Here is a 51,186-nt window from a genome sequence, read left to right on the forward strand (position 1 = left end):
CACCAGACAGAGCGAGCGGGTGACTTAGAGATTACTCCGACATTGCGTTAGTCCATTACTAACCCTAACCCTAACCGCACGCGTAGCAACGTAGCCCAGTGTCCGAGAGGAGAGCCCAGTCAGGTCAGAGTGGGACTGATATACTGAACTGCAGGTGTTGGTGAGGAGTAGGCTATCTGAGATGTACAGTATATCTGAGCTGTTTCTTTGCCTATTTTGATTGAGTGATTGATTGATTGATTGATTGATTGATTGATTGATTTCAAACATTAAAGACAATGACAAAATAAAATTCAAAGAAAACACACAACAACACATCATTAAAAACAATAGGACCTAATGCTCAATTGATTGGTTGAAAGAATACTTTATTAACAGTTTGCAAAATATACAGAGGTACAATTATACAATATGCTTAAAGCATAAACACAAAAAGTCTAGAAGGGCTTATTTCCAAGCAGTTGTGCTAATAGTCAATAAATAAACCTATGGTAAATTCAAACAATTCAAACGCTTATCACATTGTCCTCGTGTTCAATGGAAGTCCACTTTGTTGTTCAGTGTCCAGTCAACTGCTCCATGTCCACTCCAGACACGCAGACAGACATGAAGGGAGCTCGCCGAAGCTCACAATGCTTAGGGAAACTTTTTGTGGCAGTTGTTTAGACTTAGTCAATAAATAACATAACCCTAAGATTTCAAACAAAGAATTGCAGACGCTATAATCAAACACTTGCTGTTAGCATCATCGTGTTGTAATTAAAACAGTGCAGAAAGTGCATAAATGTTTTAAACCGTGGTGACAACAGGCAGCCATATCCCTGACACTGGACGGTCAAGGGTTCTACCGTTCAGAACAGTGGAACTAAAGACTAGAGACACCGACGATCCCCACGTTATCAGCCGATTGAATATGCTCTAAACTGCCATACATTACATACATTACATAACATATCCCATACAGTATGGCCCGATATAGGGGTCCGTTAATACGTCTAGGCTCAGGAGGAGCTTATTATATCAGCCATGTATTTCAGTGCAGTCCGGTGGTCTTGGACGCGCTTCGCGCACGGCCAATGTGGGCTGGTCAAAATATGTCCCCCCCAACTGTGGAGTGCTGGATACGCCACTGGGTGAGGGGACTCAGCTACCACCTTCCTCTTCGTGCTCTTCTGCTTGACATTTTACAAGTACAATTAAAGTTAAAATGAAAAGTGCTACAGAGCTTGGGATAAAAAAAGGTCCATGCCCATATGTTGCCACGATTGGTTAAAAGTACACTCAGTGTAGCACCAAAAATAGTAATTACAATTGTAATTAATATGCCAAGGGCAACCCATGGTTGACGGACGCACCAGGCCCTGCAGCGTCCTGATGAGAGAGAGAGAGAGATGTGGAGAGAATGTGAGAACGCTTCTTTGAAATGAACGATGGGATCTGATCCAAAATCTACAAAGTAACTAACTAACAAACTAAACTGAGGGCTACCGGCGAATCCAGGAGCTCCAGCAGGTCCAACCTCTCCACGCTCGCCCTGAGGAAGAAAATCAATGTGTCAGAGAGTGCCTGCGTACAGACAGACAGACAGACAGACAGACAGACAGACAGACAGAGGGACATGGATTAAAATGAATAGTTTGATGAAGCAGGTTCAAACAGAAAGCTCATTGGGCTCCAAACTACCCAGAGAATGGGTCTGTAAATCAGTGGTCACAAGGTTGCAGAATAGCGCTAGCTACGCTTAGCACTGTGTGTGGGATGAACTTCTGCTTGGATATACAGAATACATGCACTCGCCGACCTGATACCTATAAACCTATCAGACCACTTATCATCAGGCACTCATTACATGCTGTATTTAATGTGTGTGGATGAGAGGGTGGAGGGTTTTATATTGTACTTTATATCTGTTTGTATGTTCTTTCTGTTATCCTTTAATGCAGTGTTTCTCAAACTTCCAAATTTCAAGGTCTCCCCTTAACCCTTGACAGTGACAGAGACAGACTTGTATGGGTCAATTTAGACCCCCCTAAAGGAACCCACAGAGTCCCTGGAATCCACTTTGAGAACCACTGCTTTAATGGGAAGCACAATGAGTTTGCTGCGTATGAAATGTGCTAAATAAATACATTTGACTCGACGAACCTTCTCTCCCTTTCCGCCAGGAGTACCAGCGGCTCCACGCTCACCGGGCATTCCACCTGCACCCTGGTGTCCAGCAGCGCCAGCGGGTCCAACGTTACCGGGCTCTCCCTGGAAACACACACAGCAAAGTATGGTTCATTTTCCCCCCACCATACAAAACGCACACAAACTCAATAGGTTAACATTTTAGAATTGACTTATTGAGTTAGTCCGTAGTATAACAACGTCTGGTTCATCTTTCCCATTAAAGCCCAAGGATTATTTTGCTTAAAGAAAAAAACATTCGAGCCAATGCCTTATAACATGGTCTTCAACGGTTTTCAGGCCTAGGACCCCCTTAGCTGAGAGAGAGAGAGACAGAGGAAGCACGGAACCCCACTACATATATTGTGTAAAATATATACATTTCTTACTTTTAGAAGGTTTACTTTTAGAAGGTTTTCTTTGCAACTTGAGGCTTTCAAAGCTAACTCATAATATTTAGTAGATTTCTGTTGGTTTGTTTGTTTAATGAAGGTACCTTGTTGAAGACCCATGCCTTGCAATTAGTTGTAGCATCTATATAAATCTTTCCTCCTCTTTCCAATTGCCCCCCAGCAGCCACTGGTTTAGAACACTAATTGAGCTTCACTGGTAGTGCTCTGCAGGTACCAAAACTTACAGAATGCATTTTCCCCCTGTTCAAACTATTCTCCAATTTCCTGCATTCAATATTCGTTTTCAGGTTTTTAACGTTAAAACACTCTTTAATGGCCAGGCAGAGTCACAACACCAGGATGGATTGTCTTACCTTGCCACCATCAGGTCCAGGGGCTCCAGCAGGTCCGCGAGCTCCCATGGATCCCTGAGCTCCAGTAGAGCCAGCAGCGCCGGGGTTACCACGCTCTCCCTGGAGGGACACACACATACCGAAGGGTCACTTATAGAAATGTAAAGCTTTTACATGGCCAACGTGTAGATCAGTGGTTCTCAACCTTTTCAGGCCGCGACCCCCAGAATAATCATATTTGAACTGGGCACCCCTTTCCACCCTGACGAGCACTAAGAGTTGAGGCATTACATTTTGTTCGACACGGTTCTATTGTGAAAATAGCAGATCTACATGCTCACAACGCCTCGCGTTGCGAGGCGTTGTGAGCATGTAGATCGGCTATTTTCACAATTTCTGCCTCTAATATAATTTGACAATTTGGCCAATTTAATTTGTCATTTTAGATGTATTAAAAAGTCCTTAAATTGTGACTTTAGAAATGTGCAGATACCCTTCACCCACTTAAACTTTATGCTGGTTTGTTTACTGTTGAGTGAGAAAACAATGTTGCACATTAAGGTAATCACCTGGGGACCCCCCAAAATAGTTTGGGGACCCCTACAGGTTGAGAACCACTGGTGTAGATGATGGTATAACCCTGAGTGTTCATTTAACTCTGAGTGCATGCAAATGCATCTGAAGAGACATTTAGAAAATGACAGCACAGTAACATCATTTATTTCTGTCTGAACAACGTAAGGACGGATACACTATTGTTTGATGTTTGAAAGAAAGTGTGTATTTATGAATAATGTGTGCAAACTGGAGAAAGCTCAAGGATCAAGGGAATTATGAGATGAGACGGGTTGGATCTACCTTGCCACCAGCAGGTCCAGCAAGACCCTGGTCTCCTGAGACACCCTATAGAGACAGAGAACAGTTAGTTAAGAGATGTAAAACTATTTGGTATCAATAGCTACGGTTCCTACAGTACACAGCAATGGCATATCTGTGAGGATTGTTCCTACAGTGTATCAGCAATACAATTTGTACAATTTAGGCATTTAGCAGATTTAGAGTGTGTGTGTGGTATACTCACTCTGTCTCCGGGCTTGCCAGCCTCACCAGATGGTCCAGAGGGGCCGGGCAGTCCCTGTAGATATCAAAGATAAAAAAGAAAATCAATAACACTGCTTGTATAACCAGACTAACATCAAGACGAGCATATTATTGTAATCCATAATAATACAATATCACTGTTTACTTTTCTTTACTTGATTAATGCCTGGCAAAGGAAGATGGATGGGTGCCTGAGAGGCCTGTCTGAGTTCCCTGACTGAATAATCAGCTATTTTAGCCATTTTTGACTTAAGATAATGCATTCAAACCTGGAAGCCAGGAGCTCCAGCAGCTCCCTGCTCTCCTCTCTCACCAGCAGCACCCTAATAGCAGAGAGAGAGAGAGAGAGAGAGAGAGAGAGAGAGAGAGAGAGAGAGAGAGAGAGAGAGAGAGAGAGAGAGATAAAAGAGATAAAATACCAAAGATTATCACAGGGAAAAATGACAGATGGTTACAGTGTGGTCATCAGCCAAAAGAGGAACTTCTTATTGAATGCAAGATTAGAAATCCTATTACTTACCACAGGTCCACCAGTACCAGTTGCTCCGTTGTTGCCATCAGGGCCAGGGGCTCCCTATACAAAGGCAGACAGGCAAACAATGACTTATCGGTGACAGATATACAACTTTGTGGATGACATAATGACTTGTCATATACTAAGCGTAGGTGATAAATGATGCTCGACTGGGACTTACTCTCAGTCCAGTGGGGCCAGAGGATCCCTTCTCACCAGGCTTGCCAGCCTCACCCTGAAGAGAGAGAGAAGGAGATTATGTCATTATTATACACAGTGATAGAGAATAAGAGCAAGACTGCAGTTGGTACATCCAAGTTTAATGTAAAGTTATGGGAATCTTCCTCGAGAGTAAAGATATAAGTAGCCTGTGTGCTTCAGCCTTGGTAGGATACCAGGACAATCCTTCTGCTCATTAGCCAAGAACAAGCCTAAGAACATGCTGTTGGTCTGCTAATCTCCAAGTCATGGTACTGTCTAATATATGTTCTGAATCCACTTACACCAGGTCCCTTGGGTCCGGGGAATCCAATGTTTCCAGGCTGGCCTCTGGGTCCAGTTGGGCCAGGAGGTCCAGCACGGCCATCTTGTCCAGCAGGACCCTGATTGGGGATGAGAGATAAGTTCCATTACATGCCATTCAGGAGTGCAGGTATACTGTAGCTGTAATCCATACTGATGATGTAGATCATACATGGGCAACTGGAGGCCCAGGGGCCACATGCGGCCCCCACCTTCACTTAATGTGACCTGCAGGTTAATATTGAAATATTGATATATTACTGATTTCGGCTGTTACAATTCCAAACATGCAAACATGACCCACTTTAATTACTTCAGTCTATATTAGAAGGCTTAATGACTAGTACTAGTCTTTTTTTTATGTCCAATGTATTTGTATTTAAGTTCATAAAGTTAACCTAAGAACATATAAATGAATTTGAAATGAAGAAATGATAATACTTTTCAGGATTCCAATTCAAAAATAGATAGAAAATTATTCAGGATTCCATTTAAAAAATAGCAAAAATAGACAATCTACAAGCTCAAAACATGTCGCACTGCGCCACTGCCACGCTTTGAGCTTGTAGATCAGCTATTTTTTAGCTGTATATGCATTGTGGCCCTCTGGAGTGAGTGTGAAAATAAAGTGTACTTCTCCATCATCAAAGTTGCCCACCCCTGATGTAGTAGATGAATGAACTAGGGTGTTGGGATTTACTCACCAAAGCTCCCTCCTTGCCTTGGGGTCCACCACTTCCAGCGCTTCCTGGTTGACCCTGAAGAGATAAATATTGATCAGTGATTCATCTTCTTAAAATACCTGGCTGATTTTATTTTATTTGAGGTGATCTATAACCTATCCTAACTTGGCCCACTGAGATTGACTGAGAACATCCAAGTGGATATGCTTATATTCTGATCCAGGGCTAGGTGTCTTGCTCAAGGGCAAGACCAACCATCATCAGCGTTGATGGCTGTGCCAGCACTGCTTTCTAAAGATCTTTCTATGATTTCACTTAAGGTGGTCGGTCGACCCCATTAAGGCCTACTAGGCCCACGCCTGATTTCACTCTAGACTGAATATCTTTGCAGAAAATAGCTGATCTACAAGCTCACAACGTGTTGAGTTGCAACGCGTTGTGAGCATGTAGATCTGCTATTTGTGGCAAATGCAAGCCCCAGAATAGGGTTAATGATTAGGTTAATGACTCACTACATTGACAAGAACTACAGACCCCTGATTAAAAAAGAAAAGAAAACTAAAACTCACTCTTGGGCCAGTCAGACCAGGCTCACCAGCACGACCGGCATCTCCGGGGGGTCCACGAGCGCTAGAGGCACCAGTGGCACCACGGGCTCCGGGCATACCCTAAAGGAGAGAGAGAGAGAGAGAGAGGGAGAAGAAAAGGAGGGAGAGCAGGTGTCAACAGTTGAATGTAAAACAGGGAAAACCAGATGTGTTCTCCCTCGTTGCATCTACAAATATTATATATGATGATTACAGTGTCTAATGTGCTGTTTCTCAAACAGTGGGGCAATAATAATTTTATACAACTTTTATAAACCAAAAACAAACAAATCTATGAAATTCCATAAATATAAAATAATTATAATTAAGTATTGAAAATAGCCGATCTACAAGCTCACAACACGGCGCGAAGCGACACATTGTGAGCTTGTTGATCTGCTATTTTCACTAGTTTGGGTCCCGGGCAAACGTCTCATCCCTCTTTCGGGTCTCGAGTGAAAAGTTTGGGAATCACTGGTCTAAAGTGACTACTGGTACACAGTCTTCTACGCTTACGGTATATGGCCATTTAGGGTATTTTAGATTAGGACGTTTAATCTATTGGAGGCACACTTGTTCAATTGACGTATTCTTTATGGTTACTCACAATAGGGCCAGATCTTCCCTCGGGCCCGGGCATACCATAGCTTCCGCCAGCACCCTGTGGGAGACACACACCCACAGACATTAGCAGATGATCACAGTCACACAACAGTATTGGTGTAAACTAGACAGTTGTTTACTGTCCGTTTGGATCTGGGTGAACGTGACACTACTCACTCTGGCTCCACGGAGTCCAGCGGGGCCGGTGGCACCGGCCTCGCCAGTGGGACCTCTCTTGCCCTCCTCACCCTGAGGTCCGGGGGTTCCCTGAGGTCCGGAGTGTCCCTGGGCAAGGCAATAGAGAGGTGTTTTTTAAGATCTTCATATGAAAACAAAGCCCTGCCGTTTGGGTTACATTGTAATGTAGCAAAATGAATACATAAAGCTGTTTGGAACAAGGTTAAAACTTACGGGCTCTCCCTTGACACCAGCATCTCCCTTCATACCAGCAACACCAGGATCTCCCTGAAATCGATAAGGGATGAATAGATTAAGAGTGAGTAAATGAAGACACCGAACGATGGCTGTTTAGTGCATGCAGTTCTGTGTTAGTTTTGTGCTGAAGCTTTTCCATGTACACAGTCAGACAATACCAAAAGGATAAAAAACATTTCCATTGTAAGCGTATTTCCACTGTAGTCCTTTGACAGGTCTTTTGCTATATTCCATCTTGAATCCTGAATCTTGAATCTTCAGCATGTACATTGCACACTGCTATGGTAGGGCCATAATGATATTTTGGAAATGTTTGCGTTGTGCGCTGCCATCTGCATAGTGAGTGGTCTTAATGATCAGATCCTACTGTATCATTTAGGACATTTATGTATCCGTATGTGTTGCTGTAACAACTGAAATCCCCCCTGCAGGATAAAGTGCAATTTATAATCAGGGTTTGAAAAAAAAAAAAAAAAAAAAAAAACGTAACTGATTAAGCCCTATATATTTTGCTGTACAACAAATAGCAAAAATAGCCAATCTTCGATACCTCATCGGGATGCGATAAGTTGTGAGCTTGTAGATCGGCGATTCTTACTATTTAAGTATTTTGAACATATTGGAAATTCTTTGAAAACATGCCCACAATCTAGATGCAAGGTTTAATGTAAAATAAACCTTTTCATTAAATTGTTACATTTAGTTGTTAAATTGTTAAAAATAAATACCAAACAGTCAAAATATCAAACTGTAGACAAACTATGAAAAGGAAATGCATAAAGTATTTAATTCAAAAGACAACAAATCTAAGAAATTCTCTCTCTCTATATATATAGAATTGATTCTGGATGACTTGGCGGTAACCCCAACAGCAGAGAGAGAGAGAGAGAGAGAGAGAGAGAGAGAGAGAGAGAGATAAAAGAGATAAAATACCAAAGATTATCACAGGGAAAAATGACAGATGGTTACAGTGTGGTCATCAGCCAAAAGAGGAACTTCTTATTGAATGCAAGATTAGAAATCCTAATACTTACCACAGGTCCACCAGTACCAGTTGCTCCGTTGTTGCCATCAGGGCCAGGGGCTCCCTATACAAAGGCAGACAGGCAAACAATGACTTATCGGTGACAGATATACAACTTTGTGGATGACATAATGACTTGTCATATACTAAGCGTAGGTGATAAATGATGCTCGACTGGGACTTACTCTCAGTCCAGTGGGGCCAGAGGATCCCTTCTCACCAGGCTTGCCAGCCTCACCCTGAAGAGAGAGAGAAGGAGATTATGTCATTATTATACACAGTGATAGAGAATAAGAGCAAGACTGCAGTTGGTACATCCAAGTTTAATGTAAAGTTATGGGAATCTTCCTCGAGAGTAAAGATATAAGTAGCCTGTGTGCTTCAGCCTTGGTAGGATACCAGGACAATCCTTCTGCTCATTAGCCAAGAACAAGCCTAAGAACATGCTGTTGGTCTGCTAATCTCCAAGTCATGGTACTGTCTAATATATGTTCTGAATCCACTTACACCAGGTCCCTTGGGTCCGGGGAATCCAATGTTTCCAGGCTGGCCTCTGGGTCCAGTTGGGCCAGGAGGTCCAGCACGGCCATCTTGTCCAGCAGGACCCTGATTGGGGATGAGAGATAAGTTCCATTACATGCCATTCAGGAGTGCAGGTATACTGTAGCTGTAATCCATACTGATGATGTAGATCATACATGGGCAACTGGAGGCCCAGGGGCCACATGCGGCCCCCACCTTCACTTAATGTGACCTGCAGGTTAATATTGAAATATTGATATATTACTGATTTCGGCTGTTACAATTCCAAACATGCAAACATGACCCACTTTAATTACTTCAGTCTATATTAGAAGGCTTAATGACTAGTACTAGTCTTTTTTTTATGTCCAATGTATTTGTATTTAAGTTCATAAAGTTAACCTAAGAACATATAAATGAATTTGAAATGAAGAAATGATAATACTTTTCAGGATTCCAATTCAAAAATAGATAGAAAATTATTCAGGATTCCATTTAAAAAATAGCAAAAATAGACAATCTACAAGCTCAAAACATGTCGCACTGCGCCACTGCCACGCTTTGAGCTTGTAGATCAGCTATTTTTTAGCTGTATATGCATTGTGGCCCTCTGGAGTGAGTGTGAAAATAAAGTGTACTTCTCCATCATCAAAGTTGCCCACCCCTGATGTAGTAGATGAATGAACTAGGGTGTTGGGATTTACTCACCAAAGCTCCCTCCTTGCCTTGGGGTCCACCACTTCCAGCGCTTCCTGGTTGACCCTGAAGAGATAAATATTGATCAGTGATTCATCTTCTTAAAATACCTGGCTGATTTTATTTTATTTGAGGTGATCTATAACCTATCCTAACTTGGCCCACTGAGATTGACTGAGAACATCCAAGTGGATATGCTTATATTCTGATCCAGGGCTAGGTGTCTTGCTCAAGGGCAAGACCAACCATCATCAGCGTTGATGGCTGTGCCAGCACTGCTTTCTAAAGATCTTTCTATGATTTCACTTAAGGTGGTCGGTCGACCCCATTAAGGCCTACTAGGCCCACGCCTGATTTCACTCTAGACTGAATATCTTTGCAGAAAATAGCTGATCTACAAGCTCACAACGTGTTGAGTTGCAACGCGTTGTGAGCATGTAGATCTGCTATTTGTGGCAAATGCAAGCCCCAGAATAGGGTTAATGATTAGGTTAATGACTCACTACATTGACAAGAACTACAGACCCCTGATTAAAAAAGAAAAGAAAACTAAAACTCACTCTTGGGCCAGTCAGACCAGGCTCACCAGCACGACCGGCATCTCCGGGGGGTCCACGAGCGCTAGAGGCACCAGTGGCACCACGGGCTCCGGGCATACCCTAAAGGAGAGAGAGAGAGAGAGAGAGGGAGAAGAAAAGGAGGGAGAGCAGGTGTCAACAGTTGAATGTAAAACAGGGAAAACCAGATGTGTTCTCCCTCGTTGCATCTACAAATATTATATATGATGATTACAGTGTCTAATGTGCTGTTTCTCAAACAGTGGGGCAATAATAATTTTATACAACTTTTATAAACCAAAAACAAACAAATCTATGAAATTCCATAAATATAAAATAATTATAATTAAGTATTGAAAATAGCCGATCTACAAGCTCACAACACGGCGCGAAGCGACACATTGTGAGCTTGTTGATCTGCTATTTTCACTAGTTTGGGTCCCGGGCAAACGTCTCATCCCTCTTTCGGGTCTCGAGTGAAAAGTTTGGGAATCACTGGTCTAAAGTGACTACTGGTACACAGTCTTCTACGCTTACGGTATATGGCCATTTAGGGTATTTTAGATTAGGACGTTTAATCTATTGGAGGCACACTTGTTCAATTGACGTATTCTTTATGGTTACTCACAATAGGGCCAGATCTTCCCTCGGGCCCGGGCATACCATAGCTTCCGCCAGCACCCTGTGGGAGACACACACCCACAGACATTAGCAGATGATCACAGTCACACAACAGTATTGGTGTAAACTAGACAGTTGTTTACTGTCCGTTTGGATCTGGGTGAACGTGACACTACTCACTCTGGCTCCACGGAGTCCAGCGGGGCCGGTGGCACCGGCCTCGCCAGTGGGACCTCTCTTGCCCTCCTCACCCTGAGGTCCGGGGGTTCCCTGAGGTCCGGAGTGTCCCTGGGCAAGGCAATAGAGAGGTGTTTTTTAAGATCTTCATATGAAAACAAAGCCCTGCCGTTTGGGTTACATTGTAATGTAGCAAAATGAATACATAAAGCTGTTTGGAACAAGGTTAAAACTTACGGGCTCTCCCTTGACACCAGCATCTCCCTTCATACCAGCAACACCAGGATCTCCCTGAAATCGATAAGGGATGAATAGATTAAGAGTGAGTAAATGAAGACACCGAACGATGGCTGTTTAGTGCATGCAGTTCTGTGTTAGTTTTGTGCTGAAGCTTTTCCATGTACACAGTCAGACAATACCAAAAGGATAAAAAACATTTCCATTGTAAGCGTATTTCCACTGTAGTCCTTTGACAGGTCTTTTGCTATATTCCATCTTGAATCCTGAATCTTGAATCTTCAGCATGTACATTGCACACTGCTATGGTAGGGCCATAATGATATTTTGGAAATGTTTGCGTTGTGCGCTGCCATCTGCATAGTGAGTGGTCTTAATGATCAGATCCTACTGTATCATTTAGGACATTTATGTATCCGTATGTGTTGCTGTAACAACTGAAATCCCCCCTGCAGGATAAAGTGCAATTTATAATCAGGGTTTGAAAAAAAAAAAAAAAAAAAAAAAAAACGTAACTGATTAAGCCCTATATATTTTGCTGTACAACAAATAGCAAAAATAGCCAATCTTCGATACCTCATCGGGATGCGATAAGTTGTGAGCTTGTAGATCGGCGATTCTTACTATTTAAGTATTTTGAACATATTGGAAATTCTTTGAAAACATGCCCACAATCTAGATGCAAGGTTTAATGTAAAATAAACCTTTTCATTAAATTGTTACATTTAGTTGTTAAATTGTTAAAAATAAATACCAAACAGTCAAAATATCAAACTGTAGACAAACTATGAAAAGGAAATGCATAAAGTATTTAATTCAGAAGCAGTGATAAAATGGCCATAAAAATGAAAGACCAGAGTGGAGGATATAAAAAGAAGAGGCATGGACCATTTGTGGGTCACAGACCAATTTTTATGGGTCACGACTCGAGTGAAAATCAACATTTATTTTCCTAAATTACAAAATAATATATACAGTATTTCAAAAGACAACAAATCTAAGAAATTCTCTCTCTCTATATATATAGAATTGATTCTGGATGACTTGGCGGTAACCCCAACTGATCCAGTTGGGGTTACCGCACGGCACTTCACGTGCGTCGATACCGCGATGCGACGCTGCGCAGCTGCCCGCGTTCAGTGTGTGCTCCACTTTATGTCCCTAGTGCCCAGTTGTCTAGGTGGCCACCTCTCCAAGTGCCCACATATGGGCACTTGGAGAGGCATTTTTGTATTATGTTTTTTACACAATTGAACAACGGACAGTCGGACGCAGAGTTAGCAGAAATGCGGACAGACTGGCTGGTACGTATTCTGATTAAGGTAGTGAGATAATATCCAAGATTTATCATGAACAAAAAGGCACACATGGACACTAATGGTAAAATATATATATATAGTTACTGTAATTTTCTACGCCACCTAAATAATAACACAACCTCCTCCAGTCCCTTAAGCGGCCGTGGCCCCATTAGGCTTATTTCCTGTGGAAATAAGCCTCGGCTTTCTAGGATCTCCTTTTAGTTGACCTTGTACCAGTGATTTTTACTGTCATGAAACTGTACTTTTTTCTATTGCAAACTTCTAATAGATTTTTCAACCACCTCCCCACCCGGTCTGGGCTGTCTGAAAGTGAGTTAGTCTTTTTTAGCACCAATATAATAGGAGTCAGGAGAAATCAAATGGCGAAAGTAGGCACGTTCTGAGACATGTCGACCCGTTGATTGTTGTTAATATTTGGGGTTTTTGATGTTGGAAATTACATAAATGCCTCGCTGGTATGTTTTTTGTGTATTCCACTATTCCTCATCCTACCCCTGCTCTCCATTGCAGAAAGCAATATAACGATTGAAGCTTGCACGTTAGAGTAGCGTCCCTCCGTCAACACAATGTTACATGCGTAGGCTATTTAGTTACACCATAGCATTTGCACGTTCGCGAATGTGTCACTGTGTGTGTTCGGCGTGCGTGCTCTATTAAGTAAAGTAAAAAAAATATCAATACTGCAATCCATGTGGAAATACTCTGCCACAAGTAGAAACTTGGAATGTTAAGTAAAAGTACAAAAGTATTGGTATCAAAATGTACTTTAAGAATGTCCTGTTTCACAGGTTTTACAATGAATAAAATGTAAAAAAAGAAAATAAATAAAAAAATCATTTGTGAGCTTGTAGATCGGCTATTTTCAAATAGCAGGTATGTAGGCTACATATGTATGTCAGAAATACATTTATATAGGGTTGAAGTTATTTGTAATCATAATCAAAATTCAAATAGCAGGTATGTAGGCTACATATGTATGTCAGAAATACATTTATATAGGGTTGAAGTTATTTGTAATCATAATCAAAATCTACATAGTAACTCAAATGAGCCATTCTTTTGAACGGCTCTTTGAAAGGAACGGATCCCAGAGATCCGGCTCACTTCAGAGAGCCATAAATCCCATCTCTACTTGTGTGCACTGCAGTCGCACATGCGCAGTAGGGTGGGAGGGGGGTCCTAGCGAGAGGTGGCTAAAATATATGCCTGTATAAAAAATTACGTTTTATATTAATTGTATGACATTTAAGTACAATCATGGCAGCAAACATAGCTTAGTTGCTTGCCAGAGTATTGAGCAATGTACATGCCAAGCGGGGAACCGTTACGTTTACTGGTTTGCTGGGAATAGGCCGTCATGGGCTCCATGGGCTGGCTCACAAATTATAATATTAAGAGATATATATATATATATATATATATACATACAGGGGTTGACAGTAAGGTCTCAGAGGCACTTGCCCGTCGGGCAAGTACAGGCCATATTCTACTTGCCCTCAGGTCTTGGCCACTTACCCCCCCGCAGCGATGGAGTATATTTACTTAAGTACTGTACAATATGTTTACTTCTACTCCACATCTTGGATCCTAATATTGTACTTTTACTCCACTACAATTATTTGAAAACTTTAGTTACTAGTTACTTACTGCAGATATAAATTATAATATTATAAGACATATGTAAACCACTTTAGCACTTTTGCTTTTACTTTAGTACTTTTACTTGTAAAAGAGTATTTCTATATTGCAGTATTGATACTTTTACTTAAGTAAAACCTTTGAGTACTTTTTTCTACAACTACCCCCCGTCCCCGTCCCCCCAACACACGCACGCGCACACACACACACACACACACACACACACACACACACACACACACACACACACACACACACACACACCAAAAAAGGAAGAAGAAAATAAAATAGTCTTGCTTGTTTCTCTCTCACAAACAAAACCTGGCAACGCTGGACAGCAGACCGTCAGAGTCGGAGATGTGTTTATGTTAGTTGTTAGCACAGAACGCTAACAAGCAGGCTGCCCTGCAGTGCACATGCATGCTGCTCATGATTAAATACATTATGTAGCGCAATACAGGGAGGGAAACATCGGGAAAGCACTGTTGATAGCATGGAAAATAGACGCTTCACTCGTAAAATAGACGCTTCGCGCCGTTCGCGGACATGTCAATGTTTTAGCGACTTTTGCAGTAATAGTTCTGTCTTCTTTCACTTTCTCCCCAACGTTTGGTGACCTGTGCTTCAGCACGTAAAGTGCGTGCATTAATCTGGCCATGCTGTAGCATAATGTGAGTGTGTATGCCTTGTAGATTCGCTGTTTTTGACGGAGCTCACATAGCCACTGGCTGGCGGCTGCCTGCACGCGCGTTCGTTCAGTGTGTGTGTGTGTGTGAGAGAGTGTGTGAGTGTGTGTGGGGCGTGTGGAGGGACTTCGGAGGGAGAGAGAGACGGACAACTAGCCCTGTAGCCCCTGTTCAAGTATAGGCACACATCTCATTATTATGTTGCTCAAAATGTGCACTTGCCCGTTCGGGCAACCCAGTAGCACAATTCACCTGCCCGACCTTTTTATTTACTTGCCCCGGGCAGTCGGGCAACCGTTAGTGTCAATCCCTGATAGATATATATATATATATATATATATATATATATATATATATATACCCCCACACAAATTTTTTAGACATGTTATGATTTCATTGTTGAAAGGTGGAATTTACTGGCATGGAGGTGTTCATTTTTCAGCTCGTCAAGGTTTGATGATGCAGTAATACCACAAGCGTAGTGGTATTATTGTATTATACAGCAATAACGTGATACTTCTAGGCAGGGCCGGCGGCAGCCCACAATGGCTGAGGGTGCTATGCTTTAAAGGACCTACACCATGAATTTTCACTTTTTCTATTTTAAAACCTTTTTTTGGGGTCCCACTGGCACCTTCTATCCTCACAAAGTCCTATTTCTGACCGTTGTGTCTTTCTCTGGTTTTGGGCAGACAGAGATGAAAAGCTTTCCACGGGTTCTCAGAACAGTGATGTTCTGAGAGTTGACGAGAGTGACGTCACTCTCGGATTCCCGTTTTTTTTTCAGTCAAAAAAAAAAAAAAAAAATCAAAAAAATTTTTTTTTTCAAAAAAATGCAATGCAGTCAAAAAAAAATTTTTTTCAAAAAAAACTTTTTTTTCAAATATTTTTTTTTTTCAAAACTTAAAAAAAAAAAAAAAAAATTCAAAAAAAATTTTTTTTCCAAAAACTTACTTTTTTTTTTCAAAAAACTTTTTTTTCAAAAAACTTTTTTTTTCAAAAACTTTTTTTTCAAAAACTTTTTTTTCAAAAAACTTTTTCTTTTTCAAAAAACTTTTTTTTTTCTGGAAAAACCCCACTAGATGCGCCCCTGAGCAAACAGAGGCCGTTTTGGTATTGCAGCTGGAGAGCCTCATTATAGTAGAGCTAGAACAAACAAAAAGAATGGTCAGAGTGTTTTTTGAGGGTTAAAACCTGTCTAAGACTCAATTTTGAGCATATATTTATACAAAAAATATAGTTTTAAAAGCATGGTGTAGGCCCTTTAAGTGAAGGATACCCAACTCAAATCGGCCAGGTGAAAACAAAAGGCTAAATTTGCATACCAATGGGAGTGTGTGACAAACCGGTTGTGGCCAGCCAATGCTGATCTACTGTATTATAATATAGCCTGGCATTGCCAGACTTCGGCCCATAGGCAGAGAGTATGAGAAATCAAGAAAAATGACCGGACCAATACTGCAGTGTTTCTCAACCACTGTGCCTGGGGACCTTTGGTGTGCCCCTGAGAAGGGGCACACCGGTGCGAGGCGTTGAGATCTGCTGTTTTCACTACTGTTGTGCAGTATGAAGCAGGGCTTTACTTTGCGAAGAAACATACAAATTTGAAACTTGTAGATAAAAGGTTTCTTCCCGACAGTGACGATATTTACACCCCCGTATTATGTTGGTTAGTACACTCTAGTACTCACTGGGTCCATGAAGTTGGACTGTCGTCTGTTGTCCTCCTGATCCCCGTATTTCATCAACTTCTCCAGACGCAGGTGCTCCTCCTCGTGCCTGAATAATTCTAGAGCTATTTCAGATCCGTACTTCATCTCTATGTCCTCGCAGTGCCTTGTCAGCAACGGTTTCTGGTTGAAACGCCCTCTCAGCTTAAACTTAACGTCCGCCAGTTCTTGGAAAAGGAGATAAATTAGAAGAGAAAAGAAGAGCAGAGGGAGAACAGAAACATGTATTATGTGTCCGTTTATTCTGTTCAGTTCTACTTTGAAGGCTTGAGAACCAAGCCTTCTGAAAACAGTGGAGTATATCGTTGAAAGACCCCTTTTGAAGCATGTCACCCCCCGGCGGTTACATGTTTCCATTCCGACATGTCCCCTTTCCGACACAATATTTGACAACTGTATACTTAAAAAAGAACATTGATAGTGGAAATAGCCGTTCTACGAGCCCACAACTCGACGCATCGCGTCGTGTTGTGAGCCTAGCAGGTGTGCACATGTGGAGTCTCTACCTTGTCTCGTTAGCGTGAGCTTGGCCTGAGACGCCCTCTTCTCCCTCTCTCTCTTCTCCCGCTGCTTCTCCAACTCCATCAGAAGTCTGGAGGATAGTGACGAGAATCATTCACTTTTTCATACAAGCGTGAAATTTGGTACACTTGTACAGTTTGGGGCCCTGAACATTTTCAGATATGGAGCCATCGAAAAAACGCCCCCTGGTGGCCATGGCAGCCATTTTACTTTCCACCATTACCAATTAATGTATTTAGCATCATAACTCCCGAACCAAACATGATAATACAGAATAGATGATGTCTACACCTATATTTTGATGGTCAATGACTACAATAATACCATGTACAACATCATAAACCGTTCAGAAAAATAGTTAATGATTAATTTGGTGATGTTGTGAGGTAGTCCAATGGTTTTGTCCGAATGTTTGTCCAAACTGTTTTCACTTTATCATAAAAGTATGAAACCTGGTACACTTGTACAGTTTGGGGCCCTGAACATTTTCAGATATGGAGCCATCGCAAAAACGCCCCCTGGTGGCCATGGCAGCCATTTTACTTTTCACCATTACCAATTAATGTATTTAGCATCATAACTCCTAAGCAAAAAATGATAATACAGAATAGATGATGTCTAGACCTATGTTTTGATGACCAAGGATTCCATTGATATCATGTACAACATCGTAAAATGTTCAGGTGAATAGTTAATGGTCAATTCGGTGATGTTGTGAGGTAGTCCGCTGGTTTTGTCCGAACATTTTTCACTTTTCAATAAAAGTATGAAACTTGGTACACTTGTATAGTTTGGGATCCTGAACATTGTCAGATATGGAGCCATCGCAAAAAAGCTCCCTGGTGGCCATGGTGGGCATTTTAATATCCGCCATTACCAGATAATGTATTTTGCGTCTTATCTACAGAACCATACATAATAATACAGAATATGTGATTTCTACACCTATGTTTTGATGGTCAATGATTCCATTGATAATGTGTACAACATCATAAACTGTCCAGCTGAATATTTAATAGTCAATTGATGTGAGAAGGAAATCACAATATTTTGCGTCTGTTGCATACATTTGGTTTCATTGTCTTGTTCAAATTTATTTCTTAAGCACATATATTTCATGTTTTTTTGCTAGTATTGATTTCAAGTTTCATGCATGTTTTTTGTTTGACTGACTGATTGATTGATTGATTGATTGATTGATTGATTGATTGTTGTCGTTGTTGATGATGATGATGCTGATGATGAATCTATTCTTCAATCTTCACTGTCTCCTTCACAGCCTCCTCCACATTGACACTATGCTGTGCACTATTAGGATATATATATATATATATATATATATATATATATATATATATATATATATATATATATATATATATATATATATATATATATATATATTGTATTTGTAATGTCCCTGCCAGCCTTTCTTGCAGCCACAACTTAAGAGCTGAAGGAGAGATTGGCTTGCCTGTGGAAGAATTGACCACAATGGTCTCCAATCAAGTGGGTTTGTCCAACCCCAGTCTGTTGGAGATGGCATTTCTGGTGCCACCTCAAATGCTTGTCCCCAACAGTGTACTCCTTGGTACACTGCTCTTTTGAGTTGTTGCACCAGTGCATCCTTAGTTGGGGGCTTAGTTGCTCTCCTCTTCCTTTTTTGTGAATAACTCAAGACCAAGCTTGCTGGGTGGCATTTGGGACTGTAAAAAACACACTTCAGACACTATACCTGCCCATGAGATTGCCAAAACTCTGGGTCCACTCCTGACAAATCCATGGCTCTTCCTGTGTTCCATGCCTTTGCTGGCTGTGACACAGTATCTGCATTTGCAACCAGGGGAAAGAAGAAAGCATGGGAAACCTGGAATGCCTTTGACATTGGCAACAGAGGCCTTCATGGCTCTGTCAAAGGCTTTAAAACCAATTCCAGAGCAAGTCATTTCCGTTATGGAACGCTACACAATTCTCGCCTACGATCGCACCAGCAGCCAACTTGACATCAATCAAGCTCATCTTGAATTATTCACAAAAAAAGGAAGAGTGATGGGGCAGAGCGGCACTCGGTGCTGCGAGCTTGTATATCTGCTATTTTTCAATAGCATTAAATAATTCTAGAGCAAGTTGAGAGCCGTACTTCATCTCTATCTGCTCGCACTTTTTCGATTCCTGGTTGTGAAGCTCCTCCAGCTTCATCACCTCCTGCTCCAGCACTTCTAAAAGGAGATAAATTAGAAGAGAAAAGAAGAGCAGAGGGAGAACAGATTCAACAGAAACATGTATTATGTGTCCGTTTATTCTGTTCAGTTCTACTTTGAAGGCTTGAGAACCAAGCCTTCTGAAAACAGTGGAGTATATCGTTGAAAGACCCCTTTTGAAGCATGTCACCCCCCGGCGGTTACATGTTTCCATTCCGACATGTCCCCTTTCCGACACTAACCCTATCCCTAACCTCTATGGAAGTGTTGCCACTCCGACAATAAGAAGTCACTTCATAGAAAAGAGATGAGATCCGAGCACTCGAGGAGTTTAAAATAAAACAAAGTTTATTGTCTAAAAACCTACATGTTTCGACCTTGCGGTCTTCATCAGGGCAAAGAACTGGAGCACCAGTCATACAGATCCATTAGTCATACAGATCCATTAAATAGTGGCTATTCACGTGATGTTACTAATACACAGGCAATTAATGACCATTGTAATCACGGCACACCCAAATTATGCAAGTGTGTGTGTGCATGCACACTGATTAAGTGGCCTACACATCTACACACCCACAGCAGCCTACTGAGCAAGACAGAATGAGCCTACAATGCAAATGCAGGAGATATGCTTAAAGTCTTAATTATCTATCTATAAATGCGAGAAGTCTCTGTCTGTCTGTGTGTCTGTAATCCGCGTATCTCGAGAACAGTTCGTCCCACCGGCTTCAGATTCGGCACGCGCGTTCCCCGCCGCGGCACGGAGTGCAGTGCCGGGTCTCGACCCGACCCGACGCGCGGTTTCCCCGAACCGGTGCGAAACGTTCGGAATCTCCTTTTTCGGGGTTGATTGTTGACATCAGGCTGTTCCGGAGGAAATCGGCGAAAGCTCTGACTCATTGTGACATCACTTCATAAAAGGCTCTGACATCACGTACGCCACATGAGTCAACAAAAAATCTCTGTGATTGTGTATGTATGTATGTAATCCGTGTATCTCGAGAACCGTTCGTCCCACGGGCACGCGCGTTCTCCATATATGGGCATAAACAGATATCTCCATATATGGACATAAATGGACAGAGGCAAACAGATGGTCAAAGATCTCCATATATGGGCATAAAATGGACGCAGACAGACAGATACAGATATCTCCATATATGGGCATAAATGGACACAGGCAAACAGATGTTCAAAACGGGTCCTATGACAACAGGTATAATGAGGTTTGCATTAAAGGGGGAACCGGCACTGTGTCTGCAACACAGTTGGAGGCACAGACAGATACTCCATATATGGGCATAAAATGGACCCCGAACCGGCGCGAAACGTTCGGAATCTCCTTATGCGGGGTTGATTGTTGACATCAGGCTGTTCCGGAGGAAATCGGCGAAAGCTCTGACTCATTGTGACATCACTTCATAAAAGGCTCTGACATCACGTACGCCACATGAGTCAAAAAAAAATCTCTGTGAGTGTGTATGTATGTATGTAATCCGCGTATCTCGAGAACCGTTCGTCCCAAGGGCACGCACGTTCTCCATATATGGGCATAAAATGAATGCCCCCATATATGGGCATAAAATGGATTGCAGACAGACAGATACAGATATCTCCATATATGGACATAAATGGACAGAGGCAAACAGATGGTCAAAGATCTCCATATATGGGCATAAAATGGACGCAGACAGACAGATACAGATATCTCCATATATGGGCATAAATGGACACAGGCAAACAGATGTTCAAAACGGGTCCTATGACAACAGGTATAATGAGGTTTGCATTAAAGGGGGAACCGGCACTGTGTCTGCAACACAGTTGGAGGCACAGACAGATACTCCATATATGGGCATAAAATGGACGCAGATAGACAGATATCTCCATATATGGGCATAAAATGGACCCAGAACTATAACTGCAGTGATCTCCATATATGGACATAAAATGGACGCCGGCAGACAGACAGACAGATACAGATATCTCCATATATGGGCATAAATGGACACAGGCAGACAGATGGTCAAAACGGGTCCTATGAAAACAGGTATAATGGGGTTTGCTTTAAAGGGCGGGGCATTCATTCCCTATTTACATTGTTCCGAGTTGGCCAGGTCGCCGACTAGACGCCCGAAAGCTTCTAGTATAACAAATAACAAAAATACATAAAGAAAATACATGCCAACAATAATAAACAAATAAATCACAAAGAAAAAGCAAACACAGAAATAAACATTGTGCATAAAATAAGATAGAAACCCAAAACCGGTGTCTACCGACGACACCGAGCATTTTTTGGAGCTGTGTGAAGCACAGGCTCCCTATACGTGGCCGTGTGGGTGTGTCTGTGTGTCTGTGTGTGTGTATGTAGCCTGAACTTCCTAAACTTCGGCACGCCACTAGTCCCACAGTTTTGCCACCACACACTCGCGCCATATGTCAAATCGACCGGCTTACTCGGGAATCATGGGCTATTACTTTTCTAAGAGAAAGGTTCTATAGTTTAATTGATATTAATTTATTAGTGAATTAATTTTCCCCATTGACTTATAATGGGAATCGCAAAAACTCACATTCAATTATTTGTCTCTCGCAAACCATAGGGGCTAGAGTTTCAAGACTTGGAGAGGAGGTTCATAATGATTTCAAGGATTAAATAAAAAATAATTGTGTCATTTGGCCGCATGGTGGCGCCATAACACCCCACTTTACGTTTTGGCCTGTAACTCTTGAACCGTAGGTCGGAAAATTAAAAATATTTTTTCCCTGGATTCCTTGGGTCATGACGCATCTCCCCATATAGGCCACGCCCATTTGCGCCATGATAGATTTTCCGCCATCTTGAATTTTCTCCAAAACACACTTTTTGCTCCTTTTCCTACATATTTTCTTCAAATGTCACAAAAATCGGTACACATGATCCACACACACACACACACACACACACACACACACACACACACACACACACACACACACACACACACACACACACACAGCTCCACTTCACACGGGTGTGATTTTTAGACCACGACTGGCCGCCTCCACAGAGAGCAAATCAAGCAGCGAACAAGGGCGCAAACAGAGGACACGCCGGGGCAGACGGAGGGAACGCGCAGCCACAGCGCGCGTCCCAGAGACACACATCATTGAGGAACCAACCGAGGAAACAATATCCTCGGTAGTGAACCTCTCACAAATCAACCTCAGTAAAGACCAACTGAGTGTTCTGTCCAAAGGTATGTCCTTTGCCCCTACACACAGCACCTCCTTGTTTAACACCAGAGTTGACTTATTCCGTTTTTATCGGAATCTACATTTAAAAACTTGGTACTACCACCAGGGAGCGCATACACATAATCATCCAAACCCAGGCGCCCCAGTCCCCTCCTCCCACACAGACTCTAATTCTACTGGGACGGAGGTACAACCTGGTGTATTCCCTGCTCCAGGTCCTGATTTCAGACCGAAATCCCGTTTTGCTCCCATTGTGTCTAATCCATCCTTGTTAGCATTTACCAAAAAGGTGGATTTTGATATTGAAAAACTATTTGTGGACTCTTCTGTGTCTGGCTTTAAGCCTAAATCCAATCTCACACGTACTGAGCGCCTTGCGCTTGATGATTTGGCAAAAAATGACACTATTGTGATCCGTCCTGCTGACAAAGGTGGTGCCACTGTGATTTTGTCTAAAGAGAATTATATTTTGGAAGCTAAGCGACAGCTAAATTCCAAACATTATATCAAGCTTTCCTCCAACCCCTTGCCTACAATGCAAATCCAATTCCATGATTTGTTGGTTAGAGCTAAGGAGGCTGAATGGATTTCTGAAAATGAGTTCAAATATCTGATGGTGGAACACCCCATGTTAGCTTCATTTTACTTACTTCCTAAAATCCATAAAGAGCCTTTTGATAACCCCCCAGGTCGTCCCATTATTTCTGGTATAGGTACTCTAACTGAACAGGCTTCTAAACTTATTGATTTTCATATTAAACCTTTTGTCCATAAGCTTCCATCTTTTATTGAAGATACCACAGATGTACTAAACAGATTAGCAATGCTTAACAATGTACATTCTCAGTTCTTGGTTACTATGGATGTAGAATCTCTATATACCAACATAGATCATAATGATGGTTTAGAGGCTATGGAATTTTTTCTCTCAGACAGAAACAGTTTGCCACCCACGCAGTTTATTATTGAACTTACGAATTGGATTATCAATAATAATGTATTCATGTTTACGGATGAGATTTACAAACAATGTATTGGTGTCCCTATGGGCTCGTGTTTTTCTCCTAACTATGCATGCCTATATTTGGGGTATTGGGAAAACAGATTTGTACTGAACCCAGTGAATCAGTTCTTTAAGTGCGTTACATGGTATGGCCGGTATATTGACGATTTATTACTTATATTTAATGGTTCTGAGACACAATTATTGAGTTTTCATAAATATTTAAATTCTTTGAATCCTAACATTAAACTCACAATTGAATACTCTCAATCCAGCATTGATTTTCTTGATCTCACTATATCAAAAGATGATCTGGGCATGTTACATACAACTATTTTTAGAAAGAAAACTTCCCGCAACACATTACTGAGAGCTGATTCTTTTCACCCCCATTATCTGACTAATAATATTCCCTATGGTCAATTCCAACGTCTCAGACGAATATGTGACAGCGAGGAAGTTTTTGAGACCCAAGCCTCAGACATGACCAACCGCTTTTGTGAAAGAGGGTATAATAAAGGTGTTGTTTCACGCGCACTTAACAAGACTAAGAGCATTAAGCGCTCAGACTTGCTAATAAAAAAGAAACGCGCGAACTCTTCTAGTCCGCGGCCCTTTTTTGTCACACAATATAGCACGGTTGCTAACCAGGTTGGTCACATTATTAAGAACAACTGGGTGATAATTGAAAGTGACCCTACTTTAAGATCAGTATTCCCTGAGCCGCCACAGGTTTCTTTTAGAAGAGCCCCTACTTTACGTGACAAGTTGGTACATAACCATCTGCTCCCCACTAGAAAGGAAACCTGGCTCAAAAGACCCATCGGGTCTTTTAAATGCATGAACTGCCCTCACTGTTCTAATGTACAACAAACTAAAACTTTTACAGACTTCAAAACCCAGAAGGTGTACAAGATAAACGATTTTATGAATTGCAATACTACACATGTAATCTATAGACTCACTTGTACCTGCCCAGATATATTTTATGTTGGAAGAACGAAACGCCGGCTTAGGGACAGACTGGCTGAACATAAATACACTATACGCATTAATAACTTGGACTACCCCATAGCTAGACATTTCAGGACTGTCCACAATAGTAATGATTCCCTTTTACGTATTACAGGTATTGAACACGTCAAACCCCTCACCAGAGGTGGAGACCGTCTCAAAAAACTGAATCAACGTGAAACTTTCTGGATACATTCCTTAGACGCTCTAACCCATCCTGGTTTAAATGAGGACATAGACTTCATGTGTTACCTATAGTGGTTTTGGGTTTCTATCTTATTTTATGCACAATGTTTATTTCTGTGTTTGCTTTTTCTTTGTGATTTATTTGTTTATTATTGTTGGCATGTATTTTCTTTATGTATTTTTGTTATTTGTTATACTAGCCCTTACCCGTTCAAAGATATGAGCTCCAAAATGTTGTGCAGTGTGTGGGTTATGGGATGTGCACTGTGCACACAGTATATGAGGGATGGAAAGTAACTTTAACTGGTGCTTGCATGATAATATGTAGGAGCATCAATGTAAGAAATACCCATTTCGTTTAATGGCTACAGAGATACAACCCCCCCCCCCCCCCCCCCCCGCCCGCCCACCTGCCCGCCTGCATACACACCCGCCTGCCTGCACACACACACACACACAGAGCTGGTTAAACATGTTGCCTCATGCTAGATGCAGAATAGATGTGCCTCATGCTAGATGCAGAATAGATAGTAGATACACCATAAAAATGCTAATATACAGTATATGATTTGTGAAAGTGGCAAACGGGCTTCACAGTTATGTCAGGTGTGTTCATATGCTAATGGTGATGCGATTTCAGATCAATTGCTCCAGCCATTGAGGAGAAACGCTGTTACAGACACTCAGACACTCAGACAGACAGACTTTTGGAAAATTATATGTTAGATAATTTTGTTATTTGTTATATAATTGAGACTTTAAGCATATCTCCTGCATTTGCATTGTAGGCTCATTCTGTCTTGCTCAGTAGGCTGCTGTGGGTGTGTAGATGTGTAGGCCACTTAATCAGTGTGCTTGCATACTTTGGGTGTGCCGTGATTACAATGGTCATTAATTGCCTGTGTATTAGTAACATCATGTGAATAGCCACTATTTAATGGATCTGTATGACTAATGGATCTGTATGACTGGTGCTCCAGTTCTTTGCCCTGATGAAGACCGCAAGGTCGAAACATGTAGGTCTTGTAGATCGGCTACTTCCACAACTATTGACTTTTTTAAATAGATGAACATTTTTCAACATGGAAACGATTATGAAAAATAATCGTGATTATGTCAAATAATTGCGATTAGACGATTATGTAATAACTGTGACAGCTCTAATAGGAAAAATCAATATTGACCAAGGCAAGCCTAGCAGGTGTGCACATGTGGAGTCTCTACCTTCTCTAATTAGCATGAGCTGGTCCTGAGGCTTGAAATGCTCCATCTGCCATTCATGCTTCCTCCCCTTCTCGTTCATCCTTTTCACATGGAACTCAAAGGTGCCTGGCTGGGGGAGGGGTCGCGACATCAAGGGCTCTCTGGATAAGAAAACACACGGAACATGAAACCATTTAGACCGGGTACGCATTACTGCGTATTATTATTTTATGCTTTATAAAATCTATTAAAAAAATAGCAAATCCACAAGCTCACAGCACGGCACCAAGTGCTTTGTAGATCTGCTATTTTTTGAAGAATCGTGAACATTTGAATTTGGACCTGAATCTTTCTAAGTTTTTTTGAAAAACCCAACTGCACTGTGAGCTTGTATATCTGCTATTTTTCAATAGTTAAAGATTTAACAAACAAGGGTTCCGTACGGAACCTAAACGCTTGCCTCCAGTGGCAGATCATGTGACTGAACGAAAACACGGAAGTGCACGGTCCATTCTGGGTCTGCCTTGTTGTGATTCTGGTTAGAATGCATTATACATAAAAACACACTTTCCTCCTCACCCGTAAGTCGGATTTTCATTCCGAAAAAAGATCTGAGCAGCTGGTGGCAACCCGGTACCAGCATGCACGTGTGGATCGCCCATGCGTGGAGCGCCCGACGCAAAAGTAGCTATTTGCTCATTTTGTTAGAATGGTTGTATGAGTGTAACTATGGTGGAATTTAGCGTCACCCAGGGTACTGAAAAGAATGGACAGAACGGATAGATGTGTAAACAGCGTTTTCTTGTGGTCGTAAAACAAGAATCGACACACAGTCAATTTAAAATCTGGTGTATTGGTGTGTTGAAGTTAGTGTTGGTGTTCTTTCTCATGTATATTTCATAATATTCTAACTTACTGTAGGCTATATGTCTAGGGATGGCCAAATGGAGATTTTTTCTAAACCGATAACCGTCAGGCCTTATCAGTTAATTAACCGTTAACCGTTAAGGAAATGTGTTCAAAAATGCGCTATTTTAGCGATTTAAAAAAGGAAAATAGGCCTACACACGTTTTTCCCCATAATAAAGTGCTATATTTACACATTAAAAACCATAACACTGGGAGAAACAAGAATACAAATGTTTTCTAAAAGAAATGTGTTTTTGCAAAGAAACGGATTGAAATGATAAGTCTGTAATGTGACGCGGTGGTCGCCAGGCACGTGCGCACATACAGCAAAAGGGGCTTGAGCCCTTAACTTTTATCCGTATGAAAAGGCCCTTTTAGAAATGTCAGCCCATGCCTCTCTAAAATTCTGTGCACTCCCTGGACCCTGGCTATTGCCTAACAAAACCAGCATGAGACGCATGTAGCCGCATGTAGCAATAACTTCCAATCGTATGACTTTTGGAATCGTTCAATCGGCTAAACGTGATGTCCATTTCATTCATTTACTTCTCTCACGTGTTTTGTGTGTGCTGATGCAGCGATCATTGAATTTGCGACTCTGAGCTTTGTTATTTTCGCATAGCCTACTATGTAACCAAGACGACTTTAGCGTTCCTCACGTCATCAATGTAACATTAGAAAGTTGTGTTTAAGCTCTTCTTAAACAGGATTCAATGTGACGACGCGGGTCTGTTTTGTAAAATCCAATCGATGAGGGAGCATGTTTCCTGATGAACAAGTCAGCGTGTACAGCCAAATCAAGCACGCAGCGGCAGACTCGCAGTTGTATAAATGCATGGATGTTACACAGATATTGGTGTCCAGAAATGTGTGACCACAGGGCCTGACCATAGAGTTCTAGGGCCTGACCTGTGAAGTGTGAAGGAATGGTGCTCCCTGCTGGACAAAATATTTCATTACACCAGTCTAGAATTCCATAGCCTGGAGGAACGGGAAAGTCCCCTGCTATTGGCCCTAATGCAGTACCCCCCATCCCATCGTTTGGAGGGCCGCTTCCAATCATGAAACTAGCTCGGTTACCATGTGACATTGGACAGCCAATCGGCAAATAGGTCGCCTAGGTCGCCTGAATGTCTCGCCAGAAAATGATCTCTTTAATGATCTGGTTTACACCAGATAAAAACACTGAAATGGGCTGGCAGTAAAACTGTTAAAAGTCGCTACTATAGCAGGACCACAGCAATGAACACAGTCCTGTTCACCCCGGTTGTAACATAAAGACTAATATTAGACCGTAAAATGCTTAGCACCTCATTGCCATGAATGACCTGGCACTTTTGCAATGGAAATGAAGCATTGGACGACAGACAGGTAAGACAAACCATGGGTCCCCGAGGAACAGTCAGGAACCATTGCAGACCTGCCAACCCTGGCACATTTTTTTGAGTGTGGCGCCCGCAGCGCCCGCGGTGCAATTTTTGTTGTTTTCCCTCACAAAACAGCGTATATTTTGGGGGGTTCCATGCACCTTTTTGGGTGGGACCTTGACAGTTATGTTAACAAAATTTCACACCAGAAATGTAGCACATTGCATGTCTTGACTTACACTAATAGGAGGAGGCAAGATGTTAGAACAACCTTTTAAATAACAATGCCATTTGGTCCTGAGAAAAAGTAGGCTAGTATTACCAGGCAATACAATAATGTTGCATTGGCAATTCTGTTGACAAATCTTTAATAAAATATACTAACTGCCCTTGCTCAGAGTTAGTTAACAATAGACTAGCAAAACAGTCTATCACCAGTGACTTTATGAATGAACATACATCAATGTAATCATGTTATTCAAATTGCAAAATAGCTTTTCATTGTCAAGTAGGCTATTTACATAAACATGTGTCTTTGTTAATTGAGCAGCCTAAATAAATCCACATTTCTGTGCATGATTTTCAAGAAGTTGAAAGTATACAACTCATGTAGGTTTCTATTCCATCCATTAATTAATATATAGGCCTACATTGTGTATAGATCACATACAGCCTAGTCTGTATATTCATTCATATAGGCTGCAGGCTACTCATTGTTGATAGACCATTAATGTCTTCATAGATTCACAAATAATTTGTTCACTGTTAATGTTTTTGACAATACACATCGGCCTAATTCATTCATTCATACTCGAGTTAAAGTGGAACAGGCAGCCCAGTATTTTATCCAATCGTGGCCAATGTATGCTTCAGTTCATTGTACTAAGAAAGAACTGGGTCACACGTTTTGACTTTTCCGACTGGTTGCTCGCTGCAACACCGTCGTATGACGAAGTATAACACGGACTTCATACACAAGAACACAACAGCTCCAGGCTGAGCGCAGCCGCTCGTTTTGTTTCACCAGCGTCGCAAGATAGGTTTAGGTTAGGCATAGTACAAGATTTCACCAATTCTCACCATCGTGGCTGCTATGACATGTGAATTCACCTCAGAGGAGGGGTTTAAAACTTTATTATTACCTGTTAGATCGTTGGCAGCACTGAGGGGGGGAACAGTCGCTGTGCATCGACTCGCACGACACCACGGCCCTTCTCCGTATCATCTTCTTTTACATTAATCTGATTAATATCGCCGTTATGTATCCGATCGATAACTCGTCGGCGTCGCTGTGAGATGCGTGCATGCTGAACTAAACCAAAACCTTCTTATAACTCTATGACCAAAACAAACAGACTCCGTCCTCCAATCGGTTAAATTCTTCTTCTAACGACAAAACGAGCATCGCTTCCGTTCTAGTGCTCCCCAGCGCCATGCGCCCCATTCACACACCATTCATGTGGTGCCTGGGAGGAACTACATGGCAGGGAGAAAAATGTTTTGCCTCACTTTAAGCCACTGTGGGTCAAATATCTGCTCGCTCTGCCATCCTAGCGCGGGGGTCCTGCGACTGTTGATGACGTCACACAATAGGATCGGCTCTCCGTCTGAGCTCCGTGAAGTGAGCTGCATTAGCGTTTCCGGCCTGGGAGTTAGCTACAATAAGCCAGGAGCCTTCAAAATAAAAGTGCAGTAGCCTTCAAAATAAAAGTTCACCAAATCTATGTGTGATAGGAGGACCATTCTTTTAGAATAAATGAACAATCCTCTCATCCCTTTTCTGAGGAGAACTTTAGCCAAAAATAGCAGATCTACACGCTTGTAGATCAGCTATTTTTGGCAAATAGGTTTGGTTTTTTATTTTATTTTTTGGTTATATTTTTGGTTATATTGTTTTTTTATATTTATATATATATATATATATATATATATATATATATTATATTTATATAATATATATATATAATATATATATATATAATATATTATATATATTATTATATATATTATATAATATTATATAATATTATATAATTATATATTATATATATAATATTATATTATATAATATTATATTATATAATATTATATTATATTAATATTATATTATAATATTATATATTATATTAATATTATATTATAATATTATATATTATATTATATAATATTATAATATTATATTATATATATTATATATTATATAATATTATATAATAATATATTATATATTATATATATATATATAGTATTATATTATATAATATTATATATATATATATATATAGTATTATAATAATATTATATATAATATTATATTATATAATATTATATAATATTATATATTATATTATATAATATTATATAATATTATATTATATAATATTATATAATATATAATATATATATATATATTATATTATATATATATAATATATTATATAATATATTATATATATTATATTTTATATTGGTTTTTTATATTTTTTTATATTTTTGGTTATATTTTGGTTATATTATTTGGTTATCTTTTTTTGTTTTTTTATTTTTTGGGAATGTCATGTTCCAGTGTTCAGTAAAGGTTAGAAGTGAAATTCACAATCATCATATTAATTATAAAAGAGAAGAATGAACACTGCTGTCTCTGTAGAATGGTGTTGCCATGCTGCGTGGTGGGGCGAAAACAGCCGATCTACAAGCCTACAAAGCGTTGCGCTTGTTATGTGTTGTGAGGCAATGTGAGCTAGTAGGTCTGCTGTGTTCGGCCATATTGTGTGACATTGTGTGACGTCATTTGCAAGCGAAGGACCCCTGCGCAGATATGGAGCCCGAGTGGATGTAGTACCGACACCACAACACAACCGAACACAACGCAGAATGTGTTGTGTTACCATCCCCCGATAATGCGTAGCCGTTAGAGGAGTTTGCGTACCTGCGTACAGAGACTAAAAATGCGTGCTTACTACGCAAAATGCGTACAGGTTGGGAGGTCTGCCATTGTTATAGCTAAGCCATCTAAACGTTTGCATTCCACCAGTGTTGTTTTTGACAGCAAATTTTGATTTAGTTTTAGTCATAGTCTTTTGAATAAAATGTCATTTAGTTTTAGTCATAATTTAGTCAACTGAAAAGCTTTAGTTTTAGTCTAATTTTAGTCGACTAAATATCATAAGATCAACTGAAATGTATTTTGGCATCGTAATGACTGATTTTACACTTGGTTGTGTGCTGAAAACAGCAGGAGAAGATGTGATATTGACTCTAAAAATTATTGAAAGTTTCGAGGCCACCATGTTCCAAAATGAGGACACATTGGGGCATTCCCAAACCATGTGAAGAAAGGTACCAAGTCCAACACTATTTGAAGTGCAGAGCGTGCAGTTGGGATAGATACCGTTTCTCAATGTGGGGTACAGGGTCCCCCAGCAGGGGTCATTGGGGGGGTTCCAGGGGGTCCTCAGGCTAAACTACTTAAAGTTAAGAACCAAATGGACACTTAATGTAACTCATGAGAGTACACAGATGGAACCAAAATGACCCTGGCATGTCCATTAGGTTCCTTTTATACACTTTCAGAGTGAAAAAATTAAGTGTATAGATTTTAGTCCCAGTCCCAGAGATAAAAAAAGAAAAAGTAATTATCCTATCAAATGGGGATCTGTGGCTTAATTCAAATCAAACGTTGGGCCCCTGAAAGTAAAACATGTAGGGATACTCCCAACAACATTAGAATAATCTTCCAGTTCCTGGATCTACATTACACTCAATTTATTGTATTATTCTACACAATATTCCTGTGATTCAAGGAAGAATAATGGAAGGAATAAGTAACATAACCCGAATACATAGAAGAGGGTCAGCTGCTTTTTCAATGGACCTATGTTTATATTAATATGAATATGGTTTTAGAATACATACCCAACACCACGAGGCAACTCCACCTCATCCTCCTCCTCAAAATCAGCTGATCGCTTCTTCCCAACCTTGTCAGGGACTGGAGGTCCATCTGATTGATGACAATTACAAATAAACAACAAAGAAATAATCAAAATCTGTGGTTTGTATTTCTGACCACTTGGTGATCAATTCTACAGACCATGAAAAGAAGGTAAACGTATTTTAATTAATAAAACGTTTAACTAATCTTAATGGTAGAACAGGGTTTCTCAAAGTGGTTAAATGTCAAGTATAAAGTTATTTTCTGTCCTAATGGAAACAGTGATTCTCTCAAGTTTTCCTTGTGACATACTTTATCTTAGGGGAAAAGATTGACATTAAATGTGAGATGCTATAAAGTACAATGTAATCCAGACGTGTCGTGGATGAAATATGTATTTACAGGGGTGCCCTGTAAATAGTTTGAGATGTGGTAGAGTATGTAGGCCTATGCTAATACAATATTATCATTTAGTAGGTCTAGCTGCAGTGGTTGGAGGTGGACTCCCTATAGCATTGGTTCTCAAAATGGGGACCGGGCACCCCCAGGGATCCTTGAGGATGTTCCAGGGGGTCCCCATCTAAATGATAGTTAGGAACAAAACAGAGACAGACCCATATAGATCTCTGAGAGTGTACAAATGGAACCAAATGGACCCGTTAGGGTTCCGTTTGACTCTAACGGTCAATTTGGTTCCATTTGTACACTCTGAGTTAAATTAACATTGATTTTACAATATAAATTGGGGTCTCAGAGATAGAAAATATGGGGGACGGTCCTGGACTAATGCATGGGGGTCCTTGAAATTGAAGTGGTTGTGAATCACTGCTAGAGCCATAAAAATCTTATCTTATATGTGGTCCCTGGCATATCTTTTCAAATGGGGGTCCGCGGGTTAATAAGTGTCAATTTCGGGGTCCTTGACTTGAAAAGGTTTGAGAACCACTGCCCTAATAGCCTAGTTCTAGACTCATTAGGACCAGAAAACCTACTGGTTCAAGTTGCAATGACCTCTTTCCTTTTGGTAGAGGACAGAACTTAATTTCTTTAGGAACAAAAATTTGCTTTATTATAGCCTACTAACATTTAACTTGTTTTACGTTCTATCGTTTACACCTAAAGCCGGGTAAACTATTATCTTACCATGTCTGCTACTGATAGTGTAGTCGATGGTGTCCTCCTTTCCTTCCTCCAGTGAGGCTTTGCTTGGTTGTTTTCCTCTAGTTGACGACATGTTACCCTGAAAAATAAAGTTCACAAATTGTCAGTGGTGCAAAGTAACTAAGTACATTTACTAAGTACTGTACTTACACTTTTGAGTTATTTGTACTTTACTTGATTATTTCCCATTTCCAATAGGTCTCTTTTTACTTCTACTCTACATCTTGGATCCAAATATTGTAGCCTACTTTTACTCCATTACATTTATTTGAACACTTTTTACTAGTTACTTTAGAGATTTTACAAAACCTTCAGCCCTCTATACATTTCGGCCATTTGAAAATTGACGATCTACAAGCTCACAATGATTGTTGTGACTTGTGAGCTTGTAGATCTGCTATTTTCAAATATTTGTATACATTTGAAAACATGAAATGGGACATTCTGCATAATGAGTACTTTCTACTTTTGGTACTTTAAAGTACATTTTGTTGCCAACACGTTTGTACTTTTACAGTAGGCCTACATTTTGAATTTGAGACTTTCTGTGGTATTAAAGTACAAAATGTGAGTAGGCCTACTTTTCCCACCACTGCAACCTGTTCTTCTGGGGGTCCCTGGAACAAAATATTTTGAGATGGGGGTCCGCGGCCAAAAACATATCATTTTGGGGGTCCTTGACATGACAAAGTTTGAGAACCAGCAACATAGGTTTTTCAGGAATCTGAATCAGCCTATATCAGCGGTTCTCAAACTTTGTCATGTCAAGGACCCCCAAAATGCTATGTATTTAGCCGCGGACCCCCATCTCAAAATGTTTTGTTCCGGGGACCCCCAGAAACAAAGATTTTAGTAAAAAATATTCAATATGAATGTGGGTCTTCATGCTAGATGCAGAAAGTTAGCACAAAGCAGTGTAGTTGTTGGCTCGTTTTTAACTTTACAAGTTCACACGGTGCTTTGGGCTTTAAGCTTACCATTATGTACAAGTAGGCTGTTATTTGGTGGTTTTAGTTGAGTTCTTGTTCTTGTGTAGGCTACTAAGATACGAACTAAACCGTTTAATACGAGTTTAATAGACGAAGATAATTATTCTAGCTTAGTAACTAATACACACAATTTTCAAAAGAGCAGTAGCGCGCGCACAGTTCCAGTATCCCATTGACAGGAAGCACAGTGCAGGTGCCGCCGTTTTGTGTGCCGTTGATTGGCTAATGGGTTGCCAGGGAGATAGAGCTCGCCAGTCTGAGTCGTCCCCCTAGTGGCGAAAGAAAAGAAGAACTTCTGGGGACTCGGATTACAGTAAAAATCACACCCGTGTGAACTGAGCGGTGGTCGTGGTGTGTGTGTGTGTGTGTGTGTGTGTGTGTGTGTGTGTGTGTGTGTGTGTGTGTGTGTGTGTGTGTGTGTGTGTGTGTGTGTGTGTGTGTGTGTGTGTGTGTGTGTGTGAATTGAATTGAAATTAAGTACTGTACTTGATTACTAGATCTAAACGTTTGAGTTCCTTTTACTTAACTGGAGTATTTCCAATTTTCAGTACTTTTACTTCTACTCCACTACATCTCAGAGACAAATGTTGTACTTTTAAGGGCCATTCACACTGAGCACTATAACTAGTATAACTATAAAAAGTATAGTTTTAAATATTCAAGTGGATGGCAGTGTTCATGTAATGCTCGAACCCGGGTCTCCCATATGCAAGTCATCTTAACCACTACTAGACCAAAGGGACATCCCTATGGACCGGGGGAGATACTATAGTATTAGTATATAGACCTTCTGGGTCATCATAGTGAGAGGATATTAATAAAATCTAGGAATAAATTCCTTACCAAGAAATGTCTTCACCAATGTGTTTGTAAAGGTGTCTAGTAACACATCTAACAAAGTTTGAAATTCAAAATCCCTAGGAACTATTGACAGCTGCTGAAAGTTTGGGTCCCATTCACTTACTATACACTATACAGGAACAAAATACCCCCAAAAGACCAAAGCTACATCCTTATGGACCGAGGGAGATACTAGACTTTTGCGGCCATCAGGCTGAGGCAGTGAATCACTCTGCTATATACTGTACATGCCACATAAAAAATAAGCTGTGAAAATGAATTAAAAACATGTAGCTCCATATATAAATTCAAGAGAATCTACAAAAGTAATATGATACAAAAATACAGTAATATACAGTAATATATAGAATAATAAACTGCACAAATGAATAATAAAATAAAAAAACAAAAAAGAATAAAATTTGATAATTACAGGCCACAACCTGAGATTGTTAAAAATGTAATTATTTAAATGTCATATACATATTTTTTGCTTTGTTTATATTATTATATTATATTTTGCAATAGTTTTTGTTAAATAATTAATTAGAAGGGTAGGCATTATAAGCTTTAGCTTCAGCCTTCTCCTTTTCGGTCCAGCAGTCGTGTGCTGCTTTGTTTTTCTGTTTTGTTTTAACTAGAGATGTTACCGATCAATCGGCAATGGATCGGATCGGGCCGATCAAAGCGTGATCGGCGATAATCGGTGGTTTAGATCAAAAGGTAAATTCACCGATCGGATCGGATCGGTGCATCCGATCAACCAGCCGTTCAGTATGCCCACTTGAGGCCATTTTGGGGTATAGATTTCCACAGTGCTGAAGGAATAATTAGTTACTGCTATGATAATAAATACATAGTAATGCTGGTAAATAACTATAAGGCAAATATATAAATGAATTCATGAGTGAATGAATGAATGAATTAAAGTTAAAACATTAACATTTAGGAAATATAAATAATAACTTGATCGGATCGGTGATTGATCGGTATCGGGTGATCAAACTTTTGTGATCGGTGCTCGCTGATCGGTTCCAAAAAACCTGATCGGACCATCCCTAGTTTTAACTGTTTCTGTTTTTATTATGTGAAATGTTTTGCTTTTCTTTTTTTGTTTTTACAAATGGAATGTTGTTTTAAATGTAAACAATGACCGAAATAAACTTAAACTTAAAAAATACAATGGTGAGCGACAGTTATAGTTATCCATTTATATGTATCGATACTATAGGCCTACTGTACACTAATAAAATAAAAGCAAAGCAAAGTTCTACAATGAATCTATGAAATGAATACATTAAAATAATATAGCCTCGTGTTAGAGGAAGCAGTGGCTGTGGAGAAAGTCACACAGAATATTAAAATCAATGTTTACAGATAATGCGGGGGATTATTCATGATAAAGTGGAAGCACATTATACTATTGTAAAAAATGTTTTTGATGTTCAATGCAATTCACATTGTCGTTTTCATCAAATTGTATTTAACTACCTAAGCATCTGTGACTGAAGCAACCCAGCTGACAGTTTACTGAAACAAAATGTTCTTTATTTGATGACATCCATGTGTGCATATTGATGACAAACACAGGCATGGTAGATAACAATGATTTAATTGGGAAGCATTGCAATATGGAATCTGTGAACTGAACTGAACAGTACAGTACATTTAGCAACTTTAATTCAGTATGATTAGCCTACTTCAGATTATGATAGGATACAATAACAAAGGGAAGAATTGTATCAATATCCAAATATGTCATCCACACATTTACGCAATTGTTGAGACTGTTATTGCTTCAGTAAGACTCACAAAACACATCACAGCTATTGTTCTCTCTCTCTCTCTCTCTCTCTCTTGCTCACACGCACGCACGCACGCACGCAGGCACACACACACACACACACACACTCTGTGCCAGAGATTAATGATGGACAAACTAACTAACATCCCCCAAAAGACAATGGGGCCAAAGCCCTAGAAAAAGCAAAGTGAACCATGCCTTTACAAGCTAGGTGTAAAATCAAATTTTCAGTGCAGTGGAAACAAAACAGACAATGCTTTACTTCTCCCTTTAGAACTAAAGCATCATGGAAGGGTTCTGTTGTCAGTGTCAGTTTTCAAACCATATTTGGGAGGGCTAATAATGTGTACCAGGTCTCCAGAAACATGATGGAGTACAGAACAAGTACAGTGAAGGAGTGTTATATGGCTCTATGAGCTCCTTTCTATTTTTGAGCACGTCCTCTGGAACCATAATTATGTACTTTGGTTTGCCAGGCTTTTACTACAGTCCTGTCAAGGTCCAGTCTCCTTATCTTCTGGCATGATGATGAAAGGTCCTTTGTTATCTTCATTTAGTCAATTCCCGCTCAGTCGCATGACAATTCTTAAGAGTTAAGCCCTTTGGACACAGGACAGTTGCGTTTTTTCCGTTTGCTGCATGAATAAAACGCATTGGATTTAGTGTGCAATGCTGTGCGGAATCGGCGCTGCGGATCCCAAAAGGAGTCATAAAAGGAGTGATGAGTTTTTCACCGCATGCGACAAGACGCACGAATCGAACTGGGTTTGATCGAGAGAAAAAAATGCACGGCCGCAGCCACTTGTCGCACGGCTAATTCGGATCCGGTGTGCATGAGGTCGTAGAGAATCATTGTTTTCTTATAAAAAAACGAAATTGTCCGTTTTATCCGTACGGATAAACGCGCCTGTGTGCAAAGGGCTTTAGTTATTGACACATTTGGTGCACACAGGGTTCCAGAGTATAGCATATAAATGTAAATAAAATAAATCTATATGTTTTTTTTTTTTTTCTAAATTTTGATCCCACGATTTTTGTAACCCATTTTTTCACCCGGTGCCAATTGCCTAAGCTGTGATCCTGGGCTCTACTCTCCCTCTGCCAACCTGGGGAGGGCCCTGAACTGAGCTCATGCTTCCTTCAATGCATGAGGAGTGAGCAGGCCGCTTCTTATCACCTGACAGGGGGAGCTTCCCCGGTTGGACGTAGCGCGTGGAAGGAACACGTTATTCCAACCAGTTCCACTCCCCTCCATCAGGCGCCTCGGCTGGCCAGGGGGAGGCTTTATAGAGACCAGGATTACTGCATGTTTTTGTGAGGTTATCTACCCTAGGAGACACGGGGAGAACATGCAAACTCCACACAGAAAGGCCCTTTTGCCAACCCCACCTAGGGTGTGGGCACTGATGACGCGGAGGAGGGAACACGCCCCCAGCACCCACAGTGTCCCCCGGCGGGAATCGAACCCAGGACCTTCTAGCTGTGAGGCGACAGCACTACTGGCTGCGCCAGGGCTGGGGAACAATTGCCTACCTAGGGGGGGAAGGGGGAAAAAATGGAAGGGGGAGAGGGGGAGAAGGGGGAAGAAGGAAAAAAGAGGAGAAAGAGAAAAGGAAAGAGAAAACGAGCGTGGAAGGGATGAAAAATGCAACAGGCCAGTCTTCGTGTGCATCTCCCCAGTGATCTGTCCAAGTAGTTTATGAGTATATATGATAGATTCATGAAAATTGTGACTTTTGTCGATTTTAGGTATGGTTGGTGAGGATCCGAAGGTCGTGGGTTTGATTCCCACCTACGCCGGGTCAGGTGTTCGATTCCCACCTACGCCATGCAAAAATAACACTCAATGAATGAAAGAAACGTCCTCATTGTTTTAACCATCTCTAAATGGACCACAAAATCAATTTTCTCACCATCATCTAACCTATTTGTACTATTGTATTACTACAATACAACATGTAGGCCTACGGTACATTGGCACATATTGACAGATGCCTGTTAAGTATAACCCTTGTGAGACTGTACTTCATTCATAGATGTATTGTACATCTATTTATATTCACTGGTGATAGATGTACACAGTATATATGTATTATATATTCACTGTACATTTTATGTATTGTTACCCTTATAATTATTATTATTTTATATAATTATATAACATAATAATTATTTTCTCTTATTCAGAGATCCACTGCAAATGCAGATCAGTATTTCAATGTATCTATTATTTCATCTTGGTTTGAAACAAATTCACTTAGAAGTACCTTGTATTTCATTCTAATGCTGCTGACATCTACACACATTTCTTTTAAAATCTTACTCTGTATGAGTTACAACAAACAAACAAACATCAACAATATTATGACATCTGGACTTATTTCCAATGGGGATCAACAAAGTCAACCATTGAGGTAAAAGCACAACATATTTCATTAAGTAAAAAAATGCAACTGCATGAAAGGTAAATACAATTTTAATCTAAAAGATTCAAATACAACAGGGTATTAATCCCACATACAACATAAACATGGTGACAACAAATATATATGAATACATCATCACTCTTGGATGGAAACCCTGTATGTCCAAAACTTATTACTTATCACTTATTTCTTATCACTATTTAAAAAGTATCTAAAATAGTGAAAATAACTGATCTACAAGCTGACAACATGTCAACATCTTGTGGGCCTATAGATCTGCTAACATGGTGAAAATAGACAAATCTACACGCTGACAACACTTTGATGTGTTGTGGGCTTGTAGATCTGCTATTTTCACTACTTTTAAGCAACACTCATGTATGATAAAGTAGGGCATTCATTTACAATAAAATAAAAGGAATGGGACATGGTTTCTGCCTGACAGCGACAATATGTTGATGGCTCTGGTGGCATCACACTTTGCACAAGAATAATAAAACAAGTCTCAACGACATCACAAATTTAAGTAAGGGAAAGGCAAACATCTGCTCATTTATTTTTTTGTTGCCTGCTAGCGACTCCTCCTTTGATATGGTGTCTGTATTTTTGGGCAGTTTACAGTATTGTGTCCTGGTTCCTGTGTTCTGAACTGGCCACTTTCTGCATGAATTTGCCTGCACTGTCCGCTTGTTGAATCTGGCCGTGGAGGCACATCGCCTTTGGTGAAGAGGTGCAGAGAGAACAGCTGAGGTCTGGGAGACAGCAAAGGAGAAATAGAGAGAAATATGTATAATCAATACAAATTCATTGTCACAGTGTCACAGTTTATGTTTGCCTATGTGATAATACAGTATGCCCATCACACATCAGATCCCACCATGGCATTATCTTTTTTTAGCAGCCATCATGCAGGGGCCATCTATGTCTGTACACAGACATTTGTATGTGGCAAAGATTTACACACTATTATAATGTTCTTATTTTGATCATAAGATCCAATTACAGAATGTCAAGTCTCCATGCAGGTTTTCTTCGGAATATGTATGACACTGATATACTGGTTCTCAAATGTTTTATTTGCACAGACCCTTAACTCTGAGTGTCTTTATGTTTCTGGGTTTGATTGAATACTTTGTTAGCAGTTCACATAGGAAAAGCACAGTACAGTTCAGAATCAGATCCAAGGTCTACTAATAGGATTTAAACCCAATAAAGCACAATGGCTTGTTTACATGTGGGTCCTTTTGTACAAAATTCATAAGAGAAACACATAGATCTATATAAACAAATAATATGTTTGTTATGCTTTGTTGATGAGCCAAATGTAGTCCCCTTTTCACTTTCATTAACATACTAGGCTACTACATGTAAAGTTGTATATAACTCCTTATCATTAATGTTTCAATGACACTGAAAATAGCCTACCTTAAAAAAATATATAATAATAGCCTAATATTGCAATAGCAGGACAGTAACTTAGCTATGTAATCCATATGATCTATTAAACTGTCTTTACAAATAAAGCATTAACTAGATAGTATTGGCCAGCCAAGGATCAAATGAAAGACAGTAGCAGACACCATCACCATGCCTATTGCCTACTTGTTATTGTATGTATGGTAATGCATTTCCTGCAGTCTGCAGATGACCAGACCATTACCATAGTAATTTATAGAAGTCACGAAACTTACCTTGAGTGTTAGGATAACAAAGCCAGTGTCAGCAAGTGTCCATTCATCCAAAGGTCTCTGAGTGACAATTGTTTGTTTTTAACGTCGGACGCTGCATTAAGAGAATGTGGCTTTCAACTTTCAACCGCTGTTCATAGCCCTCCCGTGTGGTTTCTATTTGCTGCTCTGTGCTCAGATGCGGTCTAGAGCCCGCCTACTGTATCCGGTAATGTGTAAGCCCACATTAAAGCAAGTAGCGTTTCCATATCCGCTCTGGCCCCAGACCGGAACAGCGACCCGAAAAGACGGAGTGTGATTGGTTGGAATCCAGCAAGGGACGTTGTGTTTTGATCGGGGGGGAGAGAGGGAGGGGAGGAGAAATGAAAAAGGAGTGCGGCGATTTTATTGGCAGACGGACGGACGTGCGACGGGAGGCGTTCTGATTGGAAAGAAACCACCGCGGGGGAGATCTTCCATTGGCGACAATTGAACTCGCTCTCTTTTTATTTGGACGCGAGGAGCCCCGCCGTTGGCCAGTAAAGGAGGAAGCGAGGTAGGCGAGCGCTCGCCGGATAGCGCCACCGTGCCCCCTTAAATAAATAAATAATAAATAATAAATAATAAATCTATATGTTTGACCTAAAACTATAATGCCACTATTCTATTGTACCTTTATGTGAATGTACTGCAAAACCAAACCTTGGTTCGGTATAATCCATATATCTATTGTTTCGTTTACGTAGTCTTGTGTCCTGTGCAAATTGTGTATTTGATGGAGGCTGTGTAATTAGTTAGAAACGGTAAATACACTTATTGCTGTCTCTTCTCTTCTCTTCTCTCCTCTCCTCTCCTCTCCTCTCCTCTCCTCTCCTCTCCTCTCCTCTCCTCTTCTCTTCTCTCCTCTCCTCTCCTCTCCTCTCCTCTCCTCTCCTCTCCTCTCCTCTCCTCTCCTCTATCAAATGTCTTCCAGTGACGGCTGACGGGTTAAGGTGTTCCCATCAGCAGGTAGAAGGTGAGGGCTACGATGAGGAGCAGGCAGAAGGGAGAGTTGAAGGTCTGGTAGGCCGTTGAGGGCATGAAGATGTCCTCGTACTTATAAATACTGATCATGTGGTCGCTGACGGGGGGAGCGTCGATGTCATGCCTTGTGATGGAACCTGTTGGCAAAGGTAAGACGACATACTGTAAGAAATGGAAAATAAGCAGCTTAGATTTGTATAAAGTGAACAGCGAAAATGCACAATACAGTGTCCCCAGTATTCATTTCAAGTTTTCAGGTCGATTGGGTCCATTTTATCTAACTATTAATTTACTAAATGTCTGTCTGTCCGATAGCTGTCTGATTTACCCACATGACATCACTGATACAAAACAGTGTCCACATTTGGAGATAACTGACATCATACTGCCGCCTGTACTGCGCATGCATCTCCGCCATGGTAACAGCCACATGCTGAAACATCACCCAAATATGGAGATGACTGAAATCACTGATACGTCTCCAACATTACTTCTGAGACTCCTACATTCAATCCCTCATATACTGTGCACACCCAAACTCTGCACATAATTCGCAGTGCATATGTTCGAATGGGCAACGACTAGTTACACACCTTGTATAGCCGGTCCCCAGGCAAACAGGTAGTACCATGACAGGTGCAGGTCCACCAGTGTCTCCTCTCTGGGTACGTATAGTGGTCGTTTGAAGCGGCAGGTCACCCGGTTGTTCTCAAAGATGCCCTCCTCGTCCCTGGCCGGGTTCCTCTTGATCTCCTTGGCCCACTGGCCCACATTGTAGAAGTGATGAATCCTCACACGCCCATTATCGTCATGTACACAGCCCATGACATCATCGCCTCCCTGAGGAAGAGAGTGGAATTATATTCAAGATAATAAAATAAATAAATAACATTATTATTATTTAATAATGAGAAAAAGAAGAAGAAGAAAAAAAAAACATTTGAAACACCAGATTCAGAATGACTTTGTTGGCGAAGTAGGTGGTTGCTAACACATAAAACAATGCATACAAAGAAATGGAAATGAATGCTAAAAACATTTTGTAACGGATGGTTCTCTTCAGTCCATCAAGAAGGAAAGGCACATTGATATAGACTAGAAAGTGGCAATTGGAAATTGCAAGTGTGGTTGCCGTGACACACTAGCAAATAAATATCTCTGTATCTATCAGTCCTTGTCCCTATTTGAGTGTGTGTGCTAAACCATTTCGTCCTTGTCCCTTTAATGCCCATACATGGAGATCCCTGATGTCATCAATATTAAGCCCATATCTTGGAATGCCCATGTACATACTGTGTCAGTCTCATGTGGTCTATGATGTCAGACATCTATGTCAGTCATCTCCATATTTGGGAAAAGTTTAATTTCGTGTGTCTCTCTCTCCATATATGGAGCTGACTATCATCACCTGGATCTCCATATATGAAGATCACAACACTGTCCTCATCAAACCCTTGATAGCCATACATGAAGACGACTGGATCATTACTTAGATGGATATAGCTCCATATATGGATATGGATATACCGGTATAAGTCAATGGGGAAAACGAATTCACTAATAAATTAACATCAATTAAACTATACAACTTTTCTCTACAGAAATGGTTCCACATGATTCCCGATGAAGCCGGTCGATTTGACATATAGCGAGGAGTTTTGTGAGGAGGATATTTGTGAGGAGTAGCGCGTCAAACTTTTGGTCACTCTCTTGAATAGATAGATAGATAGATAGATACCTTTATTATCCCAAGGGGGAAATTCAGTTGTAAAGTCAATACAGCAATAGTTCCGTCAGTCTAGGTTAGGAAGGAAGTCCTTTTCACTCGTCCGTTATGTGTCTCGTTGTACAGCTTAAGGGCGGCCGGTACAAAAGATTTTCCTAGTCTCTCACATCTCCGTCCTGGGTAGGCAAAGCGGTCGTTTCCTCTCTTACTCCAGTAACTGGTGATCTCCAGATGGAGGGGGTGAGAGGAGTTCTCCAAAATGGAATCTAGCTTCCTCGCTGTACGCACTCTGGTTACTTCCTCCACCCCCTGCAGAGAGGACCCAACAACAGAGCCTGCTTTCCTCACCAGTCTGTTCAGGTTAACCGTGTCACCTGCTCTGCTCTTTATTGAATAATAAAGTTGGACAAGTACTATAGTGTGGTTGCCCTGTTAGGGCAACCACACTACTATGTCTTCTTCCTTTCCTCGCACTGTATTTTCCCATGTATATAATGTTACATGTTTTATATGATGTGCTAATAAACTAAACTAAACTAAAACTAATTAAACCCTATACTTTGTTGACCGGAGTCCCCCAGGGGTCTGTACTTTCCCCCGTTCCTTTTCCCCCCCTCTACACCATATCCTCATTGAAATAACAGATCTACAAGCTTATAACGAGTTTTCACTGAATACCAGAATAGTTAAATTAGGGTTCATGTGGTTACGTGTGTAAGTGTATGCTCTTTAAGTTAAATAAGAAAAGAAGATTTCATTGTGTGGTGAGTCTCATGATGCAAAGCTGCTCACCATCTTCTTGTCAGAGGAGAAGCCTACAGCCACCCATCCATCTGTGTCTGCACTCAGCTCGTACTCCACATCTGTCCCAATGCGACGGTAACTCAGAAAGTAGTCACATGACTCGGCATCACATCCTGGCTTCCCATACCTGGACATAATACACAACAACATGTGTACTTATACAACTGATTATACCAACAAAGGTTGACCACTTAAACTGCAAAGTCGTCAAACCAATGGAACAAGACGAATACAGGAAGGGTGGGCACTAGGGAAACCTGGGCACCATTTTTGGGGGAAGACTATAGGCACTAAAAAAGAGTGGGCATCACAAAGAGTTGACACTTTGGGTGAGCAGTGGCACTAGAGGTGGCCAGTCTTCCAAGAAGAGTGGGCAATAGGCCGCTTAAAACTAACCTTACACTCACAAAACTATTCCTAAACTTAACCTAAACCTTTTCTATTCATTAATTTCTTGTCAGAAAATGTTTTGGATGTAAAAATCATCTAAATGTAGATGCATTCCAGTAAAACGCATGCCAGACAGGTGCAAAATGTGTTCTGTGGACACAAAGACTGTTTTGGTGCCCAGATTTCCTCTAGTGCCCACTCTTCTGAGGTTTGGTGCTACATTGTTTTGGTGCCCACATTTTCCTATTGTGCCCAGAATGTTTTTGTTTTAGATGTCTTTTTTTTATGTCTTTATTGATAGTGAAGAGTTAGACAGGAAGCAGGGAGAGATAGATGGGGAGTGACACACAGCAAAGGCCGTCGGGATCGGGACTCAAACCTGCGATGCGCTGTCAGGCTACCTTGAGCCTGAGTGCACAGACTGCTAGGCCAACAGAATGTTTTGATGCCCACTCCTCATGTTACCCAACAAGGCTTATTCAAATGAATAGGATTGAAGATGCCTTTAACTCCCCACTCCCAGAGTAGACTTTAATGACCCTGTTTTCTGCTGAAGCTCTCTCTCTCTCTCTCTCTCTCTCTCTCTCTCTCTCTCGCTCTCTCTCTCCCTCTCTCTCTCTCTCTAGCTACACAGCCACAGATGAAAGAGCCAAGGGAAATACAGCTGGACAAGCAAGAGCCCTGTATTACTACATAGGAAGGAGAGGGGAGCCGGATATAGAGAAAAGGAGAATGAGAGACAGAGATAAGAGCATATTTTGCTAACCTGATGCAGCCCTTAGTTACCTAGCTATCACCTAGGCTTTGTTATGTAATTTTAGGTGATAGCTAGAAAACTACACCGCGGTGAAGTGAATAGCTCTTCACCCTGGACTCTGGTGTGCGTGCGTGCGTGCGTGCGTGCGTGCGTGCGTGTTGTAGAGAGAGCAAAGAGGCATGATAAACAGAGGAGGGGGGAGGTCATCATCTGCTACTAGCAGGGAGCTGGCCTGGGTGCTGAAAGCCTGTTGTATTTGCTACCTTCAGCACATTCATAACCAAAAACGCACAGATACTAAAAACATGTCGGCTATTGCATCTTGAAATGAAATCTTAAAGAGAATACTTTGCTCAAATCGTCACATAGCCTATAGCCTACAGATACAGCTAGACAAGTAGACAAGGTAGAATTTCTGAAAATGTGCTTGTATAAAGTCCCGAAGGCATTTTGCGAATATTTATTATATACAACTGTTCTAGGGGTATTAAGGGATGCTGAATCCAAATGTGCTGTATATAATGCTCAAAAATGTTCCTAAAAGGCTCAAAATTGACAAATCCAACATGGCCGCCACTGCAAGGTGGAAATCTATTTAAGTGCAAATCTTTTTGACTAAACAAGGTAGAAACTTGAACTAAATGTGTTTTTCTAGGTTAGCCTACATGGGGAATTTGAAATTCTATCCTGATTTTAGATCAGACGTGAATACATGGCTTGAAACTCATACATTTATAGCAGAAAAGTTTCGTTATTGATGCATAATTCGTCAAACAGAAACAAAAGCAGGATGAACCATGGTTTTATTCATCAAAACTCTTTTGATTTAGATTTTGCTATCATCCATCCATCCATCCATCCATCCATCCATCCTTCCATCTTCAACCGCTTATCCGGAATCGGGTCGCGGGGGTAACAGTTCCAACTGAGACTTCCAGATTTCCTTATCCTGAGCAACTTCCTCCACTCCCTCTGGGAGTATACCGAGGCGTTCCCAGGCCAGTTCGGAGATTTAATCCTTCCATGTGGGCGCCTGGGGGGCATCTATATATAGTCATCAATATTTCGAGCAGATGTCATAGGTATCTTGCCGCTGCATGCATCCAATTCCACTTTTCCTGAATAGAATAGAATGGATTATAATATAATATAATAGTATTTTACCATATCAATAAAAGTAAATGTACATGGGAATACTTCTTACTGTAATCCTTACTGTGGCAGCTTATTCACAGTCTTCCTCAGTGTTCCGGCAAGTGTTGAATTTTTTGCAACGTTTATAGCCAGCACAAGTACATCAGGGTAGGGTTCATCAATCTGTCAACATCTAAGAGTCTAGAGTATGCAGTCTAGTAGGCTGATATTCTCTAAAATTACCAAATCCCATTAGTACAATCTATTTTACATATATACCTGCAGCTGCAGCGTTGGCTGAGGCACTCCTTTGTACACCCACATGAAGTGAACTCCCTGCAGGCTTTGGGCATAGGTGGCAGGGAGAGTAGCTGTGGCACTAACTGGCCTTCCTTGATCATCCATCCCATTTCCTCCACTGGAGGAAGATCGGGGTGTGGCAGGTGAGCTTGATTCCATATAGCTGCTTGATGGTGTGCACGCATGATATGGAACCTCACAGCATCTGTGGTTGGTAGCAGAGTCTCTTGGGGACGACCTTTGCAGAATAACTTTACTTGTGCTTTGTTGCATGAATCAACGTCAGGCACACCATAGATCTTACAAATGAATCTTTCTGATGATGTCACGATATCTTCTGTGAAAGGGCCCTTCCGAAGGCCAGCAAGATCAGTGTGATGTTGTTCGAACACCTGCCAGGCTCTCTTCTTTCCGTGGCCACTGAACTGAGACACACTGTCACATCCAGTAAGGGCATGGCAGGCAAGGAGTGTCCACGAGGAAGCTGATACAGGACTGATCCTTCACTGTATCCATGCACTGATGGAAACAGTAGTCGTGTCAGCACGTGACACAGAGGTGCTTCTACTACTGCTTGCTCACTTTGACAAAATCAGATGTACCCATGTCTACATGAAAGCTGGGATATCAAAGGACCCAAAGTTTTTCCCAGTGCATGAAATTCACAGGATACTGTCTGAGGATCAACTGGACACACTCCTTGCCTTCCATGCCCATGGATGTGACAGTCTCAGTTCAGCGGCCACGGAAAGAAGACAGCCTGGCAGGTGTTCGAACATCACACTGATCTTGCTGGCCTTGGGAAGGGCCCTTTCACACAAGATATCGTGACATCATCAGAAAGATTCATTTGTAAGATCTATGGTGTGCCTGATTCATGCAACAAAGCACAAGTAAAGTTATTCTGCAAAACCACAGATGCTGTGAGGTTCCATATCATGCGTGCACACCATCAAGCAACTATATGGAATCAAGCTCACCTGCCACACCCCGATCTTCCTCCAGTGGAGGAAATGGGATGGATGATCAAGGAAGGCCAGTTAGTGCCACGGCTACTCTCTCTGCCACCTATGCCCAAAGCCTGCAGGGAGTTCACTTCATGTGGGTGTACAAAGGAGTGCCTCAGCCAACGCTGCAGCTGCAGGTATGTATGTATAATAGATTGTACTAAAGGGATTTGGACATTTTAGAGAATATCAGCCTACTAGACTGCATACTCTCTAGACTCTAGATGTTGACAGATTGATGAACCCTACCCTGATGTACTTGTGCTGGCTATAAACGTTGTATCCCCTTCTCTTCTATTCTATCCATAAAGAGTCATATGGCATGTATGGAAGCATGCAACTGCAAAAAACTCAACACTTGCCGGAATACTGGAAGACTGTGAATAAGCTGCCACAATACACAAGTATTCCCATGTACATTTACTTTTATTGATATGTTAAAATACTATTATATTATATTTTAATCCATTCTATTCTATTCAGGAAAAGTGGAATTGGTTGCATGCAGCTGCAAGATACCTATGAGATCTGCTCGAAATATTGATGACTAAATAGGCTAAATTAATGTAGCCTATCTTCATATTAAAGGGATATTTTACTTTCAAAAAACTTTTGGTAATTTTATCGTCTAATCAGGCTTTTATGAACACCCTGACCAGTTTTTAATTTACTTGATTCAATATTTAGATATTTGATGTAAATGTTACCAGGCCCTCGGCCTCTCCCCACAGACACCCATTGTAACTTCAAAATTCATTTTAACCATGATAGATTATTAAAAACACCCATTATTTTTTTTCTGGTGACTCATATTACCCTCCTAATATGTAAGCAGGTCGTGTTTTTTCAATAACATTTTTAATTTTTTTAATATATATTTGTTTTATTTAATTTTAATAAAAATAAATGAAAAAAAGGTTATGGAAAAAAACACGGCCTGCTCACGTATTAGGAGGGTAGAATGAGACACCAGAAAAAATAATGGGTATTTTTAATGAATTGTTAAAATGGAGTTTGAAGTTACAATGGGTGTGTGTGGGGAGAGAAGCCCTTCCCCTGTTTCCCTGTTGAAAGTGGAATACTATATATAATTTGCATATATGACTTGTTGATAGAAAAATCTAAATCAAAAGAGTTTTGATGAATAAAACCATGGTTCATCCTGCTTTTGTTTCTGTTTGACGAATTATGCATCAATAATGAACCTTTTCTGCTATACATGTACAGTATGAGTTTCAAGCCATTTATTCACGTCTGATCTAAAATTAGGATAGAATTTCAAATTCCCCATGTAGGCTAACCTAGAAAAACACATTTAGTTCAAGTTTCTACCTTGTTTAGTCAAAAAGATTTGTACTTAAATAGTTTCAGCCTTGCAGTGGCGGCCATGTTGGATTTGTCAATTTTGAGCCATTTAGGAACATTTTTGAGCATTATATACAGCAAATTTGGATTCAGCATCCCTTAATACCCCTAGAACAGTTGTATATAATAAATATTCGCAAAATGCCTTCGGGGTTCTGATTTTCTGAAAATTGATCCTGTCTAAAGACACTTCTTCATGCTGGAATAAGATTCTCACCGTCATCTGACAGATATCTAGATTCAAGGAACTCGGAGGCGAACGTGCTGTATGAGTCCTTATGATGCGGTTCCTTGTGACCGGGTTCGCCGTGGCCTCCGTGCCCGGTCCGGAGCGCACCCTCGTCGGTAGGGCTCGGCAGCACGACCCCCCACCACCAGACCTGGCTCAGCAGTGCCGACAGATGGACGAGCTTTCTCAAGGAATTCATGGCCAAATAAATAATACAACTAAAAATGCCTTAAGATAACGATGAATGCGACGACGTCCTCATTATTATAGACTGCGTGTCAAGTGTCCTCATATGCATCCATCGCACCGTCAAATCATCCGTTACCGCTTTTGCAGTTTTTTTTCCCCGGCGATGCAGCGTTTGTTGACCATATAATGACCACGATAATTAATTAGATGTATCCAAAACTTAATCTCGGTGTTACACATAGAAGTGCCACTAGATGCCAGTATAACCCCAGTGTTCTAAATTCTTCATGGGTTGTCTCTTTTACGTTATCATGAATGCCAGACTGTTTATGCCATTTCAAACGTGCACATTATCTGCACATAATTATATTTTAGGACATAATCGTGTTTATTGTTGTGAAGATTCACTGCTTTCAAGTTGATACGTTATGGAATCACAGCAGTCTTGGACCGATAATGGTTCACCTGTGGACTTGAATGAACAAGTCTGAGCCTACTTCAGACCATTTCCCAATTAATGCTGGCTTTGATCCAACACTGTTTTCTGGTGATCTGCTTATATAGAGCTGTGTATTATTTATTAACATGTCAATAGCTATAGGCCTACATATATTCTTGCCGGATAAATTTACATAAAATAAAATATTACAAATATAACACTGGTTGTAGTAAAGGCAGAGCAACTCATTGACTACATTGACTTCTCACCTGTGGCTGTATTTACAAAGGCCTTTCAGATTCAAATCAGAGGGTACATATTGCGACGCAATATTTGTGAGCTTGTAGATCTGCTATTTTAGCTATTTGCTATTTTAGCTATTTCAATAATATACTCTCTCTTAGCGAGCCCTTTCATTTCAGTGAACATTCTGAACAAATCACTTTGCTCACTTTCACAGGACCGACCAGTTCAAATGAATGGTTCAAGTTCACCGCTCATGTTCCACGCAACATGGAGGATGTACCCAATGTACTAATGTATCCATCCATCCATCTTCAATGGAATGAGATTTCCAGATTTGGAGATAATATAAACCTTATTATTTGATCCACCACAGGGTCTCTTCCCAATGGGACGTGCATCAAGGACCTTCCTAGGAAGGCGCTCGGGGGGCATCCGTACTACAGTAGATGCCGGAACCACCTAAGCTGACTCCTTTCCAAGTGTAGGAGCAATGGTTCTACTCCAAGTCTCTCTTGGGTGACTGAACATGTGAGATCCAA

The 51,186-nt window shown here is 40.7% G+C and overlaps 2 protein-coding genes across 2 annotated transcripts; both read right to left on the minus strand.

Annotated features, from left to right (window-relative positions):
- Nucleotides 1-452: 452 nt before the first annotated feature.
- LOC308292429 (uncharacterized protein) lies at nt 453-29,700 on the minus strand. The gene is made up of 28 exons (XM_080734761.1): nt 29,360-29,700; nt 25,963-26,102; nt 19,232-19,310; nt 17,076-17,161; nt 16,531-16,736; nt 11,194-11,247; nt 10,960-11,067; nt 10,787-10,840; nt 10,162-10,260; nt 9,614-9,667; nt 8,891-8,989; nt 8,569-8,622; nt 8,394-8,447; nt 7,336-7,389; nt 7,102-7,209; nt 6,929-6,982; nt 6,304-6,402; nt 5,756-5,809; nt 5,033-5,131; nt 4,711-4,764; nt 4,536-4,589; nt 4,285-4,338; nt 3,996-4,049; nt 3,773-3,817; nt 2,936-3,034; nt 2,146-2,253; nt 1,489-1,534; nt 453-1,371 (listed from the first exon to the last, which is right to left on the minus strand). Exons 1-28 carry the CDS (start codon nt 29,440-29,442, stop codon nt 1,148-1,150), a joined length of 2,376 nt encoding a protein of 791 aa, XP_080590887.1. The 5' UTR covers nt 29,443-29,700; the 3' UTR covers nt 453-1,147.
- Nucleotides 29,701-42,025: 12,325 nt separating this feature from the next.
- Nucleotides 42,026-46,763, minus strand: LOC308293160 (DOMON domain-containing protein FRRS1L-like; the record flags this gene model as incomplete). The annotated part of the gene is made up of 4 exons (XM_080735594.1): nt 42,026-42,198; nt 42,655-42,901; nt 44,580-44,718; nt 46,723-46,763. The coding sequence occupies 4 exons, from the start codon at nt 46,761-46,763 to the stop codon at nt 42,026-42,028; spliced, it is 600 nt and encodes a 199-aa protein (XP_080591720.1).
- Between the last annotated feature and the right edge of the window lie 4,423 nt (nt 46,764-51,186).

Source organism: Nannobrachium achirus (assembly GCF_963921795.1).
Source record: "Nannobrachium achirus genome assembly, chromosome: 10".
Lineage (NCBI taxonomy): Eukaryota > Metazoa > Chordata > Actinopteri > Myctophiformes > Myctophidae > Nannobrachium > Nannobrachium achirus.

What these genes read in the sequence shown, in the direction of transcription:
- LOC308292429 (XM_080734761.1), bottom strand. Translation starts at nt 29,442, where the DNA reads ATGATACGGAGAAGGGCCGTGGTGTCGTGCGAGTCGATGCACAGCGAC. An exon ending in TGCGAGCAGATAGAGATGAA is followed by an intron (nt 17,162 to 19,231) that starts GTACGGCTCTCA and finishes ACTATCCTCCAG; the next exon opens with ACTTCTGATGGAGTTGGAGA. An exon ending in GCTCACGCTAACGAGACAAG is followed by an intron (nt 16,737 to 17,075) that starts GTAGAGACTCCA and finishes TCCTTTTCCAAG; the next exon opens with AACTGGCGGACGTTAAGTTT.